At 38.3% G+C, this 71,259-nt stretch overlaps 5 protein-coding genes across 8 annotated transcripts; 3 read left to right on the top strand and 2 right to left on the bottom strand.

Moving 5' to 3' along the window:
• Window positions 1-15,826: 15,826 nt before the first annotated feature.
• atp1b1a (ATPase Na+/K+ transporting subunit beta 1a) lies at window positions 15,827-25,038 on the top strand. Of its 2 annotated transcripts, none has more exons than XM_030133139.1 (6): window positions 15,827-16,089; window positions 19,649-19,777; window positions 21,305-21,464; window positions 22,010-22,190; window positions 22,812-22,895; window positions 24,215-25,038. In XM_030133139.1, exons 1-6 carry the CDS (start codon window positions 15,996-15,998, stop codon window positions 24,470-24,472), a joined length of 906 nt encoding a protein of 301 aa, XP_029988999.1. In that variant the 5' UTR covers window positions 15,827-15,995; the 3' UTR covers window positions 24,473-25,038. The 2 variants fall into 2 exon arrangements, with proteins under 2 accessions (XP_029988999.1, XP_029988998.1); XM_030133138.1 differs by having other exon boundaries at window positions 15,828-16,089; window positions 21,305-21,460; window positions 22,006-22,190.
• Window positions 25,039-25,048: 10 nt separating this feature from the next.
• Window positions 25,049-46,779, bottom strand: nme7 (NME/NM23 family member 7). The gene is made up of 12 exons (XM_030133135.1): window positions 46,647-46,779; window positions 45,064-45,165; window positions 44,440-44,606; window positions 43,839-43,949; window positions 42,139-42,189; window positions 41,742-41,949; window positions 40,210-40,315; window positions 36,159-36,223; window positions 35,508-35,576; window positions 33,542-33,643; window positions 27,433-27,540; window positions 25,049-25,654 (listed from the first exon to the last, which is right to left on the bottom strand). The coding sequence occupies exons 1-12, from the start codon at window positions 46,647-46,649 to the stop codon at window positions 25,622-25,624; spliced, it is 1,125 nt and encodes a 374-aa protein (XP_029988995.1). The 5' UTR covers window positions 46,650-46,779; the 3' UTR covers window positions 25,049-25,621.
• On the top strand, window positions 41,907-50,332 carry LOC115418613 (homocysteine S-methyltransferase YbgG). 2 transcript variants are annotated; one of them, XM_030133137.1, is made up of 8 exons: window positions 41,907-42,004; window positions 47,692-47,759; window positions 47,860-48,032; window positions 48,142-48,245; window positions 49,162-49,323; window positions 49,402-49,607; window positions 49,908-49,987; window positions 50,058-50,332. In XM_030133137.1, exons 1-8 carry the CDS (start codon window positions 41,957-41,959, stop codon window positions 50,141-50,143), a joined length of 927 nt encoding a protein of 308 aa, XP_029988997.1. In that variant the 5' UTR covers window positions 41,907-41,956; the 3' UTR covers window positions 50,144-50,332. The 2 variants fall into 2 exon arrangements, with proteins under 2 accessions (XP_029988997.1, XP_029988996.1); XM_030133136.1 differs by lacking the exon at window positions 41,907-42,004 and adding an exon at window positions 47,108-47,297.
• Window positions 50,333-51,231: 899 nt separating this feature from the next.
• Window positions 51,232-63,784, bottom strand: LOC115418611 (basic immunoglobulin-like variable motif-containing protein). Its single transcript, XM_030133133.1, has 10 exons — window positions 63,637-63,784; window positions 58,433-58,990; window positions 57,935-58,064; window positions 57,703-57,798; window positions 57,282-57,386; window positions 57,099-57,193; window positions 56,895-57,027; window positions 55,364-55,447; window positions 55,186-55,282; window positions 51,232-55,095 (listed from the first exon to the last, which is right to left on the bottom strand). The coding sequence occupies exons 2-10, from the start codon at window positions 58,923-58,925 to the stop codon at window positions 54,799-54,801; spliced, it is 1,530 nt and encodes a 509-aa protein (XP_029988993.1). The 5' UTR covers window positions 58,926-58,990; window positions 63,637-63,784; the 3' UTR covers window positions 51,232-54,798.
• A 262-nt stretch (window positions 63,785-64,046) lies between these two features.
• LOC115417452 (inosine-uridine preferring nucleoside hydrolase) lies at window positions 64,047-69,432 on the top strand. 2 transcript variants are annotated; one of them, XM_030131379.1, is made up of 6 exons: window positions 64,047-64,068; window positions 65,303-65,500; window positions 65,687-65,869; window positions 68,666-68,777; window positions 68,850-68,986; window positions 69,067-69,432. In XM_030131379.1, the coding sequence occupies exons 2-6, from the start codon at window positions 65,318-65,320 to the stop codon at window positions 69,430-69,432; spliced, it is 981 nt and encodes a 326-aa protein (XP_029987239.1). In that variant the 5' UTR covers window positions 64,047-64,068; window positions 65,303-65,317. The 2 variants fall into 2 exon arrangements, with proteins under 2 accessions (XP_029987239.1, XP_029987240.1); XM_030131380.1 differs by having other exon boundaries at window positions 64,058-64,068; window positions 65,312-65,500.
• The last annotated feature ends 1,827 nt before the right edge of the window (window positions 69,433-71,259 follow it).

Below are 71,259 nucleotides of genomic sequence, written 5' to 3'. Positions count from 1 at the left end.
AGTGGGGGAGAATATTCTGGGCAATCATTGAGCCTCGAATCATGATCAACTAGTTGAGGACACGTTAAAAGCATATGATATGATAGGTTGCAGGATGTCAACCTTGTTTTTTTTCCCACCCAGTGTGAGTAATATAAGTATGAGCATGGTGAACGATTCACTCAACATATTTCTGAAATGGAAACCAGGTGTCAGGGGACTCAACCCAAACATCCATCCACTTTCTGAACATACTTTATCCTCACTAGGGGTCGCTTGGAGCCTATCCCAGCTACTTACGGGCGAAGGCGGGGTACACCCTGGACATTTCATCAGTTCATAGAAGGGCTGACATATAGAGACAAACAAACACTCTCACATTCACACCTATGGGCAATTTAGATTAACCAGTTAACCTATCAGTGCATGTGTTTGGATGGTGGGAGGAAGCCGGAGTACCCAGACAGAACCCACGCAGACCTGGGGAGAACATACAAACTCCACACAGAATGGTCCCACCCCCATCGACTAGTGGACTGGACCTTCTTGCTGTGAGGCACGAGTGCTAACCACCACCGTGTCGCCCCAACCCAAACATGATGGTGATTATTGTTGGTTCTTACAGCAGGAAACTGTAACAACCAACAAAAACAAGAGCAGGTGTCTGAAGCATTTTGGAACAATTTAGAGCCAAGGTGACGGGATACTGAGGTTTATTGTTCATTGGGCTTCATGTTCATATACATTCATTAATTTTCCAAATCACTCATTCCTAAAGAGCGTTGTGGGGTGGCCGGATAATATCCTGGCAACTAACAGGTGAAGGCGGGAAACACCCTGGATGCATCACCAATTCATTGCAGGGCCTTGATAGTCAAAAGTAAAATTGATCAGTTTAGCACAGATTATCTCCCGATTGTGAAAACACAGTAAAAGGTGTTGGTGCAAGTTTGGAAAAGTAGTATTTACATGTTCTAATAACCTAAAACCCTAACCTGCTGAAGAAATTCTGATTTCAGATTCAGAATTAGTCAAGATCAGCTGTTAATCCTCCAGTAGCAGACTGGTAGTCCAGCATTATTATTATTATTAGTGTGTGTGTGTGTGTGTGTGTGTGTGTGTGTGTGTGTGTGTGTGTGTGACCAGCATAACTTACTGGACTTACTGAATTCTGAAGGTGTAACACAACTGCATCAATCTTTATGACACCTGACAGGTATACTGACTGAGTGAACATCTATAAGTAATTGCATTTTGGTGTATCAAACTTAAGAATTAATAAAGCGGTGAGGCATGAAAACAGTTTCAGCCTTTAAACGAGACCGCAAGAGATTTAGTCTGCATGTAGGGTTTGGATCTTCTATTAGATGCATTTTTTTCATACCTATGTGCAATAATTACTAAATGAGTAACTGTAAAAATGTTATACATTTTTTAAGGACAATATAGTATTACTACACTTTGATAGATTCAATCCAGTGACATCAGATCACAGTATTGTCTAATTTGCTTCAGTCAGTCAACCAAAGGAAGTCAATAATGTTCAAACTTTTTTTAATGGACATGTTTGTTGAGTATTCTGTTTCCCACATGGTACAATGAACGTCTTTATTAATGTGGCTTCGTCAAATATCAGAACAAACAGGCTCGGCATCTGTAATCTAATCCACAGCAGAGAGAAGTGGGCTGGCAGTGTTCATTAATCACACAGTTGAGAGGAAAATGTAGAGAGTGACACTGACTTGGCTTCTGCTGTTCTGTTTTTTCAGCCTGTAATGTTTTTCAAATGGCTGTGAGGAAATCAGAGGACAGAAGCTATTTCACTAATCAGTGATTTTGTTTTCTGCCTCAAGCTCGAGCTCCAGCTACAAAGTGTATTTGAAATTCTGATCAAAACACTACGATATTTGCTTCAAAGGTGAACTATGTCCAAGGTCAATTTATTTTTTCTGGAGATACCACTTAATTTAGACTGTAGCATGTGTGCACAGGGTGGTGTATTGATTATACTGGTACATCATCTTATTTCACTTCATTTTATCTTTACCCCCAAATATCCACAATTTCCTGTTAACTTGCCTTGACAGACTGCATAAACATGATCAAATCCTGCTGCGTACATTCATTATTATACATATTTGGGTTGACTCAAACGCTTTTTCCATCTCAAAATTACACACCTACTCTGTACACTTATTTCTCTACTGAGTTTCAAGAACTGGGTCAGTGAATACTGGCTGCGACTAGGTCATGGAGCTGCATGTTAACAGCTACTACTGCTGAGGAGCTTCACCATACATGTCAAATACTGAGCTTTTGATCCTGTATAAATACTTAATAATTCTGCCCTTTTCTGCTTTCTCTGCTTCTGATATTTTATGATATTATATTTAGATGCTAAGACACTCAAACATGAAACCAGACTTTAACATTACTGGTATATGCTTCCATGTGGTACATACATGGCTTACATTTTGCAGTAAAAGCTATAATGTAATGAACTGTGCAGTAGAATTCAGTCCAGCTATTTTTACCGACTGCAAACCAGACATAAAAATGCATTTATTAAACTTTGAGCATTAAGCTTTGGTCACTGTATGGAAAATACTGTGACGTGTAGTACATTGATTTTTGCTATGTAACTCTACAACTACTCCCCCATTCAGCTGCAGGGCATAGTCTCCATCACTGTCCATAGGAAACGCCCCCTGCTTCCTCCTGTAGCCTCTGTGTCATTTAATGGTGAGTGTATCTGGAGCAAATGCACAGGATCCAGTTAATCAAACGGGAACTCTACCTTCTATTCCACTGTGAATAAATTTAGGATATGGAATTTTATGGATTATTATGGAGTTTTATTATCTATTTTTCAGAAAATGCAACATGTGCTTTGTATTTGATGCCTGATGATCACTTGATGTCTTATTTACAAAGGTAATTCTTGCAACAGATAGTCTATTTGAATTCTTGCCTAAATACATCCAATTTTTTTGTTTTTTATATATACGATCAGCTTATTAAAATGGATTATATACCTTGCTGTATCAGATTTGATATTTACTTAAGTGTCTATATTATGGTGCAATTAGCCATATAGCAGTTATTCAGATTTACATCCTAGCCTGCACACAAAGTGAGTGTAATGTTATGTGTAATTAACCCTTTCATGCATTAATTATGAGAACCTTAGTTAAGATTTTTTTATTGAGTGTTTTTATTCCTCCATAGGCATAAAAAAAACAATGTGATCAAGGTTTTTCTTTTTTCATGGAGTTACAAAAATGTCCATGCATTTAATTTTTGAAGTAAAGAAACGTGTTTAAAACCCAATATCAGACAGTGATATGAAAACAATGAAATAAAATAAAATCTGATGTTTTCTCACATTTTAACATATTCTAATGCTAGTTATTACTCTTTTCATGGAAATAAAATGCAAAAAAAAAACAAAAAACTTTTTTTCCTAACAGATAACAATTGATTTCCACTCAAATATGTTAGTGCAGATCAGGTTGATCTAGAACAGTACAGTTACAGTAATGGTCTGAATGTCAGTGTATTATTATGGGATGGTGCATAAGTGTCCACTGTGTTGGCTGATATGGAACCAAAACAACAAAACCCATGAATATACAAGAGAACAGCTGGAGAAGAACTGTCCACTGGAGTGACCACTGTGCATGAAAGGGTTAAAGTTTCCTATGAATCAAAGATGTCATAGGTAAAAAGGTGTGTCGCAGGACTCTAACATGATAAAAGACAAATTCAAGTTTTACAGGGTTTTCTGTGTTGTCATTTTTTTTTTTTATAGTAGGGAAATTTGGTCCCTATGTTTGACCTATTTTACCCATCCTAATACACACATCACCTCGCATTAACATTAGTGCATTTGGAGCTGCCATTTAAGGCCTTTAGAACTAACTTTCCATTTCCATCAGCACCTCAGTCAAAGGCACTGACACTAGAAGTAATCTATATGTACCTGATTTTTATGGCGGGGGAAAATAGACGACCTTGAGGAATCCATGTGGCATGGAGAGAATAGGCTAACTCGAACCCGGTCTAACTGCAAGGCAGAGGTGCTAACCACTCTGCTGACTGTACATGTAGGAAATTTAGAGTGTTCTGGATGAATATGTAATGTAGAATGTGACTTAAATCATTTTTAAGTTTGCATGGTTGCAGTCTGACACCATACCTACACACCAAAATGACTTGGCTTGGTTTAGAATCAAAACTAGTGTGTTAGATTTAGGAAAAGATGATGGCTTGGGTCAAAACATTATTTTTCACACCATTGCTATGCTGGTGAATTGTGGTCAGTGTTATGTAACTGGAAGCACGTCATGAAAAAGAGCCTATCAACATCAAAATGAGATAAGAACTTATTTATTTACCAGTGCTTGTTCTTTTTAATCCCTCTACCTCAATGAGAAAACTGATAATAAATACTGCTGAAAAATAATGATTTTTTTTCCTGATATGACAATCATATTCAAGTGATTTCATTTTGTGTTATGAAGTGTAATTTAGGCAAGGCAAGGCAAGTTTATTTGTATAGCACATTTCAGCAGCAAGGCAATTCAAGGTGCTTCACACAGGACATTGAAATACAACGACAGGGAAAAAGAAACACATTTAAAACATTATAAAAGAAACATGTAAAAGGTGATTAAAAACAGCCAGTAAGAAAACAACACATACAATCCAAAAATATTAAAACACACACATATTAAAGTAAGAGTTGCAGTGCAGAGTTTTGAAAGAGAATTAAAAAATAATAATAATAACTAGAAGCACTCGGAGAGCGCAGACCTCCGCCAAGGCTGATCAGTGGGCCCCCCCGTGGGCCCCCCCGCCCCCGAATACCACCAAAATTTAATCATTTCTTCCTTATCCCATTTCCAACAAACCCTGAAAATTTCATCCAAATCTGTCCATAACTTTTTGAGTTATGTTGCACACTAACGGACAGACAAACAAACAAACAAACAAACAAACCCTGGCAAAAACATAACCTCCTTGGCGGAGGTAATTAGAAAGTCAAAAGCCTTTTAGTCAAAGGCAGCAGTGAACAGGTGAGTCTTTAACCTGGACTTAAAAGAACTCAGACTCTCAGCAGACCTGATATTTTCTGGTAGTTTGTTCCAGATATACGGAGCATAGAAACTGAACACTGATTCTCTGTGTTTAGTCCTCCATGTTTAGTCTTTAGCAAAAAGATTTTCATTTTTACTGTAAATGTGTGTTGGTTTCACATATCAGGGTTCTGTCTCCTTGAGTACTAATAATCAGTATCATCCCTGAGGAGCTGTATGAGTAAAGCAGTGTTCTATGTAGGGTTTGCTGTGGCACATACCACTGTTCCACGCTCAGCTGTGGCAAGTTGTGTTTGTTCAGTCCCTCCTTTACGATGTGTGACTGGAATCAGCAGTGATTGGTTTGTACACAGTGTGAACACTCAGTAAGTTCTGCTTATTCACCTGTGTCAGTGCATTGAGGGGCAGGGCTGCACTCAAGAGGGGGGGCTGGCCCATAAAAGCAAAGGTCAGACAAAGGTCAAACAGACCCTCAAAGGTCACGGTCCATGTGATGCTCAGGCAGTTTAAAAACAGCAAAGGATGTGCAGACCCTTCCAGGAAAAACCCTTGTAAATAAGGAAGAAAAACATTCACTTTTCTTTGAGCTTGGTGACATTTCACAGAATTCAAACCCTCACAACATTTTTTAGAAAAATAACTGAAGTGAATTAGCAGCAACTGGGGCAATAACTGATATGTTTTATTACCTTAAAACTAAAAAAATACATTAAAAATATGTGAGGAGTGAAATGAAGCAGTGAAATACTGAGAATCCTCTGCTACTGATATGACAGCATTCTTATGTCTTTTAAGGTCATTTATTGATCGTCAGTAGTAAAAAAAAAAAAAAAAAAGATAGGTAAACAGTATAGAGGTCATTTAGTAAAATAAAAGACTAGAACCATTAAATATGAAAGAAATTAACATGAAATACTGAAACACTAAAAGCTACAGGTGAAAAATGGTGAAGTAAAATAATTATCCATATTATGACATACTGTGCAGCACCATATTAGAGCCATTTTAGTTAAAAAAACAAACAAACAAACAAACAAACAAAAGGACAACAAAAGAAAAGAAAATGATAGCAGGTAATTTAAAAAAATATTTTAAATTGTTAACTTACAATAAAAAATCTTGGATGTTCTCTGTGATTTAAATCATACATTTGGAAGGAGAATGTGAAATAAGAAAAAAACGTTTTCACAGATTAAAGTCATAAATTCATGAGAAAAACAAATCTCAGAAATTCTGTAAGACTGAAAATATAACCTTATTTAACAAATCCTTCACTATTTTAAACCCATTTTGATATTTTTCCATCAGTTACCTCCTTGCCCTGGCTCCTAAAAAAAAGTCATTTATGCCCCTAATTGGCCGTCGTGATCTTATGATATTCAAAAGTCAAAATCATTATTCTTGTGTGATGACATTCTCAAGAGGGCAGAAGAGGAAGACACAATGTTTCAATTTGTTTGTTGGTGGCCTGTTTGTTTTTATATTTTCTCAGTATCTGTGGTTACAGACTGACATTTACTCCAGACTCCTGCAGGATCAGGATGTAAATAGCTTTCATTCATCATTGTTTTCAAGGTGAAAATATCAGTAGAAGTGTTTAACATTAAATTCACATTACATCTTTAGAACTTTAGATCTTGGCTTTGAGCCTTGACCTTTGGGAACCCCTTCTCTAGAGACACAAATGTCTTAAGTTTTGTCTGCTGCTGATTCAGGTTACAGGCAAACAATGAGTAAAGGCAGATTTTCAATATTAGCAATTATTCTAACATAATCAAATGATTCAAGTGTCAACTGGTATCTTCATTAAGAGAAAACTAAAACAAGGAGGTAAAACAAGAGTCACAGAACAAATAAGTCAATGAATAATGGAAATAGAAAACAGAGATAGATAATTTAATAGATTTGGCTGATTAATAATTTTGGGTAGATGGATCACATCAGGAAATGGAATTACTGATTTACAGGGAAAATAAGAACACAAGAAATACCAAAATTACATGTTCCCAATTTACTTTTTAAAATGTTCAACAATGAAGGTTTAGTTTAAGTATTTATTACATTGACGCAAAAGTTCAATATTTATCCAGTCTGAAATAAAGTTAATGTATTTAATTTGCATTTCATTATAATATTGGCCTTTAAAATCCACAACTGACTGACCTGCATTGAAAGAAAAACATAGAAAAATAGAAATAAAACAGGAAAAGATAACTACTTGTAGATTTTCTCAAGTAATGAATAGGTCACATGTAAAAGTTATACTGCTCCCAAGTAAGAGAACAGATTTTCTCTATCTTCGTACAAGTCATAATGTCTCTTACCCAGTTTGAGTGGGAAGGAACAGATTCCTAAGTACGAAAGCCAACACATTTGTTTTTACTTTTGCTAGAACTAAACCTGGCAGTTGAAAGATTTGACTTGATTTGGTTGTGCAGCGTTTCTTTAATACTTTGAAAAACAGATGGCCAAAACTTGAAGAAAGAACATAAATAGTATATATGAAGGGAGGACACAGAGGCATTTAAAGTACATCAGGGTATTTTTGATATTATTTGGTTTTAGAATCCTTTTAACTTAAACAGCAAAAATGCATTTCAAACAAAAAATGCTGTATTCGATTACACATTAAGAATCCCATGTGTCATCTGTAAACCTAGAGTCTAAGTCCAGTTCCAGCCACAGATGAGGGGCTTTGCAGTTCTGAAATAAGGTCGAGAAGGTCGGACATAATAAAAGACATCGACAGGACTGATCGGAGGTTTATGGAGCTTTCTATGGTCATCATTCTGGGTGAGCGTCACACGTGAACACTGCTTTGAACAGGAAGCTATCATTTTCACCAAGGTGTCATGCAAGGAGCAGTGAATGTAGTGACATTAAGATTTACTGCACATCCCCCCCTTTACAGACTCAGATCCCATTCCACCTGCTTCTCTCATGTCTGTTTCCATTTTTTTTTCAAAGTCAAAAGCCATTGTGGTGAAAAGCAGAACAGGAAAGAATGCTGTAAATCAGCTTGAAGGAGGTGGATAGTTATAAAATCCTGACTGCTGATTTATACTTTATTGTTATATTTTTAAGTCCGGTAGAAAAAAGTTGACGTCTGAATGACTTCATCAGGTGTATCTTTGTATTTTATTATAGTTCATCCCATTTGCCTTGTCCTCTCTGCAAGATTTGCTCTGTTATATGTCCTGTTTTCAGGGGAAAAACCGCTTTTGAAAAGAATCTCTAAGGGACAATGCAACATATATCACATTTAATGTATTGCAAGAGTGCTCAAATCACAGCCCTCAGGCCTGGTTGGGGTGACACTGGAATACTGATTATCACAATGGGAACATATTCAAATTAACACAATCAAATGTAACCAAAGCGGAAGATAATGGATGAATGGATGGATGTAACCAAAGCATTTACAACTAAAATGCAGTTTCACCTATTAAATGGTCTAAAATATAGAGATTATATTTTATATATACCTTGCATAAGTTCTTGTGCTAAAATTATAAGTCACTTATAGACTATGGGGATTTAAAGCTGATAGTTTTAGCTTCATTGGGTAGAAATCCCTTAATTACTTTATTGAGCTTATTGTAACTTGTGGTCTGAGAGGACAGGAGACTTCTACTTCTACTCTTTGCCTGTGTTTTCAGGATGCAGAAAATCTACCATGTGGTCAATCACAGACAGGTAGGAGGGTTTAATATGTGACTGACAGTTACTAGTAATTGCAAGTAATTAATTAATTGATTAGTAATTACTAATCACTGGTCATTCAACCTGAACTGTATGAATTGCTCTACTTCATGGCTCAGTGTGGAAGTTTGGAAAAGTGGCTTCAGTTCTCAATAAACAGTATGAAACAACATCAGTTCTTCTAGATTTATATTTAGACTTTTGATTTGGACCAAGAGGAGAGAGCTGCTGGGGGTGGCAGTGACCTTAAAGCAGTGTTTCTCAATGCCCCCAGGGGGTGTTGGGACACCGTGGGGGGCGTTTGGAAGGAGAAAGCTGAGAAGGGGGTGCTGAGACCGGAATGGGGGCATTAGTCTGTATAAATATCAATATCAAGCTGCGTGTTATGTCAATGGTGAATTTCTGTGCCCCCCCTGAATGCTGGGCCCCATGAATTTGTCATGTTTACCCCCGCCCCCCCTTAATGGCGCCCTAGGCAACATATATAAGCTCGATCAGACACCCCCCCCAACAATTAGTTATGGAGTGCTATAACCCCCCCCCCCCGTTGTTTTTTTTTTTTTTTTCCGGTGGGACGTTAGGAGGGTGATGATAATGTAAAGGGGCGTTTGCTCAGAAAGGTTGAGAAACACTGCCTGAAAGATAGGAGGATCAACTTGTGACTGAAAACTTGCAAGTTCAATTCCCTGGACCAGCGGAGAAATTATAGGATGATGTGCCCATGAGCAAGACCCTTAACCCACCCCCTTCTTGGTTTTGACAGTTTGCAGTACAGTGTGTGTAATGTGTTAATGTGTTCTTCCATGTTCCGCTAGTGATGGGTTAAAGGCAAAGGTTCAGTTCAGTCCGTCTCCGCCCCTCCCTCACCCCCCATACCACCTCTATTCTTGTACACAGTCTCGTAACCTCCTGCCTTGACTACTGTAACTCCCTCCTATTCGGTCTCTGACCAAAAGTCCCTCCATAAGCTGCAACTGGTCCACAATTCTGCCGCCCGTATTATCACCAAAACCCCCTCCTACCACCACATCACCCCTATCCTCCAGGAACTACACTGGCTCCCAATCAAACAGAGAATTGATTTCAAACTCCTCCTGTACACATTTAAATCCATCCACAATCTCGCTCCTCAGTACCTGTCAGACCTCCTCCATGTCACCACTCCAGTCCGTTCCCTCAGGTCCTCCTCCTCTATCCACCTCACCATGCCCCCTGTCTGCCTCAGCACCATGGGAGGTCGAGCCTTCAGCCGCTCTGCTCCTCAGCTCTGGAACTTCCTCCCACCATCCATCCGTAACTGTGATTCTCTCCCCACATTCAAATCCAGACTCTAAACTCGCCTTTTCAGAATAGCCTACCCCTCATAAGCTCTACTCTCCATTCTATAACTTCATTTCTATATATAGTAATTATTTGTTTTAATCTGTTTATTTCCTTGTATTTTATGGATTGTTTGTTTTAGCTTGTTGTACAATGTCCTTGGGTGTCTTGAAAGGCACTAAATAAAATGTATTATTATTATTATTAGTTTCCATGTGGTCTGCATGTCCACACAGACTACATCCTGGACCCTGAAATGCTCTCATATCATAAAAGTAGAACTTTGAAGCAGGTTTCCTCCAGCTGCAGGGAAATAGAACCTAGGAATAATACAGTGCAAACACTATTAAACAATCGTAACTACAAAATAGCAATAATAATTTAAAAAAATATATATATAATAATAATAACCATTAACTTTGCAGATCCATTTTGTCAGTACCAGAATCTGACACAAGACCTTTTCTCCATATTCCAGCTTCTATTTACTCTGTGTTTTGTCTTGTTACATCTTGTACTTAGTGCTTCATCACTTCCCACCTCAGTCCCTGGCTAAAAGGAAGCTGAGTGTCCCTGCATCATTATTTTTATTTATTTATTTTTTTAATTCTGAACCTTCGAATAATGACATTATCACTTACTTTGTTACATTTCTTATATTAACAACAAGGAAAACTTCTTATAGATTAGTAAGGTAAGTTCACTTTAAGAATAAATAAAAAGATAAATAAACAAGCTGGACTGGTCTTAGATGATGACCTCCAGAGTTATTGGGTTTGGTGAAGAGTTCATTACTTCGCGTCCATTCTCCGTCTCTCCCTGTCATACTGTGTCTACTCAGTCCGTGGAAGACTGTTATGAACTGAGGTGTTTGCTCAGTGTCTGTGCGTCTCTACCACGCTGTCGAAAAGCTGGTCCAGGAGGCCATCGTCCAGGAGGCCCGCTGCATAGACACTCTATTGTTGATGAGCTCAAGTCCGGCTCACTCGCTGCATACCAGATTCAATCCTCAACCTATCTCAGAATGCTGCACCTCCTGGTAATCTTGGCAAACCCTTGATCTATGTAAACAGTGGGCTGCTATGTTATCACGGCAGAATCAATAGTCCCACAAAGGAGTGCATTGCATTGTTTACTTTTAATGGTGTAAGAGGAGGAGGAGGAGGAGGAGGAGGAGGAGGAGGAGGAGGAGGAGTGGACTGCAGCTGTTTTACTCCTCATTTGAACAGAATTAGAGATAATGCAGATGAAGTAAACACATTGTAATCTACTCTGTGCTGATCTGCATCACAAAATGCTGTAATAAAAAAAAAAAAAATCTGGATTATATCATTTTAGTTGATCTTACATTTTAGATCTGTCTCCTCATCTCCTAAACATGACATCTGAAACTTTCCGTCTTCTGTAAAACTACTTTGCTGTTATTGATGAGGACTAAGGCAACCCTTTTGAGATGTTGTGAATGTGCTGGGCTGAAAAAAATCAATACTGTGACCCTTCTATGACCGATGTCATTTATTATTAATGAAAACGGTCTTAAGTGCTGTTTTTGTCTCATTCTGTTCATAGAAAGTAACATAATTACTAATACCGAATGTTCTTTTTCTTTAGGAAGTGAAATAGGGCAGATACAGTTTTGGGTTTTTTGTCCAGTTTCCTCTATGAAACTCTGAAGCATATTTGCTCGTGAATTGTGTAATAAACAGGGTCAGCAGTAAGCAGATGCCCCACGCCCCATCAGGGAGTAAACCACTTTTCTCAGCAAGTGTTGTCATCATTTTCTGACTCGAGATGACTAAGTGACACCACAATCGATTGCTAGTGTTATAACTGTAATTCTCACGCTAATTACCACAAGTAGATGTTTTGTTGACTTAACAAAATAATGAGCAATATCTGTGGGCCAACCCTGATTATCAGAAATGATGCCACTGAAATGAACAAACTGCATTACATCTATAATATGATTACACTGAACATAATTTCTGTGACACTGGGTTGCAGATGTCATAAAGCTTATAAGGCAAGATGTGTTTAATCCAGCTTTGGTTGTCAATATTTTATGAGCAGTGGCTAACAAAATAAATATTACACTGGACAGAAAAGCAGAATATTATGTTAAAGGCAGCGTAGCTTAAACATACAGTATATCTCATTTGTTCTTCTGTGTTCACTTTCCTCAGTGCAGTTTGTATGTGCTTTCATCCCTTTGTCAAATTCAATACACACTAGTTAATAATTCCCCTTTTTTCAGCTCTGTTGTGATTAACTTCTACTTGCCATTTTCACTTTAATGGTTCTTGTCTCTTCACCCAAGCTGCCCAATCCTAAAGACAGTTTTGCAGCCCACAGTAAAGTTTATGTGGCTGGACAAACACAATTGCATTTCTAACTCAAGAAGAGTTTGTGAAAGTACGAGATCTTGATGTTCTTGTAACACGTGTACTTATCACATTAAAGCCAGTATCCAACACTAACCTACACTAACACTACGTATGTTTGTTTAGCTGTTGAGAGAAAATAAATGAGAGCCTGTTAACTCCAACAAAAACACTGATTCTGTCTCATTTATAAAGTATTTAAATGTGTATATTGCTGTACTGATGAGAAGAAATGTATATGTATTTACCTCAACTATATGCATTTATTATACTCATGTATTTAACATGCATATATGTTTTCAGTAATGTGAAGTTATGATTATACATAGACTGATTAAAGTAAAAAAGCATCAGAATTTGGTGTCAATGGAGGTTGAAAGCTACTGTTAGACTTCTCAAATGGAACTACTGGCTTTGAGGGAAAATACAGCTCAATACATACAAAAGGCTCCCACTTATTATTATTATTATTTTTTTTACATTTAGTTTAATATTCAATTCCACACTTATTGGGTTTGTTTCAGTGGTTCAGATGTCAACAGGACTCTGTGTCTCCGCAAAATGATTGGTTTACATATTCAACAACAACATTGAGAGGAAGTGGCTGTAAAAGTGTGAGGAATGTTTAAAATGTGCATAATTACAGGATGGAAGAACTGTGACGTCACACATCGATTTCTGTTGAAAAGCCAGTAGTCTGCAATCTGACTGTCACCATATTGGCTTTTTGGTTCCAGATGTGACCATATTTTGATTTAAAAAAAAAAAAAAAAGGGCAGAACAAAAGGGTCAGAGGTGAGCTAATGCTAAACACTAGCTTACGGACTTGGTAACAGTAAACTTCATGAGGCATTTAGTCTTATCAGTGGAACTTAATCACAAGTACAGTGGAGGTGTCTGTTGAGGAAAATGGGAAAATGTATTGTATTAAATAAACTAAAAACTCCTAAAGTCCAACTGGGTAGATGAGCAACACATCATCCAACATCCAAGCTTTCTATTTGACCTGAGATCTAATGAATGGAATAAGAATGTGGAGATAGAGTGACAGATCACTTACTAGAGGGTCCAAATAACATGACTTATTTTTTAAAGAGAAGTTCGGTGTAACCAGCACCAACCAGCATGGGCCTTTCTGTGTGGATTTTGCATGTTCTCCCTGTGCCTATGTGGGTTCTCCCTGGGTACTCTGGCTTGTGAATGTGAGAGTAAGTGGTTGTCCATCTGTATATGTTAGCCCTGTGACAAACTGGTGATACATCCAGGGTGTACTCCACTTTATATATTGGTTATATTGGCTTATGTACAATAGATTTATAAATCTTCCACTAGAAAGAACCTGAAAAGTGAATACAGTGTAATGTACAGACAGTGTTTTGAAGTAGATCTGAGACAAAATTCCATTTGAGTAAAACCCATTCTCTTATTTATTCTCGTAATTTCACATTTTGACCCAAGGCTGTATCTTGGAAAATACAGCCAGAGGTGCTACCATGGATTTGGGGTCCCATGAAAAAACATATTACTTTAGGCCCCTCCACTTCAATGTTGCAAACCATGCACACCTTAAAAATAAAACACAGTGCAGGGATGGATCACTATTCTCCTTACAAGAGATTTTATGATTTCATGCCAGACTGATTAGAAAGGAGCCATCTTTTACATTTGAATTTATTTTAATTTCACAGTATTTTTTTTTAAAAAATTGATATAGAAATACAACTAAAATATAGTTTTACTTTTTGGACATAACTAAATATTTCTTCCTCATCATCTGTATTGCTGTTCAGTTGTCCCTCTACTTCCACACTTCTCTGCGGCATAACACTGTCACCTACACATGGGGGAGGCTGACTTAATTGTGTTATTTTTTGCCTAAAACAAAACTGATGAAAAGAAACAAATATGTTTATTAGTACTTTATAAAACAAATATTCTTTATTAGTGAGAGGTTCATAATCTTTAAAAAAGAAATAATAATAATAATTAAAAAAAAAAAAGAAAAGACTACACGTGGTGGTGCAGCAGATCCCACTGTTACCTCACAGCAAGAAGGTCCTAGGCTCAATTCCAACCAGGAACCTTTCTGTGGAGGTGTGAATGTGAGAGTGATTTGTTGTTTGTCTCTATGTGTCAGCCCTGCAATGAACTGGAGACTCATCCCGGGTGTACCCCGCCTTCACCCATAGGTAGCTGGGATAAGCTCCAGTACCCCCCCACGACCCTAGTGAGGATAAAGTGGGTTCAGAATGAATGAAAAGACTAAAGTTCTTCTGTTTTCTAGGGCCCCTGTCACTCATGGGCCCTTAGAATGATCATCACTTATTCCCTTATGGCCCCCTGATTACAGCCAACCAGCAGTTCTGACTTAATTTTGGTTTATCAAAGACTCAAACTTTCACTACTTTACTCATACTTATTTTGGGATTAGTTATTTTGTTCCTGTAGGTGCTTAAGTACATGTGGGCTTAGATCCAGAAACCAGCTGTTGCACTGAGCTTCTCAGTACAGCTGTGGAAGGGGCCACTACAGTCACTTTGTCCAACAGCGCACTAGAGCACAGGTGTCAAACATTGGGCCTGTAGGCCAAAACAAGTCCACCACTGAGTCTAATCCAGCCCATGGGTTGAATTTGGGAAGTGCAAAAATAACAAAGAAGACACTGATAGTCAAGAGTGTCACTGAGTCTTGGCGAAATGTTTTGATCATAAAGTTAAATACTATATTTTTCAGTTCCAGATTCTTGTTTCTAAATGTTTTGCGCCTTTGTAGATGCACTGTAATCTCTAAGTGCTAATGTGCATGTAGAAATGATGAACTGAGGCATAATATTGTTAAAACTTCTCTTTTACCTTTCTCCACTAAAACAAAGACACTAATTCGGAGTTGCCATTATTTATAGGTTCTTGAGCTGTTATTGCACTGGTCCTACCTACTTGTTGTGTATGTGGCCCCTGAACTAAAATGAGTTTGACCCCCCTGTACAGGAGTCACTCTGTCCAACACTGGACTAGAATAATAATTAGAAATGTTTTATGACAGTATTTTTCCCAAATGAGAGGCATTAGTTTCACATTTCATCTCACCGGTCCATCGGCGTGAAGGATGTAGGATGTGGCCCTCAGCGGTTGCCATGGAGCCGGCATCATTTAAAACGTCTGCGGCGGCTGGAGGACGTTTCCAGTCGGCCCCACGATCAGTCTCTGTACGTTCATGCGTGTTGCTTGCGTGTAACAAACCCCCCCTTCGTGTTTTCTCTTACGCAAAACGCAGCGGCAGATTGTGATTTGCCACCCTCAGCCCTCCCTCTTCGGATGGTAACTTATTAGGCGAGTTTGCAGGCGGAGCCGGTTTCCCTGAGAGATAAATTGTGTGCCGTACAATTGGCGGAGTCGGGTACGAAACTGTCCTTTTGCGTTTCCTGTAAAGGACAGATAACAGGCAGGCTAAAACTACCCGAAGCACACCGCTGAAACATATTAACAGAACCAGGGGACATTTCCAGGGAGTTAATATGTCGGCAAATAAGGACAGTGACGGCGGGTGGAAAACATTTCTGTGGAATTCAGAGAAGAAGGAGTTTCTAGGACGAACAGGGGGCAGTTGGTGTAAGTATCCCATTCTTTATTTTAGCCACTAAACTATTAAGCTAGCTGATGTTGGTGAGCGGCGTTTGAGTGACAGTCAGACTGTAGGAAAGTGGCGGTGATCAATGGAGATTTTTTTTTTCTTAATTTATTTATCTTTTTCGCCATTTCCTGGCTTCCAGACAGCACCTGTTAGAGCACACCGTGTCTGACATGCTGCGTCGTGACTCGGGCTTTCAATGGAGGCTGTGTGTTGAAAGTATCTGATCTGGTAAATCAAAACCAACTCGTTTGGAAAGCCAGGAACCGGATGATGAAATAGAGAAAGGGTGCGGGAACGTGCCACAGGTCATAGAAAGACAGAATCAGGGTCAATTACGAAAAGAAAATCGATTAACTGGCTCGAAAAAACGCGCTGATCCTCAACGTGTATTTGTGCTTTGACAGTTTAAGGGCAGTTCACGTGATTCAGATAGTTAGCATTTACGGATATGACAGTGTAATAGAACATGACTGCTGTGTGTACAGAGCATATGGAGCCATTCATTAATAAACGTCCTTTATGAAAAGGTCATGTTGAAGGACAGACAGTGGAGGGCCACGACTTTTAACTAAACCAAATGGTGAAAGTTGGGTTGGGTTATGTGTCCTGCTTTTACACCTCATGTTCCTCCTGCCAATGAGAGTGAAAGAGGGGACAGAGGACATTTTATTCCTTCCGTTTGCGGGCTGTTGTCGCTCATCTTTGGCTCCTGTAGAAGACGGGCCCGGTAGGGGTCGGTGGAGCCCCCCCCCCCCCCCCCCCACTTTCACTTAAACGCAACACTAACGGCTCCAACTAATCGTTTTACATCTGTTTCAATACTTTAAGACTCGGCTGCTCGGCTAATACGGTCCACATTTGATAGGATAACTAAGCCCCGTTTATTATATAGCACCCGTTAAACCCGTTAAACCCTGTTAGCAACTATAAATGCCATTTTTGTACGTGAACAGACGGGTTCGGATCGGTAACGCGGTGCTGTGGAGCAGATCACGACTCACATGTCTCAAGGGCCGCCCCTCTCTCTCCATCGATGTTTTTTTTTTTTTTTTCGGAGACATTACACGGCATGTTTAGACCGAGCATTCTCTTTAAAAAGATGAAAATGAAGCTGAAATAAACAGTTTTATTTCGGTGTAACGTTAAGAAATCACAGTAATGTGGTGCCACGGTCAGAGCTCGTGCGTGGAAGTCAATTGAGAGTTTATAGCGAACTTAAAAGTCACTTCCGCAACACGTAAAGGAATAAACCACCAGACGTTTAAAATGTAGTAAGATTAGGGATATTGGAGTTACTGTAGAGTTGTTTTGGCGGTTACAGTTACGATGTCGCACAAACAGTAAATGAGCACATTGGCACTAAATGCAACAGGTCTGCCCTCCTCACCGACTCACTTCAGAAAACATGTATTAATCCGCCTGTTTTGACGTGCTCTGGGTGAGATCTACTTTTTCATCTTTTAGACGTCGTGTCTACTGTGTGACATGGGAAGGGTAGGAAATGATGAGTGTCAGCGTGACTTGAGCGCTCCTCTCTGTTTCGTAGCGTGTTCGTGTCATATCAGACAGCTGAATGTGTCAGGAAAAAGCACAAACACATCTGAGAAAACGTAGAGTTGTGTACTGGAAAAAAACCCAACAGCGTGGAGTCAGTTTTAGCTGCAGATCCATCAGTGTGGTGTGAATGTGGGGTGACGGTCCCTTCACAACACGCTGCAGTAGTCTGGTGGTGGGGGAGGTGCTCTCCATTCAGACTCTGCCTTTCAACACCACTAGGACAGTTTCTGGGCTATTTACATTTCTGGCTGCCAAACTGTGTTACGTACCCATCACCCACAAGCACTCACAAAAACATGATCTGCTGCCCTTCCCAGAAATGGACGTTTATAATTATTGTGCTGCTTAGACACCCACTGGGCTCTTATTCTGATTCCAGAACAGAAAAAAATAAACTCCCTAAAAAAGACTGAAATGAGTAGGCATAAGAGCACAGAAGAAAGAGTTGCACACCCTGGTAGAACTCTGCATGTGTAGACACGCCTTTTCATGTGCATCCATTTGTTTTGCAAATTCTCTTCAGGTACACAACAGGTGCTGACTCAGTTTGGACTACTGAGATGGTCCATTCTTAACAAAAGACACCCTGCACGTTAATTATTCTGATATTTAGTCATGTATGAGCTTGACTTCCACTGCCTGTTGGGGCACTCGGTCTCAACAGGTGCATCACTGAGCAATCCTGCTATGGTTGCAGACATGCTCATTAGAAAATAGCTCACCGCGCATGTACATTGGTAGCAGGTGTTAAGACAAGCTACAGCCATGTTGTAACATATGAAAGGCCAAAATACAGCTTAAAAATTTGGAAATCCAAGTAGATTTTCAGACTTCTGAGTTTCAGCTGTGCATGTAAGGGAATCTATCATACATGCACACGCTACACTGCAGCATCTGAGCGTCAAGTAAAAGGGATGTAACAAGTGACAGAAACACTGTAAACTCATTGTATCAGAATAACGCATGGCGTGAAAAGGCAGGCCCACTGAGCCCACATTCTGCAGCATGTGGTGTTATGATAAGAGCATTGTGTTGAACCTGTAATCAGCCTGCCAAACTGGTTTTGCTGTGGTTGATTTGGACTTGTAACTGCTTGGGGAATACTCTGTGGGAAGGTGTTGTGACAAAACAAATACTCTGCATCAAGAATGGCAACACTGAAGACAATCTTAGAGAGTGATGTTGTCTGTGAGTGTTCAAGAAGCAGAACTAATTTATCATATAATGTCAGCAGCATGCATGGAGATGATGGAAAACCTTTGACGGGATTTGATATAAAACACACTTATACACCTATATAGGTAGCTAAAGAGAAAAGTTGTGTGTCGTGATCAGTTATAAAGCTCACGTTCAATACTCAGTCTTAGTTTATGAATCCAAACCTTGGTTATTCTTCTGAGTCACATTTTTGTCAAAACTAAAAAAACTGAAAAAACAAACAAACAAACAAAAAAGCAAGAACATTTGAGCTGATGTGACAGTGATTAACTCTAGTCAATAACATTCATAACATGAAAAAAAAATTAACTGCTGGTTTTCTTGGCTGAAACAAGGCAAACAGTGCTAACACACAGCTTCAAGAGCATGTATTGAGCCAGAATAAGTGGATCCTTTAATTCAGTTAAGTAAAGAAAAGGGCCATTGCTTCTACTATGTCTAACTGGTTGTAAGTGGCATTAACAGCGGGGGAAGGGTCTGTGCAAGCGGTGGCTGTGGTGACTGGAATGACTACTGACTCACCCTGTTCTACTGGAACTGTGGCCCTCCTGCTGTTGCATAATTGAAGTAAATGTTAAATTAGGCAAAAGAAGGAATTACTATTGTTCTAAAATGGCTTCCATAATAAAGGAAGAAAGGGATCATACTGTGTGGTAGTGGTTTGTGGATTTAAGAGATTTTTTTTCCCACTCTCTTTCTGATGTAAACTTAAAAAAAAAAGGCTTTGACTATTCTAACTAAATGAACTTTGTCCTCCCACAGTTAAAATCTTCTTGTTCTACGTGATTTTCTATGGATGCTTGGCTGGAATTTTCATTGGGACCATTCAGGCAATGATGCTCACATTAAGCAACTACAAACCAACCTATCAGGACAGAGTTGCTCCCCCAGGTAAGTACATTCAACATGTCGTTAGACATTTCTTTTTATGTGGTTGATTTAGTACTTCTCTGTTAAAGTTTGGATGTGTGTTTCATGTGATTTGGCTCGCTATGTGAACCCCTTTGTGGCTATATTTACAATGAAGTGTGTGTGTGTGTGTGTATATATTTAAAAATCATAGATAATATTACTTTGGTTTTTGATTCATATTTGCTGTAACGGTTTTGTTATAACAGTGTTTAATGCAGCAGTAGGAGCCCAGTGAGTTTTGGACCGGGCTGTGTAACTCTACTCAGGGCTGTTTGTTGGCTAAGTCTCTGTGGTGATATTAAAAGTGACTGTTGGGGTGTGCCTTTAAGCTGCTACTCTATCTGAAGTCTGTCTGACCTTAGATAGGTTCAGCCATTTTGTCCTTCACTCCTCTCAGCCAGTCAATGCCTTCGCCCTCAGGGTACAGGGGAAACTGTTGTAGCTTACAGTTTACAACACTCATTGTGACTGGAGCCATTCATGTGTGCTATGATCACGTCAGACCCAACATGTTAACATATGTGTGTACACCAGGCTCTGTTTACAGCTCATACTTCCAAAAATGATCAAGTTTGTCTCAGTTGATTGGCCCCTAAGCTTGTTTTGCCTGAGAAAATTCTCTCTGTAATCTGTAATCTTCAGAGAAAACACTCTACACACTGTGGCTGCCACATTAGGAGTGTTTAAAATTTTCCGTCAAACTCGGGAGAAGGTGCAGATTCATGCGTCGTATTGTGCCAGTACATGTTTGCAGAGCACATGCTGTAGCCTTGGAGGTATTTTTAGCAACCATTGTAGATGACTGGCTTCATATATCAGTCTTTGACCACAGTGGACAATCAAAGACATGCCCAGCAAAAGCGGAAAACAAACGAGTAGCTGATTCAAAGTGAGTTTCCAGTAGTGGCATGATAAAGGAAGCAGAGAGTAGTTAGATTTTTTTTTTTTTTCAGAGCTCAGCCCGCCTCTCACTCTGGGGCTAAAAGTTTCCATTGTGAGAGAGACACACGTGAGACTGGATGGGTGGGGGCAGGGGATCGGTGAACTTTCACAAGCTCTGCTCTCAAATTCAAATGTTAGTTCTCCGTCACTGTTGCACACAACAGCCTGAATGCTGCCTGAGCGGTAATTCCACAGTGCAGCCATCAAAGATTTAATAAATATTGTCATGTTGCCTCTGACTCTTCATACCCATCTGATTCCCTTAACGCCACGCCTCACTGAGGCCTCGTGCACAAGGTCTGTGGAAAATTACAGCTATAAAGAGCTGACAGAGACCGTCTAAGGAAATCCCCAAGACCCCACAGTGTGTGCTGTCCTAAGACAATAGATCCAAGACTCTCTCTGGGCATTACAATAAGAGCCTGTTAGATGTATATTGTAGCTTTTGCCTGAAATGTTTATCAAAATAAATTTACATTTTTTTCACAAACTACTCACTTTTTTGTTTTCCTGCCCACAGTCCTTAATTTGTCCCTTTCATTTATCACTTCTTTTTTTTTTCAGGTCTATCACACACACCACGATCAGACAAATCAGAAATAGTTTTCAGTATGAATGATGACTCTACATATGCCAAATACCTTGAGTCCATGAAGAAATTGCTTGCGCTGTATGAGACCAGCCTCCAGACCGATGACAGGAATTTTGAAGACTGTGGAGGTACGTGTAAGGCGATCATATTAGCACTAGTCATATTCTCTGATTAGAAACTACATTTTCATCAGACAGTATGAACAATGATTATTTGGGAAAAACTGCTTAAAACACAATGAATAAAAAAACTTTTAATGACAAGCAAGATGTTACAGATAATGAGGAGCTATAATAAATGGTGCTGATAGGATATTTAACCAACTATCAATATACTTCATTCCAATACTGGAGGTATTTTTTTTAATCTTTAAAGCGGAATTACAAGCTATAATGAATGATTAGTTTAAGTTTGATGTTAAGTGATCTGCATTTATTCACTTATTTAGATATTACTCTGAATTTGAAATCCTTATCAGTAGTTATCCATTTAGTGCAGAATTTTTTTGGCAGATCTATTCCTCTTTCAGACTGTTGTTGTTATACTGGACTATTGGTCAAACTCTAATTGGTGTCCCTTTGGTGGTTTCCTCCTTAGAACTAGAAAGTTTATACATGATTTATAGGATTGACTAATACCTAAAGGTCTAATGATTGCTTTTTTCCCTTTGCAGCCAGTCCTCAGACATATGTGGAACGTGGACCACTGGAGAGTAATCAAGGAAAGAGGAAAGCTTGTCGCTTCGACAGGACCTGGCTGGGGGACTGTTCAGGGCTAGATGATCCCAATTTTGGCTTCAAGGACGGAAAACCTTGCCTTCTTGTCAAGCTCAACAGGATTGTCAACTTCAGACCAAAGGTAATATCACAGCACACATACTATATCAGTCACGCTGGTAAAAGAAAATGGGTTTATAATTTGGCATTTGTGCTGATAGAAGTTAAAAAGGAACATCAAGTTCACAATTTAAAGATATTGATCAATATTTGTGACAAAGTGACAGTTTCACTTTATATGTCATCCAGTTACATCAGAATCTGCACACTGGTAAATGGCATAATCACAAAACGAACTATTGTGTAAACGGATAATGATTTCAGACACAGGCATGGAGTGAAAAGTCAACTGTTAGCTAATATTACCTTCTCTAAACATCCACTACAATCCACTGATCCATTAAAATAACACAAGCTCTGCTCACAAATGTACAAACAAACGCAAAAGGAAAAAACATGCTGAAGAACAGAGTCTATTAGTGCACATTTGGTCTTAAATATCAGCCTGGCACTATGTCTTTTGAGGTGATTTGCAGTATTCACCTCTTTACCTGAAATGTAAAAAGAGTTTCATTTTATATCATCAGTGCTGTTGCACTTAGTCAAACCGCATTTAGTTTCAGCCTTGATCTCCTGCTGCTGCAACGAGACATAACATTTAACCACCTTCTCATTGATTGGTCTGGGTTTTTTTTTCTTTAAGGCTCCCTCTGGCAATTCTTCTCTCCCAGATGCTCTGCAGGGCAAAGTTCAACCCAACCTGATTCCCATTTTCTGCAAAAATAAGGTATGGAGTAAGAATTTATCAGTAAATGTTAGAGATGCACCAATTATGAAACTCCTATGGTTTAAAGATAGACTGTTGAAAAGATGTGACATCACTAAGATAATCCTTACCGACACGGTGAAATGGAATACTTCACCAATCACAAAATCTGGCTTTCCTGTGTCACTTTTTAATCACAACTACAGTGGAGCAGTCTGCCATGAACAAAAATGTTTTATTCAATGTATAATCCACATTTCAGCACAAAACACAAGCTACTTGGTAGAATACTGAACTGGACTTGGCACTATTGAAACAGAACTGAATGGAGTGAGAGCAGTCGAGTCAGATTCTGTAGTTGAGCTGTTCTGTCATCATGAAGCCTTTAGCACAACGGTGAATGGTGGTGAAGTTGGATTCCTGACTCAGAAAGTCAGAGGGACGCTTCAGACGTAGTTGTGTCTCATTAAATCAGTCATACACACAGGGTCTGTCAACTTCCACCTGTTGACAGATCACTAGTGTTTCTATTTACAATAAAACGTCGCTGGATCTGAACAGAAAAACGATAATGATTGTCATCTTTATGAGGCAACAAAGCTAATTAATGCAAATTTATATTATTATTATTAATATTTCCCTGTGTGGAGTACACTGCGGCGACACCTCCTAGGTGTACCCCACCTTCACCCATAGGTAGGCGGGCTCTCCTCCGGCACCCCCATAACCCTCATAAGGAGTAAGCGATTCAGTAAATGCATGGATTATTTATATGCTGTTGCCCATAAAGTTGGAATAATGTTGTTTTCAGACACATTACTCTTTTTATTCCTACTTATACCCATCAGTAATCCCCTCTGACCAGGTGATTACATACTGAGTCCCAGTTACACTTTATCTATGAAGAGTACATTTTCATAACAAGAGGTAAAAATGTTTATTCCAACAGTATATTATTATACTGATTTGCTTGGGACAAAAAAATTATGATTTAAATTGTGAACAAATAGTGATTTTACATACAGATAGTTATTAATATTGATAGTCATCATTACTGATAAGAAAATTGTTTACCATGATAACATTTTGTACTTTGGGTTGAACTGGAGTTACGTTTGGGTTTTCTAGTTGTATCTACACTAGAGTGCCATCAGTGTGGATACAGTGTCATTCCTGAAATTAGAGGTAAATGAAGTGCAGCATAAACGTCTGTGGCTACCACTAGATAAATGTCATGTCTTTTTCTCTAAAAGGTAGACAGATTGGTGCATCTCATGTAGATAATTAGAACATTATTATTAGTACTTGTCATGTGTCTAATGGGGTCAATGTCATTGCAGAGGGAGGAGGATGCAGGCAAGATCGGAGAGATCAAGTACTTTGGCTTCAACGGCGGCTTTCCTCTTCAGTACTACCCATACTACGGCAAGCTGCTGCACCCCCAGTACCTGCAGCCCTTGGTGGCCATTCAGTTTACCAACCTCACGATGGCTCAGGAGCTGCGCATCGAGTGCAAAGCATTCGGAGCAAACATTAACTACAGCGAGAAAGACCGTTACCAAGGACGTTTTGATGTTAAGATCACAGTCAACTCATGACCTCAGCCATGATAAGCACTCTCATTTTAAAAACAAAATAAATGTAGAGAAATAAAAAAAGAGTTCAGATAAAACACCACTAGTCTTTGAACATTCACGATATACAGGACCTACACTTAATCTGTGTGCTTTACACTAGCTTTTCTGTGTTTGTCGAGGGTTAGAATGTAAAATACAAGAGTAGCAATAGCAAATATTTATTCTACTGTACATGAAAATATTCCTTGAGCCATGGGATGTTGTTCATCTATTACTGTAAACCTGCAATTCCACTACTGACGTGTAGCGAGCTGTGTTTCTGTCCCCCAAGTATTTCATCCTAATGTGGTTTCTATATATTTTTGGAGTGTCCAGTGCTGTAGTCTAGCCATGTTGTAATCTCTTTTGTCTTATGTCAGCTTTAGTGGTCCAAGGTGTGTGCGTGTGCACTTGTGTCTGTGTGCAGGCGTGTTACTTTATGTGAGTGTGTGGAGTGTGCGTTAATGTGCTCCAACTAACTGAAATACTAGCATGGTACTCTGAACCTTTAAGGCCCATGTATGAGTAAATAACTGCGCTCCATGGACTCTTTTTTTCGTGTTTCTTTACCAAGTTGTTCAAGATGATTGTGGAAGGATACATTTGTACCTTTTCTTTGTTGTTCACCTTAGCTGTAGGATATGGTTTGACGACATTTCTGTTTAATACTCTTACATCTGTTTATTCTTAATTCATAGTGTAGAGCTTTGTGGGTCCAGCCTAGAAGACTGTCACCTCCATGGAAACAGTGGCAACTCAGTGCTTTTAAATCTGTTTTGCTGGAGACATCACAGTGACGTGATGCAACTTACTATTGAATGTTTTAGCCATTTTCATGGTGGAAGAATTTTATATTTATGCAGTTGTACATTTTTTTCAAAGTGTAATGTAATGAATCCAATACCAAAGGCGCTGGTCAAAAGTTAGATTATCAGAGGCAATGCAGTATCCCGTGTAATAAGATGTTTAGTTGGTGTGAAAATACTTAATTCAATGTTGAAGATCAAAACACCTGTCAGGAGTCTGCTCTTGTCACTTTATTTAATCTGCATAAGGCTGAAACAATAAACCGAAAAATAAGACAACTGTGAAGTCTTTGAATATGGAGTTAAATATTTTCCTCTTCCACATTCATACGTCCAAAATCTTGAAGAAATACTGCACCTACAAAAGAAATCAAACATTAATGACCATCTAAACGTAATCCTTCATTACATAAAACCTGAATGAAAAATACAACTGTGACATAGTCCAGTAGGTAAATACAACTACTCTTATAAAAGATTTATACACAAAATGAGAATAATGGGGAACAGATTTGTTCTATGCCAAATAGTAAACCCATATTTACATTTACTGTAAACCCTAAGATGTCAAGTTTCCATAAACATATTTAATGCCGATTTGACAGTATCATATTTGAAACTGTTGATGGAAGCTGTTCACTTGAGGTGTGTTGTGAAAGTTCTCAAAAATGAGTTGATAAACATAATGGGAAACGACAATAATAAAGCACTAGAGTGGAAAACACTGACAGTAGAAACACCAGGTATTTATGGAGTGATACCAAATTCTTACTCAGTTTCATCCATAAAAAAGACCTCAGACATTTTAGATGAAAAACAGCATCGGAAAGCTTTACTTCAATACACTTAAGTGTAACATAGCTTATGGTGTTTCCCTCTGACAATAGTGCACAACCTAGGGTATTTTTCTGCTCCAAACCTGTTGATGGAATCCAGTATAGTTTGAATTTTGTTGATCATGAAATGTCAAGCATTTGCCTCTAACTGACTGACATTTTGTTGAAACATCTCTGTCTAATAACAATTGGCTTCATCAGAAGTTATTTGAGTTTAACCACTTATGACCATATTTTAAAATTCACAAAATTTAATTTGCTATTAACTGGTTTCATATCAAATCGACTGATTCATACACTAAAGACTTTTTGCACTTCTATCTGTAATAACTGATAGTAGCAGCAAACAGTTTAAAGGTTCAATATGTGCTTACATGAGGTTTGTGTTGGAGTTAGCTGAATTTGATTCTAAGCTAATGTTAGGGTTAGGGTTAGGGTTAGGGTTAGGGTTAGGGTTAGGGTTAGGGTTAGGGTTAGGGTTAGGGCTGCACACTGTTGCTGTTATAGGGGAGCATGACGAACATAGGAGTGAATGTAAGACCCACCACACAGAAATCAGTGTAATGACTGTTATTAGTGATGTGATCACCAATGTCAAAACAGACTCCCAACACAAACTTCCTATAAGTATATTCACCTGCACAGATTGCATATCGAACCTTTAACATGTTGACTAATAATAAAAAAGTAAAAAGTATAGTAGCAACTTGATATTGGCAAAGAGTGATTCCAACTCAGTGTGTGAAAACTAGATTCTGACATCTATAATAGTGGCTTATAAATTGTTTAAAGTCTGATTAATAACCCAAGTATAACACTAAATCCTTTATAAGACTGGTCTTGTAGTAAAGTGGTACAGAGTAGAGGATTGTTAATGCAGAACAGTTTTTTCTTGGCTACTACTATGCCCCCATCTTGGGAAAATGGCAACTCACAGGCTAATGGTTAACAAGGAGGCATTTGTCTAGGCCGCAGATCAGGAGTTTTCCTGAACAATGACGCTTGATGGGTCAGACCCACTCCCTACAAAACAATGGTTTTGTTTCAAATTCCCCTGCCATTCTTCTTCTCCTCAAACCCAGTGTGATCTAAGGCTGTCCCGGCCCACAGAGCGGAGTCATGAGACTTGTCTAAGGACACAAGCTTCACAGAGCCGGGGTTTTGTTCTTGGCTAAATGCAAGGTAGTTATTTATGCAAGGATTTGAAGGATCAGAGGAATTACACAGATGAATAACGTGGGTGAGCACTACAGGACATGGAAGAGGAGAATGTGCATCTATCAGTGAAACCACCACCCACCTCCAGAACACCGTCTTCAGGGAGGTCTGTGCAGTGGACTGCGTTTTTCACTTTGTCTTTGCCGTAAAGAGCACGTAGTGTAGATGGACGAAGATGACGCGCAATTTCCTGTGAGATGAAAACACCATGAAGGCAGTGACAATACTCAGTGACAATATTCAGAAACAGCATGACACATTTTCCACCCAGACACCAAGGTCTAGTGTGATATTACAGCTGAGGTTTAAAACAGAGCATCCTGTACTGTTGCATGTTACACGGACAGAGTGATTACTCAGCAAATGAACATGTGATCCCAAAGAGGAAGCCACAAATCTCTGACACTCAGCAAACTTTTTACAAACCAGAAACACATATTGACTTTTCAGAAAAGTTGAGTCTAGTCTCGTGCTACAATATTTTACATAGTTGTCATCCTAAAAAGCAGGTTGGGAAGCAGAGAGTTAAGGTCTTATACCATGACTTTCTCTTAAATGATCTTCACTACTTCAAAAATAAGTAATAGTAAGAAGAATTTTTTCAAACACTGGGCATTTTTTATCTTAAGCATTTCCTTCCACAATCAGACTTTCCCAAGGTTAAAGCTGGGCTCCCATGCCCTTTGCTACTCTGTGCCTCAAGGAAATGTAACCCTCCCACAGGGTCTCCTATATGGGGAGGGGCAACGTCGGAATAAATTATTTACCAAGATAACTATTAACTCTAAGAAGGAGAATGGAAAGCCAGCATTATACAACACATAAGATACAGCCTATGGCACTTATGTAACATTTGACGTGTGGCTACGGCGCAAAAAGGTCCCGCAAAGGTATGTTTGAGATTCAATAAGCAGCAGGACCAGGATCAAACCAAATACAATTAAACCGGTGCCCAATCCATTTACGTAAAGGTTGATGGGAAAACATTTCCTATGACAAGTCCTTTATACTCCAGTGGTTTACAAGCACACACACACAAAAGGCAGGAACTAGTTTCAAGGTCATCAATCAGCTTAGCATTCTTCTCAAAGCCTTTCATTGACGGAAAAACAAAGCAAAACACTTGTCGAAATCAGAGCAATAGTTTTCACATTTCAGTTTTTATTTCATCTTGCAATTTGTTTTTAATTTTCTTATTTTTTTTCAAGTGTATCAGTACTTTTATTTTCATTTTCCTCAACTGACTTTTGTATACAACATGACACTAGACAATAGTGAATATGTTATACAACTATTTTTTTTTATTACAACACTATGACAAAAATTGTGCTGCAATGTCCCACAATCTATGAGGCTCAAACCAAAGACTGCAAAAGGGGAAAATAAGTTTTACTTGATAATAAAAATCTGCCTTCTATAATTGCATTAGTATCCCATGGTTGACCTGCTATCAAGCTTTGATTTGAGTTTAATGAGTCCATAGTGTTCTAGACTACCAGTCTTAGTGGACAGTAATGACCAGGAGGGAAGGATCCGGTGGCTACACAGTGGTGAAGTCTCATGTCTGATCCTTCATGCGTCGCTGACTGTTCCACCCTGCTGATGGAAGTAAAGCCGAGACGCTATAACCCGTTAGCACGTGTTTGTCATAATGTATACGGCTGGGACTGTGGTTAGCTGTGAGGCGTTTGTGGGAATTAACTCTAAAGAAAGTCCAATATGAGCTACTGTAGGAACATGGTGTGCAACGTGGTGGACTCTGTGACCAGGAGAGGCAACAAAAACTCAAAAATATTCTTGTGCTGAAGAGATAATTAAGAATATTCGATTCCATTTCTGCGATTATATCAATTTGCATCTCCATAAATCCACACCAGATCTTTAATAAATAGAAAACACAGCTAGGACTGTTTAGTATCACTGATGGCATGTTGTCATCTACCAGACCAACAGGCTCTACTGATAACATTTCTATATGCTGCTAAAGTAAAAAGAAAAGTGTACATTAAGGAAATCCTTTACTACAAGACAGTAAAACACTAAGGTGGAGGGTAAAGAGTGTGTGCTGGGTGAGGACAGGCTAACAGAGGACCGCTGTGTCTGACCGCTCTGCTATCAGGACACATCACAAGACAGAGTGAGATCTCATGACTGGGTGAATACAATCAAGTGTGGAGGTGTCAATCTTAAGGCACACTCTTGTCAGAAACATATAGAACTAGCTAAGCCTAACTATGGTGTTATTTATCACGTAAACAGCATAGATTTGCTCTTAATACTGCAGTTAATTCCACCTCAGCTTTAACATGCCGGTCCATTTGAAGCTATTTCAAGCCATGTGCTGCATTTATTCTAATCAGATCCATGTTGTTTATATATTAGAATGAATCAATAGCCTTCCCTTACCATAAATGACTAACATTTGACCATGAAAAGGAACTGCAAGGTCCTGTCACTGACAGTATAGATTGTCCAGTTCTGATCTGACAGCCTGATAACGATGTCCTTACAGACTGGACCAAAAAAGAAAATGTACTGTACTGTGGAACGATGTGAGATGAAGACACACATGACCTGTCACTGACCTCATCAACTCCTACATTTGTCCTCTGAGACCTCAGCGCTGCTGTGACTCCTCTCTTATCTTATGCATCTAATGACTGAATGCGCTGAGGAGTAGGAGTTGTAATGTTCAGGCCCTTTGACAGATAACAGAGGTTAGTTTGACGTCACGCTTGAACTGCTTGTTGGTCAGCAATGTCTGAAGAAATAACATAAAACATGGTTTTCACGGAGGAGACAAAACAAATCATACTACGGTAGTTAGTCTCCTCTACATCTGATAAACTTCTATAAACACTAAAGATATACTGACTGATGCCTGGGCACCAATAGGATGTTTTACATACTATCAGTATCAGCAGAGTTTGACTCAGATAGTGGCAGATAAGTAATATCAGCCATCTCGAACGGAGTTACTGACTCTGAGGGATAATAAAACATAAAAAATAATGCGCTATACTTGTTTCTGATTTATTTATTTAATCATTAAGGTACTCTGTGATGAAATATCCAAAGTGTGCCCCACCACCACCAAAATGCTGATGGGATAGGCTCCAACACCCTACGACCTCCAGTCATTATTGTAATTGCTGAAATTGTTATTACTATTGATATTGTACATTTCCAAAAGTGTTGATTTTTTTTCTGATGACAGTGGTATCAGTAGATTAATCAGCTTTTTCCTGTTACAAATGTAAAAAAAAAAAAGTGAAAGCGGTGCCTCCTGGGTAGCGCATGTACAGTACTGTGCAAAAGTCTAAGGCCACCTTTAGCTATTTTGTTTTTACATGATTGAAATGGGCAAAATATATTTGTTTCTCATTCTCTTTTCTTCGCATACAATAAGAAAATACAGGAAATATGTTCACAGCCTTAAAAGACACACAAAAACATGAAATAAATCGGTTGTACAGGTTTAAAGTGACCATGTAGTGTGACCCCTGACCCCATATTAAGAATCAGCATAAACAATTAGAAACATCAGATGTGTGTTGAATGAAACCTGGTATAAAACATCAGAAAATTAATGCAGTAAATCTCATATTGAGCAAAAGCTCAAACTAAATATGACCTCTTTGGTTTATAGAAGTTGTTTTTTTCCCCTGAAACTTTTGGTTTTACTGCTGTACATACTTCACATACGTATATCCAGATTGGATCTTAATACAGAGACTGAGAAATGCATATGTGGTTATTATAACTTTACTAAACCAATAAACTTAATGTTGGACTAAGACTTTTGTATAGAACTATATCTAACTATAAGATTAAAACAGCACTAACTGTCCCACAATAAAAACATCCCACTGTCATGCACCATAAGTTGTTTTCTTTACATCAGTGGATCATAACAGATTTGGCTGCTACTACAATCAATTGTGCAGCATTTATATGAAAAAAAAAAATCACGATGAAATGTTTGCTGCTGTTGTAGAGAGTAGACTGAGCAATAGTTTTAGCTCATAACCTTGGGTCTAAACAAAGACACTCTAGAAAGAAGTAATTACAACATTTCAGTCTTACTCAGCTGTTACAGTTTCATTGGGTTTGACTTTTATTTAATATTTCACTTTGGGTTCAATCTGGTGGATTTCAGTTCAGTTGTGTGTGTGTAGATCAGACTTGCAGACTCAATATCATCTTTTAAATCAATTCTGAAAACACATTTTTTACAGATATGCTTTTATGCAACATCATCCTCTTTCTTGTTTTATTTTGTTGTCTTGTTGCTTGTAGTTGCTTTGTGCAATGCTGTCTTTTATTGTTTTATTTATTTTGTTTTACTGTTTTTGTATTGTGAGGTGAGTTGTTCATAATTGATTTCATTGATTTAATTCTCATAGATGTAGTATTTAACTGTTGATTTGGACTTCCTTGTATCTCTGTCTTCGTGCTTTACGTCATCTGCTGTGCATCTTGCAATTTCTGTCCTTTTTCTTTTTTTACACTTTCTGTGTTTTTTAAATTTCTGTGCATATTTTTAACCCCCCCCCACACACACACCCCCACACCTCTTTGATCTAAAGGTCTTCTGAGTTTAGCTTGAAAGACACTGTGAAAAATAAAAGACAAAAAGCAGTCAAAACGTTACAAGTTCTATTGCAAATGATGAAATATCTCTAGGCTGTTGACATCAGGGAGCAGTGGCGTAGCGTCATGTGACCTGGAAATGATTAGCCAATCAACTAACCTTATTCGGTCTCTGTGGCTCCTCAGTTTAATTTGCTTTATGGCCTAGAGGAGTGATGACTGTGTGCGTTCCAAACAAAGGGAGTAAATGATAACAGGAGGGCATAAGCACGCTGCGTTCCTGGATGAGTCGTGGTCATCTGATTAATTTGTAGGAAAACGGTGCAGGTGTACAGGCGCTCATTCTTATGGTAACCAAACAGTGATTGGGAGGCAGGGCGTCTTATCATTAGATTTCACGTCACGCACAAGCACAGCCCTGCAGCAGTTATCCCACAGTACCCAGGAACACACACATGTATGTGTTCACTCAACACACTGCATCACAGGCCACTTCATAAATTGAATCTAGGGTTTCTGCACATTTCAACAAATTAAACTCACAGGTTTTCTTACATGAGGTGCATTGGTTAATTTCACCAGGCCAAGGGATCTGCAACCAGGCAAAATGTATGACTTTTTAAGACATTTTTAAAAGCATTGTCTTCAAATTTAAGACCTTACATTCACAAAAATAACAGTACAACAGGCCTCATATTTATCGTCTTGAACCACTCTTACCCTTATTTTAATCCAGCTATCGTTACATTTACATTACTGTATGACTTATGTTTCTGATACTGACGTTCAAGCTTCTAAAGTTCAAACCTGAACCCTTCCATCCATTGTTGGTGTCTCCACGCATTCCCATTTCTGTTATGATAAAATGATCAACACTAATTACATATTCGATGAACTGTTAACAAGATTTCCAAAGCAAATATACCAATATCATTTATTATGTCTGTGGAAGTTTTAAGAACTTTGAGAGCTGTATTTAAAGATTATTTATCAATTTTAAAGATAATTAAGACAATTTAGGACAATCACTTTTAAGTTTGTTTAGGGATCCACGGACACTCAAACAGGTACCTGGTGAAATCACCTATAACACATTTTATGGTTTAAAATTCGGTTTAAAAATGGTTTAAATGGTTTATATACGTTTGAGGATCTTGTAATTGCTAAAACTGAGAAATACAATGTCTACCAAGTACGGATTAAAATCTATGATGTATGATCTTACTTCTTAAAATAAAAGCAGCTGTGTAATTTCCAGCAAATTAACTTTTATTTAGTGAAAAGATTAAACCAAATATTAATCGGTCAAAAATATGAGTCTCCTCAGTCACCTGCTGCTGTGGATTTAAGACATTAAATAGTCAACAATTTCAAAACTGTAGTAGTTTGATTTTCAGGCTGAATTATCCAACAGCAATGTACATTCTGTTCATGGCCTTTAGAAGCAAACATCAAAAAACTCCATTAATGAAGTTGATAATCAATGGATTACTGCTTTCACTGCTTTGAAGTTTACCGTGTCCCAAGGGCTACTTCTACAAGATGCACTTCTTGAATACACTGTAGAAGAAAAAGGATGTTAAAGTGTTTGGACTTACTGGATCAGCTGGTCCACAGAATTCTCTAAAGGTCTGCGGTATGTCAGTGCCACTGATCTCTAGGACAATGCAGGGTCCAGAACACAGCTCAGTTACCATACTCTGCAGGAGGTGAGGAGAAATTCAGTTAACAGTAATAGTAATACCCCTGTGGATCACCAGTACCATTTAACCAAAAAGTTCACATTATTATATTTGATCCATTTAAATAACAAAAAAAACATCAGGTAAGTACTCACCAAGGTTCTAATAGTTTTGGATTTTTCATTATAGTTTAGTTTTATTTAATTTTGACTTTTTTTCTCTAATTCAGTTCATTTTAATTAGTTTTTAGAGCAGGTTTGCTAGTTTCTATTAGTTTTCATTTTTTTCTAAATGCTTAGTTTTAGTATTAATTTTAGTTTTGTTGTCTCTTTTCTCTTCTTCTCCGTTGTATTCAAATAAATCCCAGACAGGACTCTGCTGCTTTCTCCCATCTTTAGTCTCCATGTTTCCAGGTAGAGTGGGGACCAGAAGACAACTGGAAACCACAAGTGAACACAAGTGACGGACCGTGAAGTGTCGTATGGTGCCAGCAGAGAAAACTGCTAGAGTGAAATAAATCGATTTGGTATCAATCCGACACTGACAAAGATGAAAACGAAGGGAATTTTAACCAGAATTTTTATTCGTTTTAGTTAGTTTTGTAAACACACAATACAGTTTCAGTTAGTTATCGTTTTTTTCTTTTAATTATAGTTTTTATTTATTTCAATTAACGAAAATGTTTTTACAATTCTAGTTTTCGTAATTTCGTTAGTTTTCCTTAACGATAATAACCTTGGTACTCACACATTCTGTACTCAAGTGAAAGTACAGAAACTTGGGTAAAATTAGAAGTACTGATTTATCCTCTTTATATTTAAAGTATACATTTTAAAGTTGACAAAAATACTTAAGCAGATACCTAAAATCACTGTTTAAATACTTTAGTTAAGTATCTGTATATTGGTACTTCTCACCTCTGCTCATACATTGAGTCAGAGGATTATGAAACTGTATATTTTTTAGTAAAATAAATGTTGTGAAAAAAGATATATTAAAAAATGAATTAAGATGCAACTTTACAAGCCATCCACAGAATGTATATGTGTGCAAGAGTCATGCTGTTTATTAGCAACTTTCATAGACCACTTGCTCTAAAATAAAAGCTCACAGGTACAATAAGCAGCAAATGTGAAGAGAGTTAAAAGTATAAATATCCAGTGTACAAATGGATCACAATTAGCACCTTCCCCAACTGTCTTGGTGATGCAAATTCTTGACAACAGCCTGTACGCTGAGGACTCAGGTTGGATTTTGTACAAGAATCCTTCCAACAGTTGACTGATAACACTCACTTAACATAAACTTAAAGTAAGCGTACATTAACTAACATGAATGCATGCAGTGATAATGTCTTAAAAATATTTAACAGTATATAAAATGTTATTAGTATTATATAGTTATAATACATTAATAAGTGTTACGTAATGGTTTAATGTCTTGTTTACATATTTAGGCATTTAGTAATATTAGTGATAATGATTAATAAACACATCACAATTAATCAATTCTAAAATTTCAGCATAATATGGTTCCTGCATCCTTACCACTACTTAGTGTGTTAGCTAATATTAAATAAACAGCCCTAATTGTGAAGTAATACCCTCTAGCTGCTGTTAGGTTGGACCATGGAGTCCACTAAAGTCAACAAAAGACAGACTCCCTGCACAAAATACACTCCAACACAAACTCAAAGTGCACTAAGAAAAACACAAATTTTATTTATTGTTCTTTAAAACTTGATGTGATGTTGAGGCCAAGAACATCTTGCTATTGACAAAAACTGTTACAGGTTTTTTCTTTTTTTCTGAATTAACAATTTGCAGAAGTTAGGGTGGAGCTGCTTGCTATGACAGTACAACAATGTAGTATTTATACTCACAGGATACTCTGGAACAACACTTTTATAAACTTCATAGAATTCTTCTGCATTTGCCCGGTCCACATTGAACTGTGCAAAGAAAATCAAAATGAATAACAAGTAAGTATATATTCCACAACAAAGAAGGGAACATGGAGACAGCACTCCAGGAAATTAAATATGAAAAAATAGGAGAAGACACAATACAGGGGAAGTTTTTTAATCAAATGAAAACATATACTCAGTGCAGATTTGGAAGGATACGGAATCACATTTTCAGAAGTAGTGCATGACTTGGTAACATGCATTTATTTTCCATATAAATTTAAAACAAGTTCTGTATGCAATGTCAGTGATAAGACCCTGATTGATTTATTTTTGTCCTACGGCCCAGAATGTGCATCACATCTAATGTAGCAAAACGAGTGGACTGTGAGAGGTCACTGTCTGCAGCAGTGACGGCTAGTGGCTTCAGTCACGAGGTCAGGCTGGATCAGAGCACGTCAATACAGTCTACACGTACTGGTTACATGTGTTAAACTAATGAACACGTGATTAAACTGGTCTACAAATGCACATGAGTATAGTGAAAGACCAAGGCTGCCACTGTAACCTAATACATAAGCTTTTGCAACAGAGTCTGCTCTGCCAAAGGACGAGTAATATTTTTACCATCTGAAGGGCTGAGACTTCAAATCCAGCTGAAGAAATAGAGTTCAGGATCTTCCCAGTCAGACCTGTGAACACACAAAACCTGTTCTTATCAATGAGTTTTTATGAGTCTTTCATAAGTGTACACACATTTGCAAGTGAGGTGTTTAGTGCCACAATAAAGCCATTCAGTAAGCCAAATTATCTCTGGAGTTGCAGCCACAGACTGATATAATAGATAGAGATTAAAAAGATGTTATTGTTGTTGTGAAGTAGGTGTAAGCCTCCTAAAAACATGGTCTGGACTGGTGCAATAAGGCTTAATTAAGTACTTTAATCAATTACTACCTAAATGTATTTAGGATTATATCCTCCTGAGACCCAGCAATGCATTTTTGTACTCTTTAGTGGACAAGAGTTTCACAGCTTTCTTAAAAAAAAAAACAACAAAAAACACAAAACACTGCCCTTTGCAAAGGACATTCCATGAAAAAAAAAAAAAAAGCATCTGAAAAAAACTGTTGCATCATGCCGTTTCCAATCAGGGCAATAATTTAATGTAAAAAAAAAAAAAAGCCTGAACTTTCACTTTCCTAGGTTTCAAGAGGAAAAAAGAGGATGAATTAAGTGCAGACTGTTATAACACATATAATAGTTATTATGCATTAGTGACATTAGGCATAAATAGTATAATAATAACTAAACAAATGTTGATCAGCTCCTACAGTCAATAATCCAAACAAACAAAATGATACACAAATTAGTAGAATGTCATGAAATTAATAAAACTATCACTGAAAAAGTGCTTTGAAACTGATCCATGACTAGTTGCATAATGAGGCAAATTCACGACAATAGTCTACAAAGGGTTAATATTAAACAACTGTGTTTTTAAACCTGTACATCCTGAATTTAATACTAATTTGTTTTATTACCACAGCCAAAAAGGTCATTTGATCTTTTTGTCTGTGTGTCCTCTGAACAGTGCCGTTATACTGTCTTTCACATGTCCTTCCTATTAAAGGAGGGGAAACATTATTGCATGTATTTTTAGACAGCACTTCAGAAATCAAGATACAGGGATGTACCTCTTGTCTCCTGCATTGTACATTAAGGTAAAAATGGGACGGACACGGTGACAAAGGTGCAGCAGTGACAGTGAAGGTCAGACCGCTGCAGACGCACATAATTGAAAGAGGGCGCCAGTCTCATAATCTCTGTCTGACACCCTGATAAACAGTCGTCTGTATACTCCTCTGGATACACCCTGTCTAAATGCTACATGAATTCTAAACGCTGCTGTAGCAACGACTTTCAGGTGCTGCCCCGCCCCAAGCCCTGTTGAATTTCTCTCTTTTTGAGGTAAGTGTACGGTCACAGTCCAGTTACATGCATGTTAGGTAAGTCACCTCCTCCTGAGTCCTCTTTGCCCTCCCTAGGCAGCAGCCGACAGCCTGCCTAGGATAGGCACACTCACCGCAGCTCCCAAAATCAGCTGGTGCTGTTGCTAGGAGATCCTATTCTGGGTGCCTGGCAACAGAAGCTTCTCTATTCCAGTCATGTCTGAGTGTGTTCTCAGTCACAACTTCCTATGTCTCCATTATGATTGGCTGAATGCTAGAGACGTAGCCGAAGCACAAATTATCCTCTTAAAAGTCCTCCAGGAAAAATCAAAGCAAGATTCTGAAGACTGACAGTCCCAGTTTGAGTTCAGCGAGCCAAGTGTCTCATACTGAGTGACTATTCTTAGCTCACACCATGGTGTAGGTCTCCTGAAGGTAAACACTGTGCAGTCACGTTAAAATAATGACCATAATTCAATCTGAGCCACTGAGAAGCTTTCGACCAGTGTAATATTAAACCTGTGTAATCAGGCCCAAGCTTATTATGAATCATCATGTTTTATTGCAGGAATACAAGGATACTTAGATGATAAGACTTAATTCAATATAACACTGCTGAAAATCACTTGACAGATAGATAATCTCAACTGTGTAGCTGCTTCGTAAAACTCCAGTGAATACTGAGTCAAACCAGGTATTATAGATAAAACAACAGAATATGTGAACAGAATGCTTCTCAAAGTTTATCATACTCATTCACAGATTTAATGCTACATTAGTGGTGCACTCAATCAGTGCCTCTGTATTTGGCAAAGTTTCAGGTTATTGCCTCATTTTGGAAAAAAAAAAACACAAACCTCTCAATCATTAAATTGAAATAATGGATGTGGCAAATGTTTGTTATGCTGCAAGGCCCAAGATGAACACACAGCCATGTGTGAGTTCACAAGTGACTGTAATTAGGTAAAACAATAACGAAATAGGAGAATATACAGTATATCATGAATAATTATTCAATTTAAACAGTAGGTAGTGAAGCATTTGATTAGTGGATTGAGGTTAGATCAAGAAGTGATGCCACTCAAAAATATTTTGATGAGTTACTGAACTTTGAAGTGGTCAGTGTTAAATAAAGCTTTCAGTGATACACATGTAAAACTACTCCACTATATGTAAAAATTCTGTAGTCAAAACCTGACTGAAAATAATCAGTGCTGTTATCAGCAAAATGTGCTTATATGTTTTTGGATTTCTATTACTGCTGCATTAGTTGATATGGTGCATTTTACTGCTCTACTGAGCTCATTTGAACTGATTTACATACTTTTGTTAATGTAACACATAGCAATGCATCATATTATGTAAGATCATTGTACTGTTGTGCTACTGTCCAGTGAGACCCATGTATTTACAAAAATGTAGGCCTATTTTGAACAATGCATTCTGCAGCCAATCCAAGAAGGTTTTAAAGAGTTTATTTATTTTAAGAAGAAAAGGGGCACTTCATCCTCCAGTTTATCACAAACATTGAAAATGATCACTGTACAGGAAGGAGATGGAACTAAACTAAACCAAAGCAGCCTGACAAATAAGTAAAAAGAGCAATCCTTAGAAGTTTTTGAAGTTCAACTGGACTGGTTTTGTTCTTGAAAACGTACCACTCCAGTTGAACCTCAAAGACTGTTAAGGATGAACAATGACCTAGGCAAATGAGAAGTTAAAAAAACAGCAATATTTGCCTCTGAGTAGTGTAAACTTTAAGTATAAAGCTCCATGAAATACTCAGGTACTCAAGTACAAGTACCTCACCAGAGTACTTGAATAGAAGTTACATCCCACCACTGCTCCAAGATGAACTACAGTGCTGACAACTTTATAAACCTGATTAAAAAAAGCTGTCAGGCCTCAGTCTATAAATTTAAGAAATTTGGACGAATCTAAAAGAGCGGACAATATAAAAGGGATATTTATATCTTCACCATCTTACCATCAGAACAAAACCAACCCTGTGGGATATCAGTACTGAAACATGTTTATAGCTGTGCACAGTATTTTGTAGGTTGATTTCAACTGTTGCTCAACTCTGCCCTGCAGCTCCACAAAACATGCCCATACTCTGGCAGATTTTTAATGGTGCTCTCACGTAAATATTTCTCACACAGACATTTGTACATGTCGCAGCAGATGAGGCACAAATGTAACTGTGGTAATAATATTATTGATGGATGAATTCCATACAGGTGTGGCAGAAAGTCATATCTACACCCTTATGTTATTTTGATGAGACAAGTCTAAACACTGGGGACATGATTCTGAAACAACTGGACAGTAAAAATGTGTGATACACAGTGGACTGTGGTAAGTTTTATGCAATCTAGTGGGCTACTTTTGGGTTCATACTGTATGTTCTGACAAATTAGAGCGGGTCTCTGTTCAGTCAACAACTTGCTTTGTGCATACTTCAGCTCCGTCCGAGAATTTCACATTTCACAGGTCAGAGCTCTAGTGGCATGTTCTGTGAACGAGGGATCAGGGCAGGGATTAGGAAAAAAATCCAAAGCAAAATTTGGTAACCGTGTGGTGGCTCTGTGTGACGCAAACATTAAAAGCCATAGGAGGAAGGAGAAGAAACGTTTCGCAAAAGTCAGAGGGACAACACACAACCACAAAAAGACTACATGTGCAAAATCTACGCATGCAATCGATGTCGATGAACACACTTTCCTTACCCTCAGAGACTGCATGAGGTTTGATGATGCAGCATGTGCAGTTGGTAAAGACAGCTGTATTGGAGGGACCGTGGCCAATTGTGGACGGGAAGAAAAATTCAAGTTCCTGGTAAAATCAAAAAGAGAAGGAAAAACACTTAAAGACAACCATCTCTGGAAATAAAGAGCAAGGATTACAAAGGGACATCATCACATCCAAAAATTTAATAGTCTAGCACATCTTCACTAACCTTGTCGCTCAAAATTTTAAAATACTGTGACTGCAATGCAATGTTGTGTTATAAAGGAATTAGGTTTTATTTCAATGAAAAAATTGAATGTTTTAAGTGAACCTAACTTCCAAAAATGTGTCAAAAATCTTTAACATGAATCCAAATTTTTCAGATATATTTTGTTTAATTTCTGTTTTAAGAACCATATACCAGAACACTTATTCCTCTTGGTTACTGAACAGAGGTGTGGAACAACACAGACAAGGCCAATACACAAGGCAGATGCAAAAGAATATACCAACTGCTGTTTATCAAGCCATGCTAAAATGTAAAGATGTAGTTGATTTTAAAACATTGTCGTGTGGATTACCTGTGGATTTGTAAAAATGCTTATATTGATGGATTATTATTATTATAGGACACATTATATTAAATGTGTAAATCAGTTTGTGTAATTATCTAAGCAATTTAATATGTGTATCAAATGTTGAATTTAAGAAAAAGTTTAAAAAAGGACACAATGGTTCTAATTTTATTGTTCGATCTGTGATGATGTGATACGTTTGGAGAAAGAAAATGTAAAAATAAATGCAAGTCAAAAAAAAGACACAATGTACTTCTTAATGTTAATAGGGTGTTATGATATGAGTACGTAGTTCTGTTTTTAAGTTATTTACGGAGAAAAAAAGAAAAAAGAACAAAAAGGATCAACAATCTACAGTCCTGCTGCTGCGTTTATGCTATTCAGAAAGGGACAGGTGATATACTTTCTGCGCTTTTTTCAGATGGAATGTGTAAAAATAGTGAGTGATAGTGCATTATCAGTTTGCAAACTTGTCTCTGGGATTTACAAGCTGAAATGAGAGGCTTCAGTTGAACCCAACTGAACTGAAAACATGATTTACAATATGTGCTGGTAGTGAAAACAGGCATTAATCATTTTAAGATTGGGCAACAGTTTTTGTTCAGAAAAACATTGCAAAGATGCGAATAAAGAAGCACACACAATGAACTCATTTATGCAATCTAGATCACAGTGCTTTCTTAACCCCAAAGTGCTTTATTTTCTTTAAACCTTAACAGGTGTTGAGATGCAAAATTCAGTCTCTGGTGCCAAAGTCCTGAATTCCATCATTTACTCCCAACCTCTTGCACAATGAGGAATGTTAAAATAGCAGCAGATCTTTCAATGGGGAATTATATTTTGTTGTAACACAACCAAGGCATTATGGATAACATTTTTTTTCTTACAATGACACATAATTGGATTTGCAATTTAGTTACATAAGAATGAGATTTCTGTGACTGGGATGTCCTTACTCGTGCTGCTGCAGCAAGTGAGTCAGAGCCATGTCCAACATTTTTGATGCCATCTGTTCCAAACTGGGCACGGACACAGTGCGGGGCCTCCTTCCGAGCAGTGGCAGAGTCTGCAGGTCCCAAGAGCCTCCTCCAGATAGAGACGGCCTCATCACCCATCAGCTCCATGGCAACCACAGGGCCTGAGGACACGAACTGCACAAGGTTACTGCAAAATGGAGCAGATCCGGAAATCATTTAAATGGGATACCAGCCGGCAGCAGGTCAGCTGTGTTCAATGTGTTTAAATGTCACTTCAATGTCATTAGGATCATTGTCACAGGTCATGTTAATACTAAAACCTTCTCCACAAGCTTGTACCTGCTTTAAGTGGCAAATCATTTACAGAGGTACTCACTTAAAGAAAGGCTTTGACTGATGTTCCACATAAAAGTCTGCCGCTTGACTCCTGTAAAGTAACAAAACCATAAAAGCTGAGGTTAATGAATGGCCACATTATCTCTGGTATTAAGCGTGTTCTTTATATGTACAACCAGTGCTGATGGGGAGGTTACTCTTGAAATGGAATGTAGCTTAATGTGTTTGATTACTTTTTGATATTGTTTGTTTAAAATGTTTGAAAATTTGGGTAATAAAGTTAAGCCACAAAAGCTTAAAACCAGACTCACCTAAACTAAACTTAAAAAAAAAAAAAAAAAAAAGAAATGTTCAGTTCTTACTTATTACTTCTGATTCCACTGGATTTCTGCTAAAATGCGAGCTCAGCAAGTTCTGGAGTTGAACAAGAGGACTAGAGCTACTGTAATACATGAAAGGAAAATTCTAACTTATTCTCCTCTTGAAGGAGAAGCAGCAGAATTCATGAAGTTAGTAAAACAGGTAACTAATGTTATTATAAAAAATGCACAACAGTCTAGAAACATCATGAGACTGTTGAACTTTCTTACAAACTTCAATACAAACAGTTCTAGCATGTATTTATTTTCTGTTAACATCATAACATACAGAGAAAGAATCAAGTTATTATTCTAAATACATTTTAGAGCAGTGATATTTAGTGATTTCTACAGCTGGCCAGGCAGAAACAGAGGAGGATACAGATGAAAGAGGATGTGGAAACAAACCCAGAACTTCTATAGCAATTCAAATTAAAAGACTGTGAATGTAAACAGAAACATTTTTTTTTAGTTTAGTAACAATGATACTTAGTAAGGATGCAGTAGTGCATGGGTGCCTGTTATGTGTGGTCCTTTATTCACACTTTTTATATTAATATATTGACAGGGGCAACAGCAAAAATAATGTATTTATTAAAATTTTGGTGAGGAAACATCTCCTTGTTGTTCAAAGTCTATTCAATTTTAGCTTTTATGCTGAGACTCAAAAACACACAATTTGCGGATCGATGGGCACTGTGGCTGGAGGTGGTGGGTGAGGAATGGGGTTAGGTGAGGGTGGAAAACCCATAAAGTCCATCGATCTGTACATCTGGGCCACGATATGTGAAAATTGTTCCTTCTACATTGTCATTGTTGTCTTTGTTTTATGATCTAGCAGAATGTAAAAAACAAAAACAAATGTAACAACTGGAACATGTATTTTTCTGTGGCGGTGTTGTTCAATAAAAATAAAGTTAAAAAAAAAAAAAAAACTTTTCAATTTCACTTCATAAATTCCCATAAAATTGCTTTTAATTCTTAATTTGATTGTTTTAAATTTGGATTTACTCATCTTAAACCTGGTTTAACTAAACTGTGATTAGACCTAATCTTAGATTAGATTAATCTTTTTTGGTGTGAGACTCTTAAAGCATTAATCATGTTTATGCCACTTTTGAGATTTACGCTGGTTTGATAATGTGATTATACTACAACTGAGCACCTGATTAAACTAGTTAATTAAATGCCGCTCTTATTAGCTCTTGGCGAGCCATATGTTTCTCATTTGTGTGAGACAGCAGAGCCACCCATCTGTTTATGTGATGATATTGGCAGCAAAATCCTGTGTCTCATTCTTTGACAAGTGTTTGTCTTTACACCACCATAGTAAGACTTGTACAATTATCAGACACTTTGATAAGCAAGCTTTTGTCCTTACCATGTCAGCTTTACCATTTTAGCTTTGGTCACAATCAAGTTGGAACTGTGTATCAATTCAAGGACATCTCCAACCTTGGTAACAGAATCTGGCTTTATCAGAGCAAGTGTTCTGGAGACAAAAGAAAAATGGTTAAGGATGTAATGGTCTGACATCACAGTCCACAGATAAACTAGAAATACATAACAGAAACACAGAGTTAAAATAAGCCTAAAATAGAGATTATGTTTATGGCTGGGGATCATGGCTCAGTATACACTAAGCAAATCACCCTGCTTACTTTATAGCACATCATTATAAATCCAAAGATAAATCTCTGTAAAATACTGGAAAAGGGCCTGTGTAAATACATAAACATAGATAGCACAGCTGTTTTAGCAAACCAAAGAATTCCACTCATCAAACAAAACAACATCTTGGAATATGTTTTCTCTGTTGCAGCGAAAGACTGTACAAAAAAATATACTCTCTTCTAAAAATACCATTAAAATAAAGATTAGAGCTGCAGTTACAGGGTTTAGTTACAAAATGCTGCAAACATACAAGGCATGTACCAGGAGCGGGCAATGGGGAATGATCTCACAATACAAAACAATCCTACCTTTCTTTTTTGCTGCCAAGTTTGTTTGCTGTGAACTGATCACCATACTCAATTAAATTAAGCTGCCGTGAGAACACATTTACTCGATTCCCCACAAACAGGTCCTCTTGATGGAGCTCATCACATCTGGTCCTTCTCAAAAATATTCGCTGGTTTTTTACATCAAACTGTGAACAGAAATAAGACACTTCAGTGGGTAGTTTCACGTGACTGATGAAATATCACAAAGAAATCATAACTGCTTCAATAAATGTAATCTGATCTTTGTCTATGAAGGACCTATGTAACTGCGACAATGAAGTGTTTATTTTATGTGTTAATGTCATAAATTCATAATAGTTCAAACAGCCAATAACAGAGATTAAGAAAACAATACACAGGATGTAAATAAGAAATTATATGGAAGCATAGTGTTGCCAGAAAAGGACAAAAAGCAGATTAGTATAAATGAATAGAATGGCAACACAAACTAAAACCTGTTTTGTATCAACTTTATTTGATAATTTTCATGTATTTGCCTTTAAAATGCATATACATGTTGAACATTTCTGAAGCAAAAATGTCTTGATAGATTGCAAATATAACATCAGTAGCTTAAGTAAGAGCATTGCAGTGCATGCTAACCATTTCCACGGCTCCATCTTTAGGGTAGTAGAACAGTTGGTAGCGCCGTAGGAGGGCTGCAGTAGGGTCATACCACTCAGCCAAAAAGGCGTACCGATCCTCCTGAAAAAGACAAAGCTTGGATCAAATTACAACAACAAAGGCTGCACAGTAAGTAATATTGACATATAAAAAAGATTTCAAAAATCAAAAACATATAATCATCTTCCTCAAACTGAGGACTTAAAATATGTGTCTAATGGATTTACCATGCCTAACTTAAATGTCTTATTAATTGAAATAGTTTTGTATGCAATATGTAACAGATTTGTCTGCAACAACTTGAGGGAGAAGTGGTTAAGAAAATGACTGAATGAATGAAAGCTCTCACATGTATGAGACCACAAGTAAGTTTTACATACATAGTGTTAAAAACTGTTTTCAAAGATTTTTGAAAAAACACCATCTAGGCTAAAATCTTTAGTTTAGTAAGCTCATCTTAGGCATAGTAAACAGAGCATTTATATTAGTAGTCATGAATAAACTTTCAGGTAAAACTGTGAGTATGTAGCTTTTAAATTTAATTTAGCCACAGAAAAAACTGTTGCAGAATTTCCTTATCATTCATGCAAGTATTATTACAAACCTTTTTGCACCTGCTTTTCTTTTACCACTGAATTTATTCCAGTTTCAAGATCATTTAAATGATGGCAGATCATGTCTAACTGTATTTATCTTGTTCACCGAACCTAGCAGGTATCAAATGGCACTGAGCATTAAAAACATATACTGGAAGTAATAATATAAGATTGATAGTTATTAAATAAATTGTAGTCATGCTTACAGATATCACAACAGATAAAATATCAATGCCACCTCTCTAGAAGAGTGCAGGAGGTCTCCAAGGAAATTCCATGGAATGGATTTCCTCCAGTAGCCCAGATTCCCAAAACAGGTTTACAGAAGACCTTATTCTATAAATATAGAGTGAGTGTTTGTCTCTGAAACCACACTGAACTTTCCAAAGTTACCCCCGTCAAATGTCTAATATTATGGTGAGGAAGCCCCAGCCCCAGGACCGTAAGTTAATGGGCAAAGTAAATAAACTCTTCACGTCAGCTGTACAAAAATCTAGATACAATAATTTGCTTGTGGCATTATAATAACCTTGTTTAGAAAAACAGAGATATAAAAAACATATACAGCCTGGAGAAAGACAAGTGATATCGCCCAGACTGTGTCTTGTTAAGTTTCTGTTCCTGCTCAACAGATGCGAACATGCCAGCTAGCAGAAGATACCTTAGCTAACGCTAACTAGTTAGTTACCGCCAGATTCTTTTGTCACAAAACTGGCTGCATATAGTTTATTAAACTGAGGTGCACATCCACGAGTCTTCTTCAAACTTCCTGTGTTGAAGCTGCATTCATCCTATACCGTAGTTAGTTAGCTAGCTAACAAAGGTAAGGCTAGCTCCAGTAATATCCTAGTATTATGCTAACGTTAGCATACATTTGATATATCGTTATCTTAAAGGTTTCTCCAGTGTTATAATTAATGCAGATATATCTCTCAGAAAATTATTGTTGAAAACATTCTAACTTACCATTTTGGTCAAATATACAAGCCCTACACGAAGCAATGCTGTTTTCAACGCGCAAATATTAGCTACCTATACGGACTCATGACGTTTCTATAGTAACTGCACTGACAACCCGAGGCGCGTTCATAAAAATTGGTAAAGGTAGGTCTGGACGTATAGGACTACAGAGAGGCAGAGATAGAGGAATTATTACATAGAAAATTATCAGTCACTGAAGTTAAAAACACCAGTAGCGTATGTAGTGTGGATTATTATGCATTGACTATATGTTTAAGACAAACTTAATTGCGTACACAAACAGGACACAGTTATACATTTCACTGATTCATACGCCACCTACTGGTGATCTGGCTGTTTTGTTATCGATGTTTACACGATTCCGAGGGATGTAAACGCAACATTTGAACCTTGCTGGTTACCCGGAAAAACAACAGTCGTCGTCAAAAAAGTCATGAATCTTACAGAAAGGGAGGACACTGTACACTGTCTGACGAGCCTATGCGTAGATAATTGTAAGACGTCAGTGTGTTTTAATTAAAGTGTTTCTCAATGTCTGCCTCTGCTCGTTTAAGACCCTACATGACTGATAATGGACCGTTAATCTTAGATGGTGGACTAGCAACTGAACTGGAAGCGCAAGGAGTTAATTTACAGGTTAAGTACCCAAATAAAAGAGTCAAAATACGTGTATCTAGCTAAAACACTAAATTTCTGATTAAAAAAACAAAAACACAGGTTACACCGCATCTGTATCACTAGCGTTAGCTCTTAATTACTTTGCTACATATAGAACCAACTAGCTTGAACTAGCTTGTATTCAGACAGAATAAGTCAATCTCATAATGCAGTTTATAGTTTCGTATTAAATTTGTGAAATGAGAAGGCAAAGCGTTATACTTTAAACTACCTCAGCAAATCCACTAGATGGAGCCAGAACTATTAAACAACCAGTCATGCAGTAACCGAGTGTAAGCAGCAGCTCCTACTAACTTTTGAATGAAATACATAGATATAATACATTTACAGTGGGTTTGTGTGTCACACTCAGGGAGATCCATTGTGGAGTGCCAGACTTTTGCACACCAATCCCCAGGCTATAAAAGATGCCCATTACAGGTTGGTTAATGCCCAATAATTTACTTGAATATTAGAAATATTCATAATTGCATTGGGGGTGGGGTTGTTGGAATTTAACTGATTTTTAATGTTTTCTCAGGTTTCTCCTCAGTGGTGCTGATGTTATCACAACAGCCACATACCAGGCAAGTATTCCAGGTTTTATCAATCATCTGGATGTGACCTCTGAACATGCCAGGGAGCTGCTGATGTCTGGAGTTCATCTGGCTAAGGAGACAGTGGAGACTTTTGTGTCTGACAACCATTCCAAAGGTACAGTATACAGTATGGATTGCATATTTTTAGCTGTTCTTACTGTTGTGTATCAATAAACTATTATGCTATTCCTTTGAATTTAGGTGGGTTTTTTTTTCTTTTTAAGGGCGATTACAACCACTGGTTGGTGGCTCTGTTGGACCATATGGAGCATTTCTTCACAATGGTTCAGAGTACACTGGGACGTATGCAAAAGAAATGAGTATTGAGGTAATGGGGTTAAGCGATCTGTACTGGTTACACAATATATGTGATGGGAGGAAGTTGAATCTAAGGGTCCTTTATAGATTTATATACTGTTACTCAAGTACTCAATCGATCAGTCAGTCAATGAAGAAAATAGAAATACAACACATATAGAAGCAACAGATAGAGTTTCCATATTTGAAAAGGACTGGGAAGAAGTAAACACTTATTTAGTCCCGCCCTTTCCCCCAAGCGTGAGGTCTACAATTAATTCCTAATTTATTAATGCAGTATTTTGTTAAACTCCTTGAACTAAAACTCAGTCACATCTTGATTACTTCATTTCAAATCCGCTGTGGGGAACTTAGTTGTGAATTTTGATCTCAGTATGAATGAGAAGTGGAAAGAGAGGGCTATTATAGAGGAGGAAGAAAAATAAGGTAGGAGACACAGTTAACTAATCGTCCAAACTACAAGAGAAGATGCCATCTTTTCTTCTGTCATCATGCAATGAAAACACACTTTTCCAGAGTCAAACACTGTATCAGCAAAGGGGAGTGTTAAGACAACTGATCACTGCTTCAATAGTTTAAATCAAATAAATGTTAATTATTCGCCCAGATTTTAAGTATGCCTTGTCTGATTCTGTCATTCAGGTCATTCTGTCATTCCACGGTCATGCTGTAGGTTATCATGCTTTACACAGTTTTTGTATTGGTGCATCTGTGTGTTGCTTAGCAACCATTGTGCTTAATGTCTCTGAAAACCTACTTTGCAAATACAACAAATTATGTCTAACTTGAAGTAAGATAACTGTATTTTTTCTGCATTGTATATTGTGTAAAAAATTCAATTTCAGCTAATATTACAAGACATATATTGATACGGATGTAAATTGGTCACACTTCAGTTTCAAGCATCTCTTGTGATCTGTTTCCAGGAGCTTAAAGTTTGGCATCGACCACACATTGAATGCTTAGTTGCAGCAGGAGCTGATCTCATTGCTTTTGAGACAATCCCAAGTGTCAAGGAAGGTGAAGCGCTGGTGGGGCTGCTCAGAGAATTCACAAACACTAAAGCCTGGCTCTCGTTTTCCTGTAAGGTAAGAAGTGTTTATAAAAAGTGCTGGTGCATTAGTTTATCAGATACTAAACTGCTTCGTGTGCTAACATCCTGTCAGGATGGGCGGTGTATATCAGATGGCAGTCTCTTCACTGATGCGGTCCAGATTGCCAGTAAATCCATGCAGCTGCTCGCGGTAGGAGTGAACTGCTGTTCTCCAGACGTGGTGGAGTCGCTGCTGGACTCTGCAAAGACACTGCTGAGCCCAGACATGAGCTGGGTGGTCTACCCCAACAGTGGAGAGGAGTGGGACACTGAGAAGGGGTGAGTCTGGACTCTAAGAGTTTAAAGAGTTAAAGTTTTAACAGTGATGAGGTGGCCCACTGTCAATGGTTAAGCTGCAGTTCATGGTCGATGACCTGTGTTGCATTTCCCAGAATCTCACTGTCCTGGTTTCCCATCTTCTCTCAACTGACCTTTATCCAATAAAAGGCAGAAATGTGACCAGTCCCTTTTCTACTTGTTGGTATTTTGTATGTTTTAAGAAGTTTATAAAGCCAGTCCAACTGTGTAATAAAATGCAGAATTTTCAGATTAATGAGTTTTTTGGTTTTCAATTCAAAGGTGGCGAACCTCAGAGAAAGCAGCAGCATCGATCACTGAGCTTAGTCATACATGGAAGAGGCAGGGCGCTGCTTTGATAGGTAGGTCCTCTGTTCATTGTGTTAGTAAATTGTGTCAGTGCATTTCCTGAAGAGTCACTGTGTCCTTCAGGTGGCTGCTGTCGTGTTGGTCCTGCTCACATCACAGAGTTACGTCAACAGTTAAAGGGAAGTCACACTCCAGCCTCTACAGCGTGACCAGAAGAGGAATGAACAGCACTGAAGAAAAACATGCCTGTTGCAGGAGTTTATAAAAATCTTAATTTATTGGAAAATAAAGAAATAAATACACAACTACATCAAATCCACCTCGGTGCACAATGGTATCTGTGTTGGGTTAAAGACAAATGGCACCACAAAGGTGCAAACAGAAGTGCAAGAACAAATTAAAGCTGCAAGCAGCATTGGGCGGGACCTCGCCCCGTACGTTCCACCTCCCATGACCTCAGCTCCACTCACACCTGTCTGTCTTGGCAACAGCCCCCACCCTTTCATCCCTACAGAACACCTGCGCCCCTCTGCTGAAACCACCATCACCTTTTAATGAGGCTTTTATTTTGAAAATCCTACTCTGTGTGTGTGTGTGTGTGTGTGAGAGTCAGTTTGAATGAACTGAAATTGTTCAAAAAGTTGAGAATAAACCTCATGATTTACCACATTTAAGGCTTTTATTTTGAAAAACCTTATTGGGTGTGTCTGTGAGAAAGAATCATTTTTAATGAAGTAAAATTGTGCGGAGTCAAGCGTTTAGTCATAAAAATGAAGAAAAGTTATGTAATATTCATTATTTAGCATTTTTTATGAGGCTTTAATTTGGAAAACCCTACTGTGTATGTATATGTGTGTGAGACAGAATCTGTCTGAGTGACTTGAAACTGTTCGAACAGTTGAGCATAAAACTCATGGTTTACCACATTTAAGGCTTTTATTTTGAAAAACCCTTTTGTGTAGTCTGTGAGAAAGAATAATTTTTAATGAACTAAAACTGTACAGTTGAGCGTTTGGTCATAAAAATTAAGAAAAATTATGTAACATTATTTTGCGATTTTTATGAGGATTTTATTTTGAAAAACCCTACTGTGTATGTATGTGTGAGAGAGACTGACTTGAAATTGTATGAACAGTTGAGCATAAAACTCATAATTTACCATTTTTAATAAGGCTTTGATTTGAAATACCCTATTGTGTGTGTGTGTACATTCACATTTCTATGATGTCCTCCTTTTCATTTTATTCATTTTATTTATATATTATTTTTAAAATTATATATATATATATATATAATCATTTTTATGTTTTTTCTGTATTGTTAAAATGTTCTTGTATGGAAAATTTGACAGTAAAGTTGTTTTGCATGTTTTTTAGGTCAGAGAAAAGTCAAAATAGTGATCTCACTGACAAACCATGGGGATATAGCACCATCTTGTGGAATGTGTTAAATGAAAACACAAGACAAATGAAATTCTCACTGAGAGGATTTCAGCCAACCAGTTTTCACCATTCTGCTCTTTGCCTGAATGTTTATAATACGACACTGAACAGAGAAAACAGTGTCAGCGCTGAGAAGCAGGGAGAAACCTCCTCTGAAACAAATAGCGATTAATCCATAACTGAACATCCTATCTCAAAAATTCTTTCACTTGCGGCTTGTGGAGAGTCTGCTATAATCGTATTGATATATGTGTCAAAAAAGTTTGAACTGAATAAGCAGTGATTGTGGAAAGAGATTGTCTTGTTAATTCACTGGCGTTAGAATACATTGAAAGGCAAATCGCCAACTTCCTGTTGGAGTTTGCTGATGGGTGTCAGTTTATCATTTGTCAGGCTCAACAAGACAAACATTTTGGTGTTTGTTTCATGTCTCTACGACCTTCCTACTGGCCTCTAGGGCCATTTTTTATATGTACGGGGTGCTACAGAGCACATTTTGGCACCCAAGGGGTTAATTTGGATATTGCATGGAATTGTTTGCCTGACATGACATGTATGCCAAATTTGGTGAGTTTTTGAGCATGATGGGGGGGGGGGGGGTGTCAAATTGCAGTTTAAAGTGTAAAGTATAAAAATAAACAAATTGCTATTAATCCATAACCGTACATCCCAGCTCAAAAATTTTGGCATGCAAGAGTTGTGGTGAGTTTTGTGAATGTATGGATATATAATATGTGGAAAAAACTCCAAAGTAAAAAATGAGTTTCAAACTTTGCAACTTTCAGGGCGTATAAAAAAAAAAACAACTAAGTTATAAAAAAATTGTACAGAAAATTTTTTTGAGAAGGGTTTACCTTATCTTTTGGTGCTATTTAGAAGCCATTATGACAAACAGCTTCAGACTAGATTCAATTTGACGGTTTCACTTCGAAAGGCAAATTGCCAACTTCCTGTTGCAATTTGGTCATAAGTGTTAGCGTATGATTTTTAGAGCTGGATTACACGAACATTTCGCCATTAGTTTCATGTCTCTATGACATTTGTATTGGAAGTTTGTATGCAAGCGTGTTTTTCATTGAAAGGCAAAGTACTAACTTCCTGTTGGAGTTAGCTCATGGGTGTCAGTGTATGATTTGTCAGACTTGATGAGACAAAAATTTTGGCGTTTGTTTCATGTCTCTATGACATTCCTACTGGCTGCAAGGGCTGTTTTTGTATGTGTAGGTGGCGCTAGAGAGCACATTTTGGCACCTATGGGGTTAATTTTTACATTTTATCAAATTTTTTGCCAGGCATGACATGCGTGCCAAATTTGGTGAATTTTTGAGCCTGTTTAGGAGGTCAAATTCCAGTTTAAAGTGGCCCGGAGTAATGAAAAATGAACGAAATACAATAGGGCCTTACTGTTCCAGCCAAGTCCACTCACTGTGTGAGTGGGACTTACCTTCCAGACTCCCTTCCAGGCTCGGTCCCTAATAATGTCTGTACATAAACATGAAGAAAACATGCAGTCGTGACTTCCTGCAGTTCACATTTGGAATTTCAAGAGTGATTCCACTATCACTTTAGTACAGCTCCCAGAATTTTTGAAAATCTGGGATCATTAACACAGTCTTAGGTTTCACAAAGCACAAGGAAATGTCAGCTGCTTTCACAAACACTTTCACTGGACAGCATTTCCACTGAACTAACCACTGTACGTCAGGCGTGAAACAAGTCCATTTACCTGTACAATGAATCATGGAGGTGTGTCATTTCTGAAAAGGATGTCTTATGATTCCTAGGTAACACTAGTTGAATATCATGTATATGGAGTTTAAGAGGATGGGATATAGAACCATACATAAAGGCAGAAAAATGTGCATGTGATTGGTCATGGGATGATATGGAAATAGTCCTGTAGTGTGACTAACACCTAAAAACACCTAATCTCAGCTTATTTCAGTTTAAATACAGGGAGAGAATAAATAATTACAACACAGCACAGCCTTAAGTTGGAACTTCCTTTGTGGAATCAGCTTTGACAGTTCTACAAAATTTATTGCACATTAATTTTTGAGTTGGTGCTGTTTATCAAGTGTACACTCAGACTCAAGCACATAAGACAGTTGTGCTCCTCTTTGTTGATCATCTTGTCTGTATTTGGCATATGATGTCATGTTCACGTCATGACCTTCCAACTTGGCCTGATTTGCACCTGACGCACCAGAACTAGAGGCAGAGACTATCTGGTGGTGCATCACTTACAGTCACCACAAAAACATAAAAAGAGCTGTAAAAAAGGCAAAGAGGAACAGCAGACAGACTTGACAATAACTGAAAAATGTAACAATAACTCAAGTTTGGCCACCAGCAATAAGGGGATAAGCCTTGTAATAGTCAAGATTTCTTACAATAAACTGATACAGCTAACCCCGATAAAGCTTCATCCTTTATGATTTCTTTTCTAAAGATAATTAAGATGCAAAGTGTTTCTGAGTCAGTGCTACAGATACTCAGTACTCGGAGCGTCAATGCCCAGCTGTTAAACATGGAGTGAATCAGTCTAATGCAATGAACCTTTTGATAAACTCAGCAAATATCTGATAGTCCACTAGCTGCATTTGTGTGAGCCATGAACAATAATAGTTTGGAACTCACTATAGATTATGACATTAGGGGCGGTAGAGCGGTGCAGCGGTTGACAGTACTGCCTCAGCTGACCATCAGATGGGGTCTTTCTGTGTGGAGCTCACATGTTCTCCCTGTGTGTGAGTGTGGAGAACGTTACATCATGCAACTTAATAGGTAAAGTGGTCACTCTATACTGCCTGTATGCGTTATTGTAAGAGTGAATGGTTATTCGTTTGTATACATAAACGATTTCATCTGGGACCCCACAGAGGATTAAGCAGCTACAGTAAATGCATGGCTTATCAATGTCACTTATTTCTATAGAAACACTAGGTTATTTATTCTTTCAATAATTCTCATCTCACTGCTTCTTGCTGTTGCATTAGGGCCCTAGAACAAATGTACCGATGGTTTTGTGTAAGTTATTGCTTTGTTAAGAAGAGTTTTGAGCTAATACATGTGTGCGTTGATTGACAGCTTGCTTGCCTGCTGGCCCGATGTGATAAAGAGGTTACACCAACATGACAGTTTCGACCCGGCCTGACAGGAACACTGAAGGAAAGGGTGTGCTTGTTTGACTGTTTGCATACCAAAAGGTTTTCTATGGAGGTTTGTACATTTTTTGTTTTTTTCATAAAACTATGTGGATTTATTTGAGCTGATTAAACCTTCAGTAAGAGTGTTGAGCTTTGGGGGTAATCGTTTTTCAGTTTGTTCTTTTCATATTTGTTGGCTCATTATCATCTTAAGGTTTCTGAACTGTGTTGTAATTGTTTCTATTCCTCGCTGTATGTGCTAATGAACCTTCTTTAGTCTGTGATGTCTTCTTCCAGATCGCTGTCTGGGGAGCTCCGCTGTCTGTACTCCGTGGTATTGGACAGGCGCTTCCAGCTGGTGTCTTTCTGACTTCCCATACTGTGTGAGCGTCCCAGGTTTGCCAGCCGCTTGGATGACGTTCGCTCCTCTGCGTCCTCGCTGCCGTGGGCCTGCTCTGTGCCAGAGTGGTGGAAGTCATGGCGGAGGTTCTCCAGATTTAGAGCCCAGGGGCCGAGCTTCTGCCAGTTCACCCTCTGGAAGGCCATGATGCAGTGCAGGTTTCCCCCCACCTGTAAACAAAGTGTCTTAATTTAACCACTGCCCCTGTACAGGTTTATACAAAACCAACATTAAAAATAAAAGGTAAGAAAAATGAGAACCTTCTTTGTTTTCCGGCGCTGAATCCCCCTGTCTGTGTGACGGATGTCCAGGTAATCTGGATTTTGTGTGTTGAGGTCAGTCACTATATCTAGCCATCTGAAAAGAGAGCAAGGTTGTATACTGAAACACCTTGAAACTGATGCCTGATTAAATGAGGCTGAGAGAGGTGGAGCTTACTTTTTACAGTGAATAGCTGGGTGTTTCCTGCTGGGTTCACCAATTAAGATCCAGTACTCCATTTCATTTGGTGGCAACGGGCCCCTTTAGGCAAAAATCAACAGTGTACACACTGTAACACAAATATCTTTATACATGCAGGATCTAAATCTGCAAACATTATAGCAAGCATCAGGAAATACTAGAAATTAGTATCAATCAAAAATTTTTGTCCACGCAAACATTCAGATAAATGGTTTGAAATCGAGTGTGAATATACCCAAATGCTTATTATGAAAGTTACAAATCCAATTAAGCTACTTACTGTAATATATTTAACTCTTTAAGTGCCAGACAGTTAAGGGGATAATAAGCCTTAAAAGTGCCACAGAATTTGGCCGTTTTTCAGTATTTTGCGTCGTTTTTATAATATTTGAAGAATCCTGCAGGAAACCGCTCGGTAACATCCAACCGATTGCTGATTAGATCCAAAACGCACCGGACGCAGCCGATTCATTATTGATCGTAATTTGCATAATATATAATAATAATAATAATAATAATCTTTATTTATATAGCACTTTTCATACATTAAAAACTGTAGCACAAAGTGCTTTACATATCAGTTTAAAAATCAGTACCGCCCCCCACCCACACCCACCCACTCACCCGCACACACACACACACACACACACACACACACACACACACATATACATGCAAACCCACAAGCTCACACATACTTAAGAAGACTGACTGAGCACGGGTAGACCAGAACAAAAATGTACAAGTAAAAGTAAAACATCAATTTAGGAGGCGCTGTCTCAGGGAGCCTTCCGCACCAGGAGGCAGCCGCCGACCCCGGCGACCAGGCACCAGCGACACAGCCCCGCATCCCAACTAGTGGGAGAGGGCCAACTGGGACCCCCACCCGCCACAGCCCCCAGAGTCCACAGCCGCCCCCCGGCATGGAGGGCTCCCTCTGATGAAACACCGGAGAATAAGAAACATTAAAAAGATATAAAAATATTATTCGGTCGCGTGACCTCAAATTCCCGTCTGATTGGTCTCAAAAGGGGGACACAGAAAGAACGTCATCGAAATGTGAGAAAGAAATGGGGGTGGATGGTTTGTTTGTACACAAATATGGCGTGTTCTCCAAAGCCGATCTGATCGGCCCGTGGCACTTTACAGGTTGTTTTCGTAAAGCCGATTTAATCGGCCCATGGCACTGAAAGTGTTAATATATTAAATAAGTAACTCAGTGGGATATTATTAGGAGTGCTAACATTTAGCCTCAGTGATTTGTAGCTGATATTAGTGTCATGCTAATGTGGTGAGGGTTGGAGATGTCAATCACAACATGATCTGCCACGACTTGAACCGCACTGATGAGCAATATTGAGCTATATTTTGATCTAGGTTTTCTATCAAGTATGAAGAGTTATTTTCAGTCATCCTTTATGAGACACTCCACTTAATGCCATACATGTATTTTTTATACTTTCAAGCCAGCTTTCCAGTAGCTTTAAAGTGTAGTGTTGTGGCCTACCTATAAGCCTTTGCAGCCTTCAGTGGCGTGGCTTCAAAGCCCACTGGGCAGAAGTAGTGGTTCTGGCAGTGGTAAATGTAGGCCATAGTTTCATCCTTCAGTCCCTGTGTCAGTTTCATTAATGCCCCTTCAGCTAAAAAGACATGACTGGTTAAATGCTCTGTTTCGAGTGTGCCTGCACTGGAACATGACTGAGGGACTCACCTGTTTCTCCTGCTGTCTTGTGTTTTCCATGTGGCTTGTACAGAATGTAAGAGCAACCTCGCACTCTGAAATTGTCGTTAATTTGTCTGAACCACCTGTAAGATAACAGAACATAACAGAACTGTGAACAATTCCCAAAATGAAACACTGGAGAAATAGCACTGTAAGAGAGATTTTCTGTACCGCATTAATGTAGCATTGCCTGTGAAAGGACCAAACTTAATTTCTTCGAAAGGCGGCTGAAACCCAAGAATATGCAGCGCTTCCTCTTGAGAGATGGGTGGAAGACTAGTAATGCAAATACAGACACTTATTAGGAAATTATCACACACCACATGATTATATTAGTGACTAACTTGAATTTTTACTTCATATGATTTCTGCAGATTTCAAGTTAAATTAAAGACTGTTCAAGACCAGGATTTGGAATCACTCTGCAACAATACTATCATATCCTGTTGGTCATGATAACATTGATATCATGATAAAGCTTCTAGTGGCCACTGTAGAGGAGAGTATAACAACAGGGATTCAACTAGTGGAATCATTCATCAACTTCACCACTAGATGCAGAAACTCTGGAGAGGTCAGTCATGCTGCTCACCTCCCTGCACCCAAAGTGCTATACAAGAAGTTCCAGCAGGACACCAATGAAGAGATCCCACAGGAAGTCTTGTACTGAGGCCGACTGATGCAGTACCTGAAACAAAGACAACAAAAAACTCCATGAATATTGACATAAAATAGATACCAGTGTTTTACAGCAATGCTGGAGACTGAGGTGAGGCATAATTCATAATGCTTTTAAAGATTTCAAGAACTAAATATAACGTTACCATCTTCGCAGGTCAAGCACTTTTCTCTGTTTGATCTCCTCCAGTGAGGCATGAGGAGGGATGTCTTGCAGGTATCGGCTGGGTCGATCTGAAGACTTCATCTTCTTGGCGCTACATTTCTTCACATTGCCTAAAATACAATGTTTGACACTGGAGGTCATTCAGGGATTTGAACCATCTGTCTTTTTCATGACTTAATGTTTTATATGACATTAACATTGCAAATACAGCTATGGAACATAATCATGCTGTAATGCTGGGATACATGGTAAAAAAATTAGTTAACAGCAAGAAGGCAAACCATATATTTGTCCTAATAACTGAAAATCCCCCAATAGTGAGTTCAAATTAATGAGCCAGTTTCTCAATATAATGACAATACTATAGTGACACTATATTTTGACTTCTTTATTTTGACTTCCATGATCTTTTTCAACTCACTTGCGAACAGTAGTTTCCAAACAAATGAATATAAATATTTCAGAATATTTTCCTTACTAGTTCTTATTTTTCTGGTGAGCACAGCATTAAAGTCCGCTGTGTCAATTTCCCAAGCTAAAATAGGTTTTGTGTTGCTGGAGGTCACTTCTTCCATGTCGCAGTCCCCATCTGATCCCACATGGGCCCCTCCTCCTCCTGGCTGACAGGGGCTGAATTCAGTTGAGGGTTTAGGCTTCACCAGTGGCAGCCCATCATCAGGCTTGCTTGGGACCAGATCCCTGGCTGTGTTTGGGGGACGGTAGACTGACGCAGCCTGGTTGAGAAGAGCATAGTCAGAGCACACTGTGTAGAATTTCTCCCGGGAGTGTGTGACCGGACAAGTCCATGGCAGGTGGAGCTCTGCACTTGAAGCCCGTCTTACTCTCGCAGCATCCCGGGCCAGGGAGCTGAGAAGACCATGATCTTCTTCTACATCAGTGGGCCTCTGTAGTCCTGATGGTTCTGCTGGCCCAGACAGGTTTGCTCCTTGACCTTCGGATGTATTAGGCATTGAATATCCACTCAGACAGAATGGGGTGAGACTGGTTATGACACCGATGGAATAGCTGTCTCTGTCTGGGGGTAAAAGGAGAAACAGTGCAGGTAATATAAATAGAAATAGGAGATGTTATGCTAGAGATAGAACACTGCAAATATGTGATCACATCCAGGGCGATTCCAGGATCTGACCTTTGGGGAGGGCTCAGCCCCCAGGAAGCAGCTGACATCCGTTCTTGACAAATAATTATTAGGCTATTGAATTTAATCCAGTTTTTAAATTTCTTAGAAAAGGCAACTATTTTTCATAAAAGCATATATAACAAGAATCTGTAATAATTCAACCATGATCTATGTACAAGTTCCACTGGCATACAATCCCACCACTATGTCAGCCATTTCACCAGATGAGAGTCTAATGTCATCATAAACCTATGATGTATAATATTAATGATTAAGGATGAAGAATGATCAACTTTTCTCCAAACTAAGGAGAATCCTCAATTGACCACAGCTGTCTATTATATTGTGTCTCAGCTTTTTTGGCCTATTAAGGGATAAAAGACCATACTGAACTTTAGGCTATTTTTGGGCTATTTCTGAAAGCCTATGCCTTTTAAATGTGATTTAGTACTGTGTAAATATGATATGGAAATATGTGCTGTCCATGGCATGGAGAAAGGTAGTTCATGTCTCAATACATATTAAATCACATTTAGAAGGCATAGGCTTTCGGAAATAGCCCAAAAACAGCCTAAAGTTCAGTATGGTCTTTTATCCCTTAATAGGCCAAAAAAGCTGAGACACAATATAACAGCTGTGGTCAATTGAGCCACATTTAAATACACTATTTTTGGAGAAAAGTTGATCATTGTTCATCCTTAATCATTAATGTTATACAACATAGGTTTAAGATGATATTAAACTTTCATCCACTGAAATGGCTGATATAGTGGTAGGATTGTATCAGTGGAACTTGTACCTAGATCATGGTTGCATTATCACAGATTCTTGTTAGATATGCTTTTATGAAAAGCCTAGGGGTGTTAGGAAGGGGTGTGGTGGTACCCTGCTGTCTAGCACCTGGCTGTGCTGAGGAGAGGATGTCTCCAACTGCATGAGGAACAAAGAGGCAGAAAACTTTAGCTTGCGTTCAACTCAACTGCAGGATTTATTCTGCAGCGTTTGCCTCTCTGGGTTATGTTCCTCAGCTGTGCTATGGGCCATCTGCTGACCATTTTAAATAAAACAGACATTTGCAAAGGGTTTAATGTTCCCGTCCAGTGTTTCAGATTGTATCTTCTACAGTAGATACAAGAAGATGAAAATGAAACGTTTTTATTAAACTGTGTTTAATGTGACTGTACTTTGAAACGTGTTAAATTGTTAGATCATATAGCATCAGGTTTGGAAATTGTGGAAAAAAACGGCACCAGCGTCATCTCAAACCCCCGTTGCCATGGAGATTCAAAACACAGCTAGACAGCCAGAGTCCACACAAAATATCCAAAAACATATGAAACCCGCTTGTAGCAAGTGATGATTACGTATACTTCTTCTTCTTTCACCTAAAAAAACACTTGTGTTTCAGCAATAATAGTCCAGTAACCCAGACCATTCCACTTCTAACTTAGCAGACAACAAGTTAGTGCCCTAACTTATCTTAGTATGCCTATTCTGCAAACTTACACATAAAGGCATTGATAAAATCCTCTTGTGGGGTCAGTGGGCTCTATGTACAGCCCCACTACTTCCAGAAGTTCAGGTGGCTCCTTTAGTTCCAGTCTTTCATTATTGGACACCAGAGGCGGTTTCTCAAAGACTGCAAGGGAAGCTCAGCTTCCCCTAAATTTACGAAAATTAAATGGTTAAACATGTATGGTTATGTTGACATTTCATTGACAACAAATGTGTTAGAACATGTTCATCTCAAAGACGAGTTCGTTCAGAATCAGCTTTATCACAAATCAGCGGACTCGATGTTGTTCACTTCTCATACATTCCCATTGTGCTGTTTTCTCATATGATCTATAATCAATGCATTTGCCCGTAGACACTCAGCGTCCATGCACTTCAATGGGACTGAGTGGAACAGTTTTTTTCAATGCCTCAAACCTGGATGGTAATTGGATAAATGCCACGATGTTGTCCCACCCCCAGACGCTCAGCGTCTCTAGGGGTGAATGGAGCTGTAGGCGGACCTTGGCTGGGCTGGACGCCAGGCTTCCACGTGTTGATTGGAGGATCAGTCGAAAGGCTGAATCCCGTTTGACTGACAGCTATTTTGAGATCTACTCTTTCACTTGACTGAGTTCAGTTTAATACCGTTGCGCATTCTGCTTGTGAAATCGAGAGAGAAACCACTATGAAATTACTTGTTCGTTTCTTGCACTGTAAATAAAACACACTCATTGTACTTCCTTGTTTCACTTTAACATAATTTCAACATTTTCTTGTTTCAGTTACATAATTTAATCATTTCTTGTTTGAGTTTAATATCGTTTTGTAGATAGTTAAATTAATCATACTGTTGGCTAGGTCGGAGTGAACTAGCTATCAAGTCCCTGGAAAAGATGCCTACTTGGTACGATAAGGTCACTTACCATTTTCTTAAAAAGGAATGGAGGGCAGAATTTATGTTTAAATAACTTGGCAATTTTTTTTGATGTAAGCCGACAATGAGCTTCCCCTGTGTGAAAGACGAGCAGCCACCACTGCTGGACACACTGATTAATCCAGGTGTGCCTAATTAATCAGTGGTCACAACCAGAGCCCTATAAAGAGAGTTATGACACGTTTTAATGTCATCACTCCAGTGATCACATGGTTCACGTAAGCCTGAATAGGTCCACACAAACTATGCACTCCCATTTAATGAGAGAAACAGCAGTGAGCATGGTAGATCTCAAAATAAACCACACACAACCGTTGTGTCACTACTTTATGTACTGTTGTGTGTGTTACACTTTTGAGTAGTGGGGTGCACCACTGAAAGGACTGCATTTATTGCTTTGAAACTTACATTTTGGGGGGACAGGTTGGTGTCAGCTTGGATAGACTGCTTATGTGAGAGGTGTTAACTTTACAAGTTCATTCATTCTGCATTTGTACTGTACTCATAAGGAGATAGACAATTTACCATTTTTAAGTTTTACTATTATTGAACTGTGGTCCAAGCAGAAAACAGTGTTTAGCTGTGAACACTGTGTGTCTGCCAAGCTCTGCTCTGATAACACACAACACAATATTACCCAGTGGATAGCATAGTGGCTAACTTAGCATGCTAACATTAGCACAGACACTAAACTCATTAAAAACTCAACATTAGCAAACTCAAATTCAACTGAATTCTCATGGGATGAGTCGGATCTTACAAACGCCAAGTGACAGAAGTTTCTATTCCTTTAATTCATGAACAATAACTTTAATGAACTTGTACTGGCAGAGTTCAGCTCTACAGCAACTCTCCTCCTAATTAGCACATGACCTCAGCTGACAAACTAAACCAAACACCACCAGGTTCAGCAAAATAACTAAAATGAAACCCACCGATAACAACATTTGTCCTAACGTTATCTTATTGTAAAAACTCCAGAATTTGTGGTTATAGTGGTTAAATCCCAACAGCTGGCCAAGTCATGCAAGCTAACTATAGGGCTACAGCTGACAATCGAACGTAACAGTTGTTTAAGATATAAATTTGTACAAACCCTAACCCTAACCAAAGAAAACTGAATTTACAACATGAATGTCAGCTAATACAGGAAATACAATTGATAATTTGAAAGATAACGATATCTTATTAACTTAGCACTGGAGTTGCTAGATCAGCTGCAATAGAAATGAATGTGTTCCGATGGCATTACACTCAATGTTTGGAACTACTGGCCCCTCCATGACCTGGAAGAAGGTGCATAGTTTGTTGACAACGGGAGTCTATGGAAGTGTCGCAACTCTGATATATATGGAGGACTCTGGTCACAACAAGAAGTAGTAGGCACACCTGGATTAATCAGTGTGCCCAATAATGAAAGACAGGAAATTAAGGAGCCACGTGAAGTTCAGAAAGTAGTGGGGCTGTGCGTAGAGGCCATCGCTGTTTAATAGACATCTGACAGATTATGTCAAGATCCTGAAATGAAGCATTACCTGGTCATTAGTGTTTTAACACGCTGCTCCGACAGCTGCACCGCGGGTTATCTGCCCTGCCTCTAGGGCTGCTTATTTTGATTTCTTCAGAAAAGCCCACCCACTAATCAGAGACTAGAGATGCATGCAGGCAGGTTGTGTTTGATTTTACCGGCCCATTTGGGTCGGTTACAATCCCCCCCATCTCAAAACAGGTTTGCGGAAAAAAAAAAAAAAAAAAAAATAGGGTTGGATTTAAGGACTAAATGACAGGATGGGCTAAGGCAAGTTTTGGATGGGCTTGAGCCCCCCAAGAAAGGGCCAGCCCGGCCACTGGATCACATACTGATACGCCTCACAAAGTCATCACCCTGAATGCCTTTGTCTAACCAAACACACTAAGAAGCATCGTACATTACCTTTAGCCTGTACTAAGTCACCTATTATGATCACAGTATGTTTTAATCCCAGCCAACAGGACAATAAACATTAACAGCTCACATGTGAAGCCGACCTGAACACAGCAACATCAGTGCTGTTAACGTATAAACACGCCCAGCTGTTACAGCTATTTTCATCACCAATATTTATCATACCTGGTGCAGAGTCTTCAGAGCAAATGGCAAATCGACAAGCTAACTATTTATCACTACACTTAGTGACCTATTAACTCTGGACATCTGAATAATGTACGATAATAAAACTAAAACGTCGTCCTCCTGACCCGCATCCTCTTCCTGTGCAGGTTAAGGGTATGTACCATCTTACAAGAACGGAGGGGGGGGGGGTTCAAAAAGATAGAACGTACCAAACCAGATTGTAACCGTGAAAATATCTAAAATGAGAAATAAAATAAATTACATACTAGGGTTAAAACTATTTTTAATTATCATTATTACGATTATCATTTGCGTTACAAATTTTTATATAATATTTCTCCTTAAACTCCCCGTGTCTTTCCTGTGTTATTAAACTTTAAAACGGTCCAACCAATCAGAGAGGCATTTGTGGCTTCACTCCGGCAGAGGGTAAACCTGTCCTTTTTTTGTTTGTTTAATGAACTCTTTGTATTTTCGATCAATTAAATCTAATATTTTAAACAACTTAATGATAAAGACTGTATAGCCAGATACATAACATCTTAGTCACTGGCAAGAAGCTGTTAGCCAATTGTTAACACTTTCTCAGCTCAATGGTTTTTTCTATATGAAAGTTTCAGTAAACAATGGCAAAGTGTCAAAATACCTAATTGTACGTGAATGTGTCTTTCTCTTCTCAGCGGCGACTTTATTATTGTGTAATAATCTATAAATATAAGTCGTAAACAGATCACTATACAGTACTTTGTCTGTAGGTGACAACGCATGTGTGATATATTTACTTAACACTTAAAGATCTTAAACTATTTTTGTGATGACATTCAAATGAATTTTTCTCCATATCCAACCTTTCCTAGGTGATTTATTGTGCTTTCTTAGTTCATCCTATGCATTTTTCAGTGTAAATCAAGCGGTTGCCTATATTATATTTACTGATCATGTACATCAATGAACATTGCACAATGGACACATTGCATAAAAGCCATTCTCTGGTTTCTATTTAAATATACGAGCTTGTTTTTGACTTTGTATAGTTACATTAATTTTATATTTTAAATATTTATTTTTTTTATATTTTAAATACTTATGACTTTATTCCCTAAGAGTAAGTCTTTTGTATATAAGTTTGAATGTCTAATTTCTATTGCATGGATGGTGAGCATGCAAAAATAAAAATCTGGAATCTTTAATGTAGATGTTCATAGGAGGTCAAAGTAAATTCAAAGGTTATTTTATATATATATAACGGAGAAAACTGGAGAAAGAGAAACTTTTCGACAAAATATATCATTAACTGACTGTAAAATCTAGCATCTACAACCATTATCCCCGCGGTGGCTGTATCATTTGTCAGATTACATGGGTTTTACTGATGAATCGATGTTGCAGAAGACGACAGTGTTTCCACGTTCACTGAGGAGTCTCTGAATGTCCATATGGGTCACATCTCATGACTATATCTGAAGATTTTACCTGAATTGTCTCACTGTATTGATAGGATTAGTGGTTCAGAAGTTACTAAACATTTTAGATCAGTAGATGCTGTTGGTCACTGACAGCTGCTTTGGTCTTTAAGGCTTAAAATAAAAACAGGTATTTACAACTCATATTTCTTTATCTGAAGGAAAGATGCTATATTTGACTGTGACTTTGTAATATTTAGATTTCGCAGGAGGCAATGGCGAAGAAGCTGGTGATTATTGACACAGACTGTGGCATAGATGATGCTCAAGCTATAATGATGGCCTTGGCAGCACCCAACATCCAGGTCCTGGGTGTCACCTGTGTCTTTGGGAATGCAGACATTGACAATGTGTGTCAGAATGTGTTGAGGGTACTGTCTGTCTGTGAGCGTGAGCAGGTAAGTTCATTAACCATCTTTAAATGGCCACATCAGATCAAATCCTAAACTGTAGTTGTGGTTGTTTCCTCCTGTCGCTGTTTATGTGGCTAAGAGCTGAGCATATATGAGGATTGTTTTATGCCTTGTCAATTTTCCATACACACAACTTAGTGAAAACTGTACTAATCAGAATAATTTTCACAGATACCAGTATTTCGTGGTGCTCGTGGTCCTCTGGTGGGAGCCAACAAACCACATAGTGATCACTTTGGAACCGATGGACTCGGAGATGTGATTAAAGACAAAGACCCACAATGGGAGAAGAAGATCCAGAGAGAACATGCAGTCGATGCAATGATTCGACTGGTTTCTGAACACCAGAACCAGGTGAGAAACCTGACGCAGATTATGTGTTGTATGGGATCAGATTTGTGTCAATATAATCCACTATAACTCTCAAAAACAAGCTGAGAGAAACAAAAGATAAATTGATTTAAAAAAAAAAAAAAAGAAACTTTTTTTTTTTCTTAAACTTGTATGAATGAATTTGTGCCCATTCAAAGTTAATATAATGAAGGGCTGAAAGACTTAAAACAGTTCATTCCCCAGGCACAAATGAAGGAATATATAACATAAACAAAGATAAAACTAGAAAAGCAGGCAGATCAGTCCCCCCATCACTAAAATGTAATCATTTGTTCCTTGTGCCGGTATCAACATTTCCTGAAAACTTCATCAAAATCTGTCCAGAACTTTTTGAGTTATGTTGCTAACAGACAGACAGACAAACAAACCCAGATGAAAACATAACCTTCTTGGCGGAGGTAACAACATCTCATCAGTCAGTTCCTCACATCGAATATTAGTATCAGCACAGATTTTTTTAGTCAGTGCATCTCTATTTAGGTGATCATGTAAAACAGGTCTTGCTGTTAAATTACCAGCTCTTGCATTTGTGCAGCCCTTCTTCTGGTTTGTTGCTCTGACACAAACGTCATCCATTTTTTCAGGTTAATAATTTTTAGACTGTATAAACAAAGTCATCCACAAGGTTAAAATGTTATGGTTAACTCACTTTGTTATATTCATAGGGAAATTTGTCCTCACAGCATCACCTACCATTAGCATTAGCTTTACTGATTAGCATTAGCAACTGGTCAAGGGCACTGACTAAAATTGCATTTCAGGCTTTTTTGGACCCAAAAGTGGTCATATTTGGACAAAAGGGTAGAGCTGTTAAAGTGTGACGGGTAAAAATTGCTAAGCTAATATTATTGCTAACTTTCTGAAAAAACTGGTCACACTGCTAACTAGAAATGCTGTGGAGTAGATTTAGCTTATTAGTAATGGAAACACATTCAGTCCAGTTTTGTTTCAGATTATATTAATGTCAACTCTACACAATATATAAATGCATAATGTGAACCATGAGCCTTTGTTTAATGTTTTTTTTCTGCTCCACTAGCTTGGAAATGGTGGACACATTGACATTATCGAAACATTAAATGTTAACAATAGCTAATGTCCTAAGTTATTCCATAAAGACTTTAATGGCCTCATTTGTGTAGTGTACTGTAGTGTTCCCCTAATATGGTACTGCTGTCTGTCAGAAAAAAAATATTTTATTCAATGAACAGAAGCTCTGAGAGTGTAACTCAGCAGCCCAGCATGGATTCGTTCAATTAGCTTTAAAATCTTGTTAATTGAGTAATAATTGACAAAATAACCATTGGTAAATTTTACAGGGGGTCCAAATTCAGTGAATGGGACCAGTATTACACTTTAAAACACTTAGTATTGGGTTTAGTTTCAATTAGTTGCTGAGATACTGATGTACACTACATTGCCAAAAGTATTGGCTCCCCCATCCAAATAATCAGAATCAGGTGTTCCAATCACTTCCATGGCCACAGGTGTATAAAATCAAGCACCTAGGCATGCAGACTGCTTTTACAAACATTTGTGAAAGAATGGGTCGCTCTCAGGAGCTCAGTGAATTCCAGCGTGGAACTGTGATAGAATGCCACCTGTGCAACAAATTCAGTTGTGAAATTTCCTCGCTCCTAAATATTCCACAGTCAATTGTCAGCTGTATTATAAGAAAGTGGAAGTGTTTGGGAACGACAGCAACTCAGCCACGAAGTGGTAGGCCACGTAAACTGACAGAGCGGGGTCAGCGGATGCTGAGGCGCATAGTGCGAAGAGGTCGCCAACTTTCTGCAGAGTCAATGGCTACAGACCTCCAAACTTCATGTGGCCTTCAGATTAGTTCAAGAACAGTGTGCAGAGAGTGATGAATCACGGTTCTCCATCTGGCAATCTGATGGACGGGTCTGGGTTTGGCGGTCGCCAGGAGAACGATACTAGTGGGACTGCATTGTGCCAAGTGTAAAGTTTGGTGGAGGAGGGGATTATGGTGTGGGGTTGTTTTTCAGGAGCTGGGCTTGGCCCCTTAGTTCCAGTGAAAGGAACTGTGAATGCTTCAGCATACTAAGACATTTTGGACAATTCCATGCTCCCAACTTTGTGGGAACAGTTTGGAGCTGGCCCCTTCCTCTTCCAACATGACTGTGCACCAGTGCACAAAGCAAGGTCCATAAAGACATGGATGACAGAGTCTGGTGTGGATGAACTGGACTGGCCTGCACAGAGTCCTGACCTCAACCCCATAGAACACCTTTGGGATGAATTAGAGCGGAGACTGAGAGCCAGGCCTTCTGTCCAACACCAGTGTGTGACCTCACAAATGCGCTTCTGGAAGAATGGTCCAAAATTACCATGAACACACTCCTAAACCTTGTGGACAGCCTTCCCAGAAGAGTTGAAGCTGTTAGAGCTGCAAAGGGTGGACCGACGTCATATTGAACCCCATAGACTAGGAATGGGATGGCACTGAAATTCATATGAGAGTCAAGGCAGGTGAGCAAATACTTTTGGCAATATAGTGTATGTTGATCCATACACAGATACAGATAAAAATGACTTAAAATTGACTTAATCTCGAGAAGCAAATTAATGTATCCTCTCAAATTAGTGTGCTTTATTTCAGTTAGTTTTAGTCTCTGTGTTCTTACATTTGTTTCATATGTCAGCAGTTTATAATGACAGAAATCTGATTCTTTATACAGTATGTTTTGTGGTATAACCTGTGGTGACGTTGAACTGAAGTCTTCTTTTCCACAGGTGTCCTTGGTGGCTCTCGGCCCACTCACTAATCTGGCACTGGCAGTCAGACTGGACCCAGATTTTCCACAAAAACTCAAAGATCTGTACATTATGGGCGGCAACATGGAAGGTAATAAACAACAGAACTGCAGTATTTGTATTCCAAACATCCAGCCTCTTGTACTCCTTCTTGTCTTTGCAGGAAAAGGGAATGTGACATTATGTGCAGAGTTTAACTTTCTAATAGATGTAGAGTCTGCCTACATTGTACTGGAAGAATTTCTGTGCCCTACGTTCATAGCAACATGGGAATATTCCTGCAGAAATGCACTCCCATGGGTAAGCCATGCACTTGTGAAGAACTGCACAATCCTGCATGACTCCTCTGCTCCAAACAAATGCTGTTGGTGAATTTACAGGAGTTCTTTGAAGAGCTGATCAATCAGGATGCACCTGCTGCTCGCTTTATGAAGATGATCACGTCTAAATGCTGGGCCTACTCCAAAGAGACCATGAGGAACAAACGAGACATATACTTTGGACCGGGCTTTGTCTCATACGACGCCTACGCCATGGCTGCCTGCATCGACAGTAGTTTGGTGACAGAGAGAATTGAGTGTCCAGTCCGAGTAGAGCTGCAAGGCTCCATCGCCCGTGGCATGATGGCATTAGATCGCACAAATGAGTTAAAAAAGAGCCACAGTGTGTTTGTTTTGACTAAATGTGATATTGACAAGTTTAGTCAGTTACTGATGGCGTCCCTTAGACAACCCTGTAATAAATGACAAACCTCCTAAAAATATCCTCCTGAGACCCTGTAAGGAAAAGTTTGGGCTTTTTTTACATTAAATAATTGACTTGATTGGAAACAGCGTAATGCAACAGTTTTTTAGGTACATTTTGTATTTTTTATTTTTGTATGGAACGTCCTTTGGAACGGACAGCTTTTTTTTGTAGGTAAAGCTGTGAAACTCGTCTCCTACAGAGGACAAAAATGCATTGCTGGTTCTCGGAAGGTCAAAATCTAAAACAGACAAATATGCAGTAAACTGGAAAACCCTGAATAAATGGCAAATTAATGTATGTTTGACAACACTATCCCAGAGGGATCAATGAATGGTATGAGAAGTCAAAGTATGGTATTAATGAACATTAGGGCCAATGTATGGACGGTTTTGGTGCAGTTTGTGTTTTTTTAGAAATGATGTTCATCACAAACAGCATTAAAGTACAGCTTTTTTTAAAATTTAAAAATAATTTTTTTAGTTTATAATATTACAAGTAGATCTGTCCAACTGGAGAAAATAAATCTAAAGTTAATCTGTGGAAGTTGATGTGTCTTATAGTTATTCACTCATTTAAAGCCCCTGAATTTCTAGCTTTGCATTTGTTTTGCCTCTGAATTCAACACTTAAAATTATCACTAACTTCTTGTCTTTTATTCTTTAATGTCCACAAACTCTAAATCATATATTTTTAGAACAAAGAAATGACTGAATAACATGTGTTTAAGTTGCTTAAATTGACATCTCAAAATCCAAACAGCCAAAACTCAGATTGCATGTGATTTGAAGGATAAACCATCAAATTGAAAGTACATCCAGCCAATCACATTATGTTGCTTAACATGAATTTCTGTAATTGTTGAATTTCAATGAAGTAAAAATGTAATATTTCAATATGAAAAGTCAAATGTTCAATTCTGATTTTGCAAAAATAAAAGTGAAGACAATATTTGGATTCATCATTTACAAGCAAAACTGTCTGCAGGGACAGATTGATTTACATGTGGTCTGTAATCATACTGTATTAAGTTACAAACAAACCTTCAAAAACATACAGGTCGAACATTCATCTCCTCCCTCTGGTTTTAGGACAGAGTAGATCACTCTTCAGGTGGTGGTAGAACTGTTGTACATCCACACCTTAGACACACCACAACCACTGGACCTAAAGGCAGACTTCAACACGAGTGTTTTTATGAATTTACAATAGATTGATTATGAGGATAAAGTCTAATGTTTACTAAATACACATCTCATTTTTGTTAAGACTGTTCTGATCAGAATACATTTCCAATCAGAATTAGAGGTTGTGTAAACCTCTGATAATTGGATCAATAGAAAAATATAAGCCTATAAAACATTTAATTGTGTAAGTCATGTCATTTATTTTTTTGAGAAACAGAAACATCAAATGAGCAACAAATTGTTGAACACTGATGGTTGTAAGTTTTGTAATGAAGAGAGATAGAACCAAAGCAACATCAGCCAAAAGCAGCATCTGAATTAAAAATTGAGCACAATTTCTCTGATGAGAGATAATCACATTGTAGAAATAATGTCAGTATAAAACTAACTGCAGCCACGGTCCTTAATTTGCAATTTTCTATATAGGGAACTACAACTCCCATGATCCCTCAATTTGCTGTAAGACCAACCCACAGACACAAGCAATCAGGTGAAGTATGTGTCACTCTTACCAAATATGTATACCCTGAAGGTCTGTGATGGAAAACTTTTTTTTTTTTTTTAATTTATTTCTAAACTCCAGTAACTCAACTGAATCTGGCTGTGCATGAACAGGGATTTCTATTTGAACTAAATTTAAAA

This window comes from Sphaeramia orbicularis, chromosome 4, assembly GCF_902148855.1.
Source record: "Sphaeramia orbicularis chromosome 4, fSphaOr1.1, whole genome shotgun sequence".
NCBI classification, from domain to species: domain Eukaryota; kingdom Metazoa; phylum Chordata; class Actinopteri; order Kurtiformes; family Apogonidae; genus Sphaeramia; species Sphaeramia orbicularis.
The sequence above is the reverse complement of the archived record's forward strand: the minus strand, read 5'-3'. Positions and strand labels throughout refer to the sequence as shown.

Bases quoted from the DNA above. Each gene is read 5' to 3' on its own strand.
- atp1b1a (XM_030133139.1), top strand. From the start codon at position 15,996: ATGTCGGCAAATAAGGACAGTGACGGCGGGTGGAAAACATTTCTGTGG. The intron at 16,090-19,648 runs GTAAGTATCCCA...GTCCTCCCACAG, and splicing joins ACGAACAGGGGGCAGTTGGT to TTAAAATCTTCTTGTTCTAC. The intron at 22,896-24,214 runs GTATGGAGTAAG...ATGTCATTGCAG, and splicing joins CCATTTTCTGCAAAAATAAG to AGGGAGGAGGATGCAGGCAA.
- nme7 (XM_030133135.1), bottom strand. The intron at 40,316-41,741 runs GTAAGGACATCC...TGATTTTACCAG, and splicing joins CACTTGCTGCAGCAGCACGA to GAACTTGAATTTTTCTTCCC. The intron at 27,541-33,541 runs GTAAGTCCAAAC...TTCATCTCACAG, and splicing joins TCTGTGGACCAGCTGATCCA to GAAATTGCGCGTCATCTTCG.
- LOC115418613 (XM_030133136.1), top strand. From the start codon at position 47,193: ATGTCTGCCTCTGCTCGTTTAAGACCCTACATGACTGATAATGGACCG. The intron at 48,246-49,161 runs GTAATGGGGTTA...ATCTGTTTCCAG, and splicing joins CAAAAGAAATGAGTATTGAG to GAGCTTAAAGTTTGGCATCG. The intron at 49,608-49,907 runs GTGAGTCTGGAC...TTCAATTCAAAG, and splicing joins GAGTGGGACACTGAGAAGGG to GTGGCGAACCTCAGAGAAAG.
- LOC115418611 (XM_030133133.1), bottom strand. From the start codon at position 58,925: ATGCCTAATACATCCGAAGGTCAAGGAGCAAACCTGTCTGGGCCAGCA. The intron at 57,799-57,934 runs GTAACGTTATAT...TCTTTGTTTCAG, and splicing joins GTGCTTGACCTGCGAAGATG to GTACTGCATCAGTCGGCCTC. The intron at 57,387-57,702 runs GTGAGCAGCATG...TTGCATTACTAG, and splicing joins AGCACTTTGGGTGCAGGGAG to TCTTCCACCCATCTCTCAAG.
- LOC115417452 (XM_030131379.1), top strand. From the start codon at position 65,318: ATGGCGAAGAAGCTGGTGATTATTGACACAGACTGTGGCATAGATGAT. The intron at 68,778-68,849 runs GTAATAAACAAC...TTGTCTTTGCAG, and splicing joins TATGGGCGGCAACATGGAAG to GAAAAGGGAATGTGACATTA. The intron at 68,987-69,066 runs GTAAGCCATGCA...GTGAATTTACAG, and splicing joins GCAGAAATGCACTCCCATGG to GAGTTCTTTGAAGAGCTGAT.